Below are 72089 nucleotides of genomic sequence, written 5' to 3' on the forward strand. Positions count from 1 at the left end.
TGGTTTAAAACCCTTATGGTCGATTTTTAGCTCCTGGACGATGCACAGTGTCACGACCGCGGCCAAAAATGGTCAAAACCAAGTACCACGGAGGACAATTTTTTTGATGAGGATTGATAGAAAATACTCCAATTAGAATAAATATAAAATTTTACATCGATATGTCGAGTAGTTTTGTCTCTACATTATTTATAAACTGATTTTTTACCATATTTTCGAAAAATGGGTGTGTTTTTCGGATGCTCAAATATTTGAATATTCAAATTAACGGTTATTATAAAAATATTTTTTACTGCGAAATGACATCCTTCCAACGTGCATAAATGAAATTGTTTCATCGATACTTAACAATAAATCTATCAGTACAACCAATTGACGAAAAAATTATGGATTTCTCTTTCCCCAAACCTAATACTTGATAGGGTCGGAAATGATTATTTCGATGAGTTACAAACGGAAAAACAAAATTAATATACCCTCCATATTATGGTGGAGGGTATAAAAAGTAAAAACGTAGCATGCTAAATTCCTTTAATCCCTCGGGACCTTTATATGTTATTGCATTGTGTACTAGGCCCATGATTTGACAATTCCATCACATAAAGGCCTGACTTAATTTTCGGCATGTCTACATTCTATCCCATATAAAAGTCGCTTTTCCAAATCAGTGACCTATATAGAAAATATTTTGAAGCGCCCAGCACCTTAGGTGGCCGCCCAGCGCCTTAGGTGCAGAGAATTTTCTCACCCTTTACAATCTCGAAATGCCGCATTTTGGTCAAGTCCTTTAAAATACCGAATATAAGAAGAAGCCTTTATGTGAGGGCTATATAAAATATGGACCCATATTGAACATATTTTGCAAATATGAATGTTGTAACCGAAATGTCAAATTACATATACTTTGGTTGCCTCCAAAATGGGCCAGAACTTTATATGGGGGCTAGTTAAAACACGAAATTATATTGATAATCTTCTAACAGCTTTATGATAGCCTTCAAACCCCCGGTATTAATAAAAAATTAAACTTCGGATTTTTCCGTAATTGGAGAGCTATTACAAAACGAGGACCCATGCACCAAATTGTCAATACTTAGAAAATATTATTATAAGGTTAGTTTTTTACAATAGTTAAAACTTCTTAGGGCCACACAAACTTATATTAACCTTACATATTGGGTAGGGTACATTTTTTATCCAAAACATCTCATCATTTGAAATCGGTACACAAATCGAGTTTATTATCTGACAATTCGGTTCAAAAATGTAGAGATCTGGATCAGGATCCGCAAATAAATGTTATTAGCGGGATTGGCATAATGATATCCAGCTTTTTTCTTAATAATTTACAATTTATGCTAAATTTTTTAGTGTGTATTCGTATGTGTATAAATTTCTGAGGAAGGAAAAGAACGATGAAAATAAATATCGATTCTTTGTATTTGAGGGTCCTATCTACAATCATATGAGCGGTATTGTTCTAGAATATGTGGACGTCAAAAAATCTAGTCTTTGGGTATTTAATTTACGGTTCAAGAAAATAACGAATCGAATCAGGAGGACGAAATGTTCTACAGAAATAATCCTCATACTACAAAAAAAAAAGTGCAATAATCACTAGCTAAAGAGTCACTAGAAAAAACATCACTTCATAAATCAAAAATTTGACCTAAGGCGAAATTGTCCTTCTGGGTTTTTATACTCACCAAGCGCTTTCATCCCATTATAAATTAAATTATATCATTTAAGATTATTCTACAATTTAATTTTTTTCGTACGTATAAAATATTTTATCCTGAAGAACAACATAATTTGATATAGCACAAAGATATGTACTATCTTAGCATTTATGTCTTAATTACTTAGAACTATATTTGGGACGCCAGTTTTCTTAATTCTTAATAACAATTTCCTATGCATGGTTTATTGGTTTATTAAAAATTGCAAAAAACTCCTAAATAATATTTCATATACTTTCCCACATAGTTTAGAAATTCTACAAGTACTTGATTGCATGAATACTTCGTTGCTTCCCATGAAGAGCACTTGACTGTTAGACCCTGACTTTCATATTAAATGTTCGTTAAATTTCCTGTGAAGTATGGCACCCCGTTTTGACACTTTCACATAAATAATTCCAATATTTTTTTATTACTTACCACCGTGCGACCAATCGATACTCACGACGTGAACGAACAAGTCAAGGCGATAGATATCCTTTGGCTTTGGTCTTTCTACGAAAACAAAGTCATAAAACATAAAATCATAATTTTATGCAACATAAAATATAATTTTGTTTTTCATCGTCTTCTTCGTCTCCGACTTGCCATTGGCAAAAACACGAATAAACTCACACCTCGGGGACCCTTGACTTAACGATCGAATACTATTGAACAGGGGCTCTTATCTGAAGGACAATCTTTGAAGTGAGAAATAAATGTTAGGAAACAACAAGGAACCCTAGTATGATGTCATATGCACGGTGACCTTTGTGTGGTCATAACAGGGTATTTGTTGTTGTTGGTGGTGGTGTTGTGTATGTGAGGCGATCTAAAGGTGTCATAATATTTATGACATTTTTGAAAAAATATCACATTATTCATAATCTCAAACATACATTTACACTAACAACAACCACAGCACAATAAAATGACAAACAGCAACAACATCATCCACACCCGCACCTACACGCACACCCCATGCAAAAAGATAACTTGCCATCCAGCGATGCACAATGAAAATATGGACCACCCTTTAGGTAGCCGATAAATAACTAAACTAAATACAAACGAAATACCGCCAAATGGAAATAGCAAAAACCAACCAAAAACCTCTTAGCGTGTGGCTGCCTTTGACAATCATAAAATTATCACAAATAACAACAACATTACATCGCTCATAAAGATAACCAAAAACTAAGTTGGAATGCATTGTAAAATGTGTTTGTATGTAGGACTGTTGTAGTGTGTTCAAAACCTGGTTGTAATAACATTTTGAGATAACATTGAATTTGTTAAATCTTGTACAATTCTATAGACGGGTGTTGCGTCCTGATAAAGCTTAACAAGAATTTAATAATCTTTTGTCAAGATGAAGATTATCAACGACAAATTTCATTTTTATTTCACAATAATTGATTGTGAAAGTGTCGCTACATGAAATGAAAAGTGTTCTAATATTCGGGATTTACTCTTCGGATATATCTACGTAGAAATTATCAGCAAATAATAGTAAATTTGCCGCCACTACGTTTTTCATCCTTTGGGAAAACGATATAAAAATTAGGGGAATTGAACAAGGACCTTTAGGGTGGGGTGGGAAACTTATATGTGAGTGTATTCATATATATATATATATATATATATATATACTGATAATTGTCTGTAAAGAATATTGTAACTCATCAATATACCGGAATACGCTGAAAATTTCATAATAGCGAAAATGGGACGGATATAAAATCCAGTTTTATTGCTCAAAATTCCGGAGAAAAAAAAATAAAATAATTGTATTATTGTCGAGTACTAGAGATAAAATGATATATATTTTCGTCCGATTTTATCTAAGTGGTGCACCAAACACCCACTTTATATTCGATCGAGACAAAATATAGCTCCCACATATAGATTGGTCTGATTTAATGTAAATGGTTCACAAAACTCCCAATTTTTTTTCGACTAAGACAGTATTTTGCACAGCGCACTAAAATATGCCCATATTGATGTTTGCGGAGTTTTGTGGAAATCGGTTCAGATTTAGATATGGCTCCCATATATAGTTGCGTCCGATTTCAGGTAAATGATGCACCAAACTTACAAGGATTGTCTGATTGAGACAGAATTTTGATCATCGTACTAAATTAGGTACATTTTAATTAGTTTTGCTAAAATCGGTTCAGATTTAGATGTAGCTCCCATATATAGTTTCGTCTGAATTTAGGTAAATGTTGTCCGTCTATGACAGAATTTTGCACAACGCACTAAAATATGCGCATATTGATATATGCGAAGTTTTGTGGAAATGGGTTTAGTTTTAAATATAGCTCCCATATATAGTTTCGTCCGATTATAGGTAAATGGTACATCAAACTCCCAATATTTATCCGACTGAGACAACAACGTTTTCCCGCCCGACTTTTGAACTTTCCTTACTGGTTTTATGTTATCTTTGAGTAGTCATGTAATAAGTCCACACTGAGGAATATTTTTGTATTATATACTATCCAAATGTATCGAGATCTTATGAGTCTTTATCAACTTGTTTTCTTGAAATGTAACTTAAAACTTACAAGAGGAGATTTTTGGACCTCCAAATATTCCAAAAATGTCGCTCATATCATATTAGATAGGGTCACCTCAGATTAGGAATCGATATTCTTCTGTTTTCATCGTCCTTTTCCACTTCTACCCGATCTTTCATTGGAAAATTGTATATGTTCGTACACTAATAGATTTCGAAAAAAAATATAGGGTAGGAAAAACTGTAGGATTCGACTGAAATATTTACAAAAGATAAGTTTTATTTTTTGCCACCGGATACGTAGTCAAACGCAAAAGTCGAATTTTAGATTTTTGACTTTGACTAAAAAGTCGACTTTTCGATCTTTAGGTTTTGTCAAAGTTATTCAAAATCGATTTTTGACTATTACCGACTAATGCAAAATCGACTAAAAATAATTTTTTTAAATGAATTTTTGTCAAGAGGTAAAATAAAGTTCTGGAATGTGTAAATTTTGAGCACTTTGGGTTTTGTGATAATAGACCAAGTATTTATGAAGAAAATCGAGAGTCGATCTTGAACAGTCGGTTTTTGACTTTTCGATCTACTTATATATAGGATACCCTTGTCTCTTGATCTGAATAATGTTTAGCTTTCAAGTGGTAGTCGTCATCCTGAACCATAACCGAAACTTCGTGTAAAATTTTAAATCGATCAGCGCAAAATATATGCCATCCACGAATAACTCCCACCTCTGAGTACATACAATAATACAATTGTTATCAGTTTTAAAGTCAACCACTCCACTGGTATATACTATCAACTTTTGGGGTCTGTGTTCTTAAGGAGTAAATATATTCACCATAAAAAAACATTTTGGCATTTTTCACACAAAAGTGTGGGTCCATTTGACCCGATAAATATTATCCCGTCTTCTTCAAAACAGTCATGCTTATTCTATGGCCAGACCCCTCTATCTGTATACAATTTCGTGATGTTCGGGCATATTTGTGGCCTTTAGAGCGACCGGAAAAAAACAGACAAAAATAAAGTTTTTGCTCCATTTCATCCTCTAAATATTTACCGAACATTACCAAACAAAATAGATCAGCACCAATACATACAAAATTTCGTGACAACTGGTCCATAACTGTGGCCTGTATAAGGTGGGTCTAGGATCAATATTTCACGGTGTTAAAACATTTGGGGCTACACAAAGCTATAATACCCTCAAAACATAGTTGTGTATTAAATGTGTCATTCTGTTTGCAACACCACGAAATATTCATCGGTCCGATTTACACATGTCTATCTGTTGAAATCACTACTCATAAGATATTTGGTATTAAAAATGGAATTAATCGGTCCAGTTTTTGGTATAGCCCACATATTACGGTTGTAATTTGGTATTTTGGTTTGGTGTAGATAGCCCACCTTCAATAATATCCAAATATCGGTATTTAAGTATTACGAAGTGCCTTTAATTTGGCATTACGGAAGCATGATGAGTAAACAACTTCTTCACAAAATATTTTTAATAAAAATATATATTTCTACATAACCCCATGCAAAGCGCTCGTGACATTTACATGAGCTTTGTCCAATCCTTGACCAATTTGCATCCTGAGTGTCTGTAGTTTGGGATTTAATTTTGTCCTGGCAGCAATTCACACTGCCCCCATATAAAGTCCGATTTTAGTTATTTGAAATGTTGAACACAAGTTTTTTCTTGGTTTGTGGAAATAAAAATAAGTTTCCATGTTAGGACCTTAAAGCGAAGGGCATATCAATTTCACGCATTGGCTGCTGTGCCTCGAGCCGATGGTACATTTTGATTCGTCTTCTCATGTCCGTTTTTCGAATTTATTCTAAGACATCGGAAAAACAAATAGTGGTGTACCACTCCAAATTGTCCTACGTTACTCAAGCGGAACAGTCGCCACACGACTAGATTTTTCGGAACAAACGGCCACCGAAAAAATTTTTCGACCCACACTTTCTATTACTAATTTGTTTCGGAATCGTACGATCTATCCATCATTCGTCACTCGTGACGATCTTACAAAATTCGTTTGACCCCCATAACGTATATATATTTTTATCATAATTAAAATCGATGTCTGTCCGTCCGTCTGTTGAAATCAGCTAGAGGTTGCAATACTTAACTCCGAAGATTTTAGTCTCGTTTTTCATGCGAATTTTATATATATTTTAAATCCACTTTTAGGTAGAACCACCATATAACGGTACCCCAATTTTCAATATTTTGAGGACTGCAGACAACCGTCAAGTGTCATTTTCGGTAGGCTCAAAATTCTAGCCAAATGTCAACCCCAATGGTTGTAGTTTGGGGTTTGTGTTTTTGCTGGCAGCAATATACAATGGTATAATTAATTATAATTAACCCTATTGATGTTAGGTGTTTTAAGTCTTTCAAAATATATCTGCTCTAATAGAGACGAGGCTTTTGTGAACCATTGCCAAATAATGTAGGTTTTATTGAGAAAATTTTAATTACGGTCAATGTATATTACATGGCGGACCAAATTCATCATTGGACAAAATTCATCATTGGGTAGACGTGCTATAGATTAATGTTGAATGAATAAATTAGTGATTCGAGATAATTCCGTTTTATGGTGTAGTGTATAAGCATTCGATGTCGAAATTTACAATTGAAGTAAAATAAAACCGGGACCTTTATATGAGAGTTATGTCAAAACACGAACCTATTTCGAAAATGCTGCTAAATCATAAAAATTCCGAAAGTGGAGCGGGGCCTATACAACCAAATTTTCGGCAAAAATATATTTTACCCTCTAATATCCCGGATTACCAAAATAGAGCAATGGAAAATGTGGGTGAACCCTTCAAAATACTTAGAGCGGGGCCTATAAACCAAATTTTTTGGCAAAAATGTATTTTACCCTCTAATATCCCGGATTACCAAAATAGAGCAATGGAACCCTCCAAAATACTGAGAAACGTAAACGTATACTGATATTGATCATTTATTGTTGGAAGATTTGACAACCCATGTAAAGCTGACAAATGATTTAGGTTATGCCTTAGAGAACTCTACAATTTTATGGCACAAATAAAAAACAATTAAACTGATTTTAACCCTGACAATTACAATGATATTCCAAAGAAAATGTTCGTCGAATTTCTCATCGTTCGCATTTTTAATTTGATTTCCCTTTATTCTTTCATATTATTTGGCCTCAAATTTTCTGCTAACAACAAAATAATTCATTTTTAATTTAATCTTTACCAAACTAAGTTCATAAATTCCATATGCAACGAATTGGAAAATCCATATTTATTTTCATTGTATGTATGTTAATATCTTTGCGGTGAAAGTAAAAAACTCCATAATTTTTAAAGCATTTGAAGTTAAAAAACAAAAACACCTAAACAACAATTTTCCAGCTACTCCAAACTAAGCCACCGACCATAAAAAATTAAATAAACAATTCGCTGCATATTGCTGCCATTGTCAGTAGTGGTGCTGGTGGTTGCGGCTGAATGCTGCACCTTGTTGCAATATAAAATTTGTTACTATGTACAACTCCCCGCTTTGTATTTCTGAGTAGGAGTCTGTCTGCCAGCCTGCCTGCCTGTGACCGTGTGCATATTTTCTTCAACTTGGTCTTAGAGAGGTTAATGTCAAAAAAACAAAACCCAAAAAAAAGAAATGATCGTGATCTTAGGTCTCACTCAGTGACAACTTAAGTGGGCTTTTTCTTTTTTGTTTTAATGTAAAATGTTATTTATATTTCTTGTGCCTACTTTTCGCGAAATTTCGCAAAGAGAAAAGTTTCACCAACTACATACAGACTAAATACATTGATGAATGAAAACCAAAAAGGTAAAAAACAATAAACATTTCACCTCACACTCACAACCAAACCTCTAAATTTTTCCAATACATAACTGTAAAACAAGTTTGGGATCGGTTTAATGAAGGTGGTATGAAAATTTAAAGGATATTTTTCTTTTTTTTATAATATTAAATTAAATAGATATTAAATATAAACACAGCAAATAAAAATTATCGAAAATCATTTTTGTTTTTCAAAAATGTTTTGTTTTCAAAAATTTGTAAATGTATAGTAGCGGAAGTTGCATCATAAATACATATTAACATGAAATATTAAACCTATTAAAAATCACGAAAATAAATCATTTTAACTAATAATTTATTTATTTTCTAGGGTCTATTAAAACCGATTGGTTTTTCTCATGCCGGTTAATTGTCTAATTAATACTTGCCGACGTACGCGCACTGAACGAGCCTGTAAGGACGTTTTACATAATTATACTGCTTCTAACACCTCCTCTTACGGTAAGTAGAACAATTGTTTCCATATTATTCAATCAGTATATATTATAGTCTTAATGTATCTTTATGCTAATATTTTGTGAACGGATTTAAAATCGTGAAAATATGCATTAGTGAATGTTGAAAATTAATGTAAAAATTCGACATAAAAAATGCCGGAATATAGCAAAGTATGGCTAGAATATCCTCAATCGTCATTTGGGGATATCTCAGACTTGGAGGAGGTATTCATCCTCTTAAAACCCGATATGCCAAATTACAGCGAGATCGGATGAAATAAAACTAATGCGATCACAATTTATAAAATCGGTCGGAAATACGGCTTGGACATTCAATATATCTGACATAAAGTTTGTTTTTATGGGTTCTAAATATCAAAAATATATATTATTCTTATATTTTCTGCATAACCAAAATGTCTAAACTAGACCATAAAAATACAAAAAATGCGGACCAAAATCCATATTGTATAAGATTTGGTGCCATCATGTACTTTTCGTACTCATATTCCAAAACTATATCAGTCCAACACGCCGACAGAAAACTTAGTTGCAACTTTCAAAACCGTAACAGATTTAGTACTTTTCGTAACTAAAGGTACGAATTTTATAAACTATCTCCATGTCTCAATCATACACTCCAAAAGTCATTTTAATACCAAATTTTAGAATTCCAGCCCTGCCCGTTCACACAAAACAAAATGTACCAAGAAAAATTAAAGTAAAATTTTTAAAACTATCTCCTCCACCTCAGGCCTATCTGTTCACACAAATCCAAATTGTACCATTGTAATTTCAATTTTAATTTTTAGGATTCCTGCCATATCCGTTCACATTGAACCAAAGGTTATCATAGTTAGTACAATTTAGTACCAACAATTAAAAATTTCCAAAATTACCTTAATCCAAATTTCAGGATTCCAATTCTATCCCAAATACAACTTGTTCCAAATGTAGTACTATTTAGCACCTTTCATACCCTACAAGTACAAATTTTCAAAGCTACCTCAACCTTGCTAAACTTTCAGGATCTCAGCCCTCTCCGTTCACACAAATCCAAATTGTACTTATAGTTCAAATTTCCAAAACCCCTTTTGTACATCTTTCTACCTATTCCCATTTGCCTAATGCAAAGGCTACCACATTATGTATATTTTAATACTATTCGTATGCTTCTAGTTCTAAAACTAGCCTAACCAAAAACCCAACCTTATCTCTCGCCTACACACCAACAACAAACCACACTCAAAATTTCAAGCTTCAGCCTTTTCGATGATTTGTCAGTCTCTCTCTTATCACTAAGCTCTTTTTATGACGGGTTTCGTCATAATATACCCTACACAACTACGACTGCGGAGTTAAAACCAGATCGGTTCAATCCGATGATAAAAGTTGACCAATCATCACGTAAATCACAATGCTTATTATTTGGCCAGATACCCTTCCCACGACAGTTTTGGTGTAAGTTTTCGGTGTAAGTCCAGGTCCACTTGACCCGTTAATAATTAACCAATCATTAGATTATAAATTATGATAATGAGAATTTTGGGTGTGATTTTTTTTTTTTTTTTTTTTTTTTTTTTTGGGCGAAATCTCTTTTGCGAGTATTCTAAGATCCCAGAAGCGCTAATACACCACATTTTAAGTTTTTTTTTGGTGGCCCCATTCTTCTTTCTTTGAGAAAAAGCTTTATAACTATTTTTACTCTTCGCCACACTGTTGTACAGCGTATTATGTATTTGTGCATATATTTGTAACAGGCAAAAGGAATCAAGATAGACTTTGTTTCAATTTATGCATGTCCGTACATCCACCCATATTTTGCACCAAACTCCCAAAGTCTGTCCGATTGAGACAACGTTTTGCACAGCCTACTTTCGCCCTATTTTTTTGTAAATGGTGCACTAAAGATTTGTCCTTATTAGACGAACTTTTGCATAGCGTGTCAAATTGAGTTTAGAATCATGTGTGTTAAGTTTCGTTGACATCGGTTCAGATTTAAATATAGGTCCTATATATATTTTCACCCGATTTTATATAAATGGAGCACCAAACTCCCATAGATTGTCTGATTGACACAAAAGTTTGTATCAATCAGACAATTGACGTATGCGAAGTTTTGTTGGAATCGGTTCAGATTTGGATATAGCTCCCAAATATGATATAAATCACGATATTTAGCAAAACAAATCAACTGATCTTTCCTTATCGTTTTTTTTTTTCGTCAAATCTTAGGAATATTTTTTAATATAAAGGGTAACAAATTTCTAAGTATAAGAAAACCACCATCACTGATAAATTTCGTATAAGTTTAAAGTATGAAGAACTATTGGACTCTTCTATATATATGTCATAAATATATCCCATTACAACAAACAAGGTACTAACATTTTTTGAGCCGTATTTTCAAATAATAAAACTGATGCTGTATCGATTTTAATCAGTATTCGGTATTTTGGACACATTTTCAACCAAATTGTCTGAAACTTTATGTTTTCGATTCCAATGGAGTAGGAATCGTTTGATCATAAATAACGGCATCCCCCATTATTCGATATATTGGGGGATTTTCACGTTGATATATATTTATTATGCCATTTTTTGAAACCGATTTTGGGGGTAAACTATGGTTATGGTTATTAATACAATTCGACAAATGACATTATGCAGTCCTTCAATGGATATTTTGTAAATTTTGTTCTTCAGTCAATTTATTTTTGATTGGGACTTAGCAATCAACTAAACTTAAATGTATGTATGTACTCTTTGTAAATAATAATTGTCCATCCCCCCTGAATATCCATAAGAAATACTTAATTTTTCTCTCAGTGTACATAAAAAAATATGTTATATGATTTGTTTTGACATTTATATTAAATATAAACGTCTTAAAATATGCGTGGGAAACTATAAAATAATATTTAGGCACTTAAAAATACTATTTTAATAAAATTAGTCACCCATTTAAAGGGAAAAACATCATAATTTATCTTTTTTCCCAAGTATTTTCTTGACAAAATATTTTTGTTTGTAATTTATGATGTGTCATATTTGAAATGTATTTACACAAAATACTCTCCGCAATAATGCAGTGAAAAAGGGAAATGTGATGAACGTGACCCGAATAATGAGACAATTTGTTATGCCATTCAAGTCTGGCCATTGTTGTTGTTGTAAAAATAAAGAAAGGATCATTGCGGCTATGATCGGTAAACTGGCTGCCTAGCTGACTGACTGACTAGCTAAGTGGTCGGATAGTTGTTACTATAACTATTTTTTCCATTTGATAGTGAAGTTCATGATACAAGGACAAAGCGAAGCAACAACAACAGCAGCAACTATAGAGGAGTGCCATTAATATTACTTTTGTTTGTTGTTGTTGTGGTTTTTCAATTACCTTGCATTTGTGGCTTTGTTATATGGCCTAATAATAATGAAAGGTGAAAGTGAAAACAATCTGCCCTGTTCACTAAAAGATAGCGGTACGTGTGTATTGTTGACCAACTGTTGCTATTGTTGTTGTAGTTGTTGTTTTTCCAGTGGGCCAATTGGCGCCTAGTCTTAACTTCCTTTTGTCTTCTCAAATTTTGTTATTTACGAGTTTATGCAGAAATTTTGTTTTCAAATATTTGGTTTGGTTATACCGTTGTTCGTCGTTGTCCTTGTGTGTCGTTGTCCACACACAAAGATCAGAGGGCTGGTCAGTTTTGGCATTTTTATTATGTGCTAAGATACAACTTAATTTTTGAAACTTTCCCATGTCTCTGTGTGGGCATCTTTTGGTGTTCGTTGTTTTTTTTTCTTTCGTTTTCTTTTCATTGGCATTTAATATCTTTGGTTCATTGTGTGAATGAATGAATTGAAATATTATCCCTGATGATCTTGAGACCTACACTCAATGGGGTGTTAATATTGGCATTTTATGAATTTGAAGTGAGCATATTTCATATTTTTTTGGAATTTTTTTTTGATGTCTTAATTAAGTGGGTGGTCTTTGGTCACCAGGGGCAGATGGATTTTTAATATTTGGTATAAAGAATTTGGAAATTTGGTAGGTTCTGCGCAATGGATATAAAAATGCCGGTAGTACTTAAAAAAAGTGTATTTTAAAAATAATGACCTTTGAGCACGAATTTCCAAATACACAAGGTCTTTATTCTTTTAATTTTGAAATTTTTGACAATTTTGAACCGACAGTTTCACATTCGAACATTTTCTAGTTTTAGTAACTAATATTCTTATATATTAATATTATATTGTACCAAAAAGGACCTAATTGGTTTTGCCTTCGCTTTTTTGACAAATATGTACGCATTGCAAAATTTTAATTCGTCACGAAATTTAACTTGTTGGTTCGGTTCTGACCAGTGACGATAAATATGGTTTTTACTATCTACGGTTATTAAACACTTATACATAGTTCTAAGTTTCGTTCGATATTGACAATTCTGGAGAGAAGAAAAGACACTTATGCATAGTTCTGAGAAGATTGAGCCGACCGGAAAATGGACTAATGCTAAGTTTCGATATTGACAATTTTGGAGAGAAGAAAAGGCACAGACTTCATGGCATATTTTCAAGGTTCCCTGATTATCCGAAATGTATATTACCTTCAATTAATTTTCCAATTTTGCCGTCCAATCCTATAGACGTTTATCCGTATCGCCCCTCTATCAATTGCCCTCATGTCAACTAGCCTCTTGAGTGTCGGCTTTCTTCTCATCGACTCCCTCACTTGCAGGGTATTTCTCTCTTGGTACTGTTTGTTGTTTCCTTCTCTTCAAACTTTGGCCCCCTATGACAGAATTCACACTTTGTCACCAGCTATGTCTTGTTCTGCGTACCATAAACTCCGAGAAAGTGTTCTGTCGTAAACTCGTTGCCCCAACCTCTGTCAGCCGCTGCCTTTTATAATTATGGACTGCTTTTACCTCACCAGCTTATGTTTGATTGTCTCGCTTGTGGTGGCATACTTGTTACTAGTCAACTCAGGGCTTTTATGTTCTTTAGTGGTTCAAAGTCTAGAATTAGAAAGTCCCCTTTGAATTCCCAGCTATACACATCGATGGGTTCCCCTCGCTGTAGGTGCTCCAAGATCTTATTATTGACCACATCCCTCACTTCATTATGGGTATCATTTTCATACGATAGCGACTCCTTTCATATTGTTGCTACATTCAGTCTTTCGTAAAGTTCCGTAATTTGGTTTGAGATTTCCTGTCCTTACGTAAAATGCTAATGCAGAGCTCGATTTCTTAATGTCATGTCCAGCTTCGCGCCCTCAGTCGATGTATTCTCGTGGGACTCTGCATTCTCTTTATATCAGCAGACGGGAACATAATTTTTTATTTTGTGGATTTGGCGTTCGTCTGCTCTTTCGGAGACCTAATTATCTTCTCCGCTGTCGAGGAAGTGGAGCGAAGGCCATGCTTATACTTCTCAGCATCAGTTTCCTTTTCGTGCATGTTCCTCTCGATCATTCTAGCCAGTTTTAGCCTTTGTGCCCCAGGTAACTACTTCTATTTTGTTGTGAGATCCTTACTCCATTCTCTTTCTATTTTATTCAGACTCGACTCGAAATTAATGTTTGAATCCCCACCTGTCTCGGAAGGTTGGGTCGAGTTCTCCCTTCCCTTGTGATCCCTTTTTCCAGATCTGAAGGTGATGTTTTTTCCAAACTTAGTTCAGTTCGAAGATGGAGAATATCAGTCCACACCTTCTGGTACCTCCCCACCCAAAATGATCAAAATTGTACTAAAAATTAATTTTATGCGAACGAACTATCCGATTTGAACCAAACTTTGCACAACAAATTATCTCTACCAAGCCTAGATCAAGACCGAAGATGGGACCCATTGGTCCAATTCTTTTGCTACCTCCCCCATAAAGGGTCAACATTTTAAGTATTTATAAATCCAATATCAAGCAAATTGAATGTCAGATTTAAACCAAACTTTGCACAACCTATCATCAAGCCTAGATCAATTCCGAAGGTGGGACCCATCGGTCCTCTCCTTCTGGTACCTACCCCGCAAAGGGTTAATATTTAATAAACATGTAAATTTAATTTGAAACAAATTGAATAGTCGCTTTGATCAGCATTAAATCCGAAGACTCTTGGCTAAAATCATATACCTTGTTATGCAGACTAAAGACTTCGATCATGCTTTCCGCCATGAAGTCGTTTCCCCAACCACTGACTTGTTATGGTTTTTATGGGGCTTTTTTTGGTGATTCAAATTCTAGAATAATATTTTCTCTTTTGAATTCGCAGCTATCCAGATCACTGATTTTATTGTAATTGACAAGATCCATCGCTTCCTTTTCCGGACGCACTATTATCGGCGATCACTACATAACCGAGCTTATCTCTATTGTGCCTCCTGCCAACCTTTGCATAAGGTGGCGGTTCCATGCCAATTAATCTGCCTTCTTCATCTTTTGTAAAGTTCCGTTATTACTTTTGGTATTTCTGATCCTTACGAAAGATTTCGATGCAGCACCAGCTACGACGGCAACCAACGGCAGAGGCCGTCCGAAATGCCACGTCACATCTCTATTGACTTCGGGTTGGCCACGCCTTCTCTGTATGTCAGCAGTGGGGAATATAAGGGCGACGGAGCTACCTCGTGACAGTCTTCTTTGTCTCCGGGTTGGCTATACCTTCTCCGTATATCAGCAGCTGGGAATTTGTTCTTCTGAAGATCTTATCCTCTTCACCGCTCTCAAGGAAGTGGAGGGAAGGTCAGGTTTATCCCTCTGTGCATCAGTTTGCTGTTCGTGTTTGTTACTCTTATTTACTTTAGCCTTTCTTGTATTCCTGGAGCTCCTTGTTCACTTCCTTTTTCCTTTTATTAGCCGCTTCTTTTGACTCGAAAATTAATTTTGAGTCTCCACCTGTCTCGGAATTTTGGATCGAGATTGCTCTTCTCATGCAGTCCTTAAACTAATATCAATGTTTGCTCGTCGACTGCGTGCTTGTAGCGATAATCTCGACTACAGATGCTAATACACCCATAACTGCAGGAGATTTTTGCTCAGGATCACAGAATTATGACGGGCGTGAATCGATCAGCGATAAATTTTCTCCGTAACATTATCCTTTTTAGTACTTCCCAATAGTGATAAACTCCCTCGGGACATTATCAGATGAATTCAAATTTTAAATAGATTTTAAAAACAATACACTTTGTTTTTCTCAACTTTTCGTTTTAGGGAGGATTCGATATGTGCGCTTAACGGGTCAAATACCCCCCACACTAAGATCCCCCTTTATTTGGCGGTATGTTGAGGTTCATTGTCCGTATTTTTCAACTTTAGTGTATGTAATTTATTGTATAATTTTCTCAAACCCATTTTCTGTAAAGTCATGATCGATTATAGGTATTTTGGAATGTGCACATTATGATGGAGGGTATATGGGAGAAATGTTTTGGTATGCATCGTTATGTGGTAGAAATGCCGAAACACCCACACATATATCGATTTTGTTTTAAATAAGAAGAGCAAAGGGTAATAACCCTCATAACCGACCGTATACCCTTCGATAATACTGCAATACCACTCGCCTGCAGCTAATGAATATTTCTAATTTTGTTTTTAATACTGTCATACGTTCCAATAATTTATTCATTGGCATTTCTGTTCGAAATATTTCTTCTGAAGTTTACTTGCTGTATTTTCAAACCGGCTGACAAAATTAATATATCTCCCTCCAACTAATAAAGGACAAAGAAATCAATTCCTTTACTACAGAACACACTTTTATCTTTTTCATATTTCCCTTTCCCACAATACATCCTTACACCCACAAGTGTCATATTGTCCCTGGCTGTTGACACAATGTCTTCTGCATCCTAAAGATATTTGTGTTCTCAAAACGCAGAAACCCCCAAAAATGGGAACATATGGCTTAAATTAGTATCAAAATTTAATTACTAATATCTCGTTTAGCCTACCAAAAAAACATCTCAATGGGTTCAATTTGCATTGACTTCGTTTTTTTCCTGGCCACCACCAACCATGCATCATCAGCAACAGCATCCTTTTTATTATTTTTTCTTAATATGTTAATGATGAGAAAATTGCCAAAAAATATTTGTTAACAACGACGCTGATGTTGTTGTTATTTGTCATCGTCGTCGTGATCATCACGACGTATCAAGTAACCCACATCCAATATGTATATACGTATGTATGTGTTTTGCCCTGCACATGCAGCTATTATCATTGTTATTGGTATTTAGTATTGAGTATGTCCGTATGTGGCCATCAACGACACATCATCTCATATACCACCTATAAAATGACCGAACGACGACCAGACATCAAGGCAGGTGTTGTAGGTGAATACAACAACACCAAAAAATATACACGAAATTAACAACAACAACATCAAAAACACACATTTGAATAGATTGAAATATTGAACGGACCCAAGAAAAATGTTCACACGCTTCTCGAAAATCCTACAATTCAACACTTGTGTATCTCAGATTTATTTTAAAAAATCAAAGCAACTAAACGTCGAAGCAATCTGCTGTTTAAAAGCAGAACAACAATGTTGCACATTTTCGGTAGGATTATTCGAGAACAAGTTAAAATGAAATCTTGTCGAGGACTACGAAGTTAGTTGGACCAACTTGCGCTAATTGAAATTAGTTTTAAATAATTCACTTGAAATGTAATATGATAAGTTTTATGGTTCAGATGTCAACGTACTTTCAAAACAATAGATTCATGTTGGCCATTATTGTTTACATTAATAAAAAAACTAAAGTCCTGAAATTGTGCGCATAAAATAATATTGTGTACAAAATATAATATTTTTGATATGTTTGTCGCCCAAACTGTCTTTAATTTTATATTTTGGAATATTCTTCGGATATATTCTGTGCCAGTTTTGATATGAATGATTGGTATTGAATATGGGATACATCGGGCTACATTATAGCCCCATTCCGTATTTTTGGAGGATTATCGAAGTCTTTACACCTTCAACCATAAGGTACATTACATTTGTCAATCCCTTTGCAACACACCGGGCCCCCCGGGCCGCCCCCCTGCTTACGTCCATGTATCGTCATCATAAATGCAAACGGACGTAACTGCAGAAAAATTCGGAATTAACTTTTTGTTTGATTAAATGTAGACATCTAACGTCAAAAACAGCGATCTTATTAAAGAAATTCAAACGGACATAACTAAAATAATATGTTTTTATTAATTCAAACAGACGTAGCTACACTCCGGTAAAAAATTAAAGCTCGCAATATTTAAGATAGAAATTCTGAACTTATAATAATGTTACTTCTGGGATGTTTGATATTGAAAATGAGATATATCGACCAATTTTTTATGGCAGCCCCATATTTCGGAACTCCAAATATAAAGTTTTTCTTAATTTTTTCAACTAATCAGCTATAGTTAGGTATTTTTGTATCCCACTGGGTGGAAAAGTACTACGTGCAAAGTTCTATCGCTATCGGAGAAATATTTAATGTATATAGTGCAACATTTACATAAAATCGGTCGAAACTGTATATGGGAGGTATATCGAAATCTAAATCTGAACCGATTTTCACGAAACTTAACACACATCACCCTAGACTCAATTCAGTACGCTATGCAAACTTTCGTGCAAATCGAAAGAAATAAAGGGGCTTTAATGCACCATTTACACAAAATCGGACGAAAATCTGTGTGGGAGCTATGTCTAAATCTGAACTGATTTCAATAAAACTTAATACACTTCACTCCTGACTCAATTTGGTACGCTGTTCAAATTTTAGTCTCAATCGGATAATTATTAATCACTTTGTTGTAGTACAATTGTGTTGTAGTTACGTCCTTTTGTTTCAGAAAATAGCAAGTAAAAATGACGTAACTGACATAAAACTTTAAAAAAATTAAATATTTTTCAAAAAATGAAGCACATTCGGCTCTATAGTGCGGTTAAACTTTAAAAAAATTTCCAGCCAAGCTCCATTTTTATAGATTTTATAACATTGTTTAATTCTGTAAAATTAGTAAAAGTGTAGTTACGTCCGTTTGCATTTATGAACGTTTTTGTATCGGTATTCACTAATATTCGGTATTATTGGCACGTTGTTTTTGTGTGTTTTCTCCTGACAGCAGTTTACCATTTTTCAACCAATTAGGCATTCCGCATTTTTTTAACTGCCCCAATATAAAGTCGTATTGACTTCAATATGGGATTTTGAGTTCTTGGAGGGGGAAAATGTCTCTCGTGAACCCCTTATAAATATTCCGCCACATTTCCCCAATTGGAATGGCTTTAATTGATGTAGAAAAAATATGTATATCCATGTTTCGACATACATATATCCCAAAAATTCCTCAAAATCATTTCTCTATTTTTAGAATTTTTCGCTATTTTTAGGATTTTTACCGCTTTTTCCAAACAAGCTTTTTTTTGCAAAACTATATATAGATGTATTGCTTGACATAGCCCCATATAATATTCTCCTAGCGTTTTAAGCATAGGCAGATATAGTATTGTTGGCGGGTTACTTGCAATAAAAAAATATGGCGGGGAGATAATTTAGGGTAAATATTTCAGGTAGTGCTTCATATAGCTTACTTATATTTTATAGTTTTATTTATAACTTTTAATTTATTAAACATTTATTAGTGTTCCTAGCTATGGTAAAAGTGGAAAAGAAGGAAAAGGAGATCAAAAATTGTGACCAAAAACTATCGTTCCAGAAAAAAAGGAAGAAAAAGATGCGTAAGGACTCGAGATTTTAAGAGGACATGTTGTACATAAATATTACTCAATTGACTGACGAAATGTCAACTCAACAAGTAAAAATACCCTGTGCATACCCTCAGCCTATGATTTGCGGAGGTCTATGGAATAGAACACAATTTTTGTTATTTGCTTCATATACAATATATGTTTTTCAAAGAGTTGGCCTTCTAGGAGGAGTGGACCAATAAGTTTCATCTTTCAACATTATACAGTCATGGTTACAATATTACGTTCTGCAAAGTTTAGTTCAAATCGCATAGTATTATAAAATTAATGTTCTGCAAAATTTTGACAATTTTGTGTAGGAGTTACCAGAAGGAGTGGTCCGGTGGGTTCCATCTCTCAACTTGAATTAAGTTTGAAAGAAATATTAAAATGTGCATATATGGCATCAGACCGGACATTTCACACCATTGTTAACACCATTGTCAAAATTTAAAATTTTTGACCCATTGTACACACACCAGAAGAATTGGAATAATGGGCCTATATCTTTGGATTCGATAACACACATAAAAATATTGCGATAAATTTGGATGAATTATGGATATTCCATTCGTTTCATATAAGATTCATAAAGTTTCAGAATTTTGACCCTTTGTGGGGAAAGTACTAGAAGGAGTGGACAAATAAGTCCCATCTCCCGACAATATACGGGTTTACTATTTTGTGGGTAAGGTATCAGAAGGAATGGACCGATTTCCCCCATATTACTTTTTAGTATATACATAGAATTACTTTTTGAGTCGATTTATGCATGTCCCTCCATCCATGTATTATTTTAAACAAGTTACATGTCACCTTTATGATCGCAACGGGATGAAATTTGGAAAATTCCATCCAATGGGCATGAAACTTTATTTGGTACATAGACGAGTCCTATTGATATTGGTCAAAATCGGTTCGGATTTATTTTTCTTTGTTTATTTACACCTAATTTTGCATTACGCATTGAATAGATTCTAAAATGATGTATCCTGTTCGTGCCCAGTCGTTTTTTTTTAAATTTCTTAAAAAATGTTCAAAAACACTTCAGTCAACAAATATTATGACACACACAAACATGTTTCAATAGTTATCGATAAATGTCGACAGCGACATAGGGAATACCAATTTGCAAAAAACGACTTTCTACGTCGTCGTTTTGTGTCGACGACGACATACGGTAATAAAATTAATTTTCAGCAAAATGTTGGTTATTTTGTGCTAGAAGTAGTGGACCTATATTCCCTATCTTCGAACTAAAACTAAGTTTGGAAGAAATATTAAGATGTGCAAAGTTTGGATGAAATCGATTATTCCCTTCGATAATTATCGTGTGCACCAGCGGGACGGACGAACATTTGTAAATCGACTCCAAATAGTCTGAAACGCATATGGTTCAAAGAAACATGGGATCTAATACAAATATTTCGAAAAGGCACATTTTTGCCGTATCAATGTGTATATTATTATAGCCACTAACGGTTCGTACCCCATGTTAAAATATTAAAACTTCAGTTTTAAATCTCCATAACTCCCAACAAATTGGCCCATGTTTCAACGACACTTATTTGATAGATAATTTTGTTCTATTTAACCCTTTGTGGCCCAATGTTGCCCAGAGACAACAAAATGTTTTAGCGCTTATATTAAATATACTGCTAGTAGATATATATTCTTTGGATTTCATATGTCAAGACCTGATTATGGACGACACATATCTAAAAAATTCAAATTTTTGGTAAAGTTATGAGCTTTTTAATAAAGAGAAGAGCGCAAAAATGTGTACAGTACTAATTTGTGTATACAGTCCAAATTATTTAAATCGCATCGTATTCGAAATATACGAATTCTGCCGTCAGAATTATTATTGTTTCTTGTAAAACAGAATATAGAGAATAATTTAAAATGATTTTTTCGTCGATTTTGCATTTGGTTTTCTTGATATTGGGCTTTTAATTTTCAGAAAGAATGTACTGTATCTCCCGAATGCAAGGATGTAGCGATGCCAAATTTTGTCCATATCTTATCTAGGATAGTTGCATTAAATCTGTGAACAGAAAATTGATATATGATTACGGGAAAAAATTCGGGGCTCAAAGGGTTAAAAATGTGTAAAATTTCTTATTTTGATTTTTTTTTAGTTTTAATAAAAAATAAAAAGAATTTAGATACATAAAAATAAATGTTTATATTTTTGACCATAAAAGGATCGTACCACATTATTAAACTTAATTTAGCAGTGAATGACATTACATTTTCCATTAATTAATGAATTTTTCTAATATTTATCGAATTTATAAATATATTGCACTTAAGCCATCGATTTATTGGAAGTGCCTTTAAAAAAATAATTCAGAACACTTAGGTTTTTTAAGTCTACATTTAAAACCACAAAATGGATAACCCTGTATGATTTTTCTGTATTATTAAGACCGGTCTTATAGTTTAGTAATTTTGAATACAATAATTCTATGCTTTACGTCACGAAACCATTTATATTAGCTAAAAATATTCATTTTTTAATTAAATTTATTGTCGTTCAATTATAATTTTGAGTTCTAACAATTAAAAAAAATAAATTTACGTTACGTGCTCTTTAAATAAACAACATGAATGTTTAATATTGTTTAAAATATTATTTATTTCAAATTATTTCTTAACAATTAACTAAGTGATAATTTATTTTATCGCTACCTTATCGTACATAATAGCTATAGTTTTTATCTCAAGCCCAATTGCCTACACACAGGTTATTATATAGTCAAACAAAAAAGCACATCAACTAAAATATGAGGCTATAAATAAATATAACCACACCATACAACCAGACAATCCACATGTGTTCTATTAAAAGAATTTTTATTTTCTCAGTGGTTATTTTTTATTCTATTATTAGTGTATGTGTGTGTATCTACAGTTTTGTGTCATTTGGAAAATGTGGGTAGCGTGGCCGAGCGGTCTAAGGCGCTGGTTTAAGGCACCAGTCTCTTCGGAGGCGTGGGTTCGAATCCCACCGCTGCCAAGATGATTTTTTTTATTAATTTTTTTCATTTTTTTTTTTGGTTAGGCCTGTTTTTATTCCCATAGCAACTTGTATTCATATATCACTGCTGTTTTTTTTTCCTTTCCTTGGCTACCTTTACGTGTCAATTGCACTGATCATTATCAAAGTTTATTTCGCAAATAAACATGATTTCTACACTGCAACGGCTATATAATTTGCCCGGACACTTTGCTTATCAATTAATGACCCATGATTAGCCTCCAAATTTGCCAATATCTCATTCGTGTGAGTTTGGCATCCATCTGTGCATTGTTTTTGTTGTTGTCGTCGTCGTTGATTTCTTCATAAAATTGTTTTCATCTCTGGATTTGATGGTGGCAGTGGTTGTTGGAATGCATCTCGGCTGGCCTTTGTTTTTTTCTCATTGGTTGTTCATCTATCGTCGTAATATTGTGGGGATTTGTAGCTTTCGGACAGTGGTTAGGAATTTTATTGGCAAAAAGGCCCAAAATGAAGATCCATTTAATGGAAAATGGTGAACTGGACAAAAGCTCTCAACGATTTATATATAATGGGAAGGGATACCCATTAACACGAAGTTATTTTCCGATTCGGGTCATATGGTAATATTTCTATCAAATGTCAATAATAATCAATAATGGATTTTATCATTAACTCCTTTGTTTAACTTTTGTCCGATTTTTGGAAAATATTATGTGTGTATATAGTCTGAAGTGCGTCAGAGATCACCAATTATATTTAAATATTTCATATTTCTTTGTTTTCTATTAATTTAACCCGAGACTGGAGCATCACTTCTCACAAAACTAACATCTTCTATCTGCCACTCCACCACTGTATTCCAGAAGTTGTTTTTAGCCATTGAACCCCAACTATTGAATTAATGCCGTTGCCGATCTTCAGTTGGGGCAGGCTTCGGTCGCTGAACAGACGACCAACAAACCATCCAACCAACAACAGCAGTCAACAAAAATATAATGAGAAAAAAACCTGGTTACGAAAGCCTAAAGAAAAAACTTCCGCATTCATTTAAGATCATTTCTGTCGTGTCTGTATTGCTGCAGCTACTTTACTATTTGCTACTACAGCAACATTTTGTTGTTATTGCTTCTACAAACGTTTGAATATTGTTAGTTGTAGCAAGTAGCAGTCGATGTTACTTACCAACAGCTTACCAATTTGGCAGTAGCACTATTGGTTGCTTCGTTTTTTTTTTCATTTAGATAAAACTTCCCATAACTGCCTCAAATATGAATGAGATATGTTTTTATATATAAATAGTGTGTTTGTTTTACCATTATATTTTATAAATTTCAGGGATAATGTCGTCATTAGGATATACTTACACTTATATGTGGTTAGAAAAATTAATATATCTGGTTGTTCAGTATACATAATGATATTGATATTGAAATAATTCGCGTATTAATTATTTTTCGCATTAGAATGTGATACAAAATATGTACTTTTTCCCTACCTCACCATTTTTTCAATACCAAATATATTCTCGGAATTTATTGTCTGATAAGTTGTATGTGATACCCTGACAAGACCATCTATCAATTCAACAAATGGAGATGAATGGCTGAAATTAAGGGGACCCCCCCCCCATTCTCGGGGTCAAAATTTTTTTTGATTTAATTCGAATCTACACTAATTCAAGAATGCCCCTACAAAATTTCAAGTGAAAATCTCAAGAACTCTTGAAGATATAGCCGATTTATTGTGTCAGCATCAAGTGACGGCTAAAGGGCTTCTCAAACTTTAAACGCGTTTTTCTCTTTTGTGAATGGCGGGCACGATAACTCAAAAACTAATAACCCAATCGATTCCAAATTTTGACACGTTTCTCTGTGAGTGTATCGCTATCGTATGAACTAGGATAAAGCCAATCGGTGAAGATCTTCCTTATTTTTTACCTTGGTTTTTGGTCAAAAATCGGCGATTTTTCAAAAATATTTTTTCAAAGGTCCGCTTTTTCAAAAATATTTTTTCAAAGGTCCGCCATTTTGTTAATTTTAGAGCGAAGTCAATAATCCTAGTTCATACGAGAGCCAGACATGTACTCTTTCTAATACCGTTGGAATTTTCGGATTCCGATGTTCCAGTGAGGAATTATCATGCCCGCCATCAAAAATAAGGACTTTTCTTTAATCACCAAAAACAACAACAAGACAACAACAAAAATTTTTTGTAAATTATTTTTCTTCCTCTTTAAATCTTCAAATATATATGTGCAAAGTTACAAACCTTAACAAGCATTGGTATTCATTTACCAGCCCATTTAAAATCTTAAAAATAAAAAATTGAGAATGGGGGGGGTTCCCTTAAGCTTTCTTGAAATAGCTTCCGTAGACTATCAAATGAGTGACAACAAGATACTTGTAATTTTGACTTCTTGGTGTAGACATAGGAAAGGGACGACTCTAGAATAATAACTGTTTGTCTGTGCAAACCTAGTATTGAAAACAGAATATTTTGTGTAAATTTTACTCTCCGCCATAAGGTGGTGGGTATATTTGCCATTCCGTTCGCAAGAAGAAGATTCGTCGGAGATCCCACAAAGTATAGATTATTGATCAGTATAAAATTCTATGTCGAATTAGCCATGTCCGCACATCTGTCTGCATATTGAAATAATGTTAGAGGTCGCTATATTAAAAATAGAGTATTTCAATTTCGCACTGACATTTTCTATTACTTCTAGGATGTTTGGTATTTCAAATGGGATATATCGATCCATATTAAGGTTCCACCCACTATCTGGAATTTTGAGGATTTAAGCCGCATTTCTATATGAAAATGCAGTAATGTGGTATTTCAGGGTTTTGGAGGCTGACATACATCTACACAGACAATTATCAATACAAGTCCATAGTTTGGAATAGGCCCCATATGCAAGCCTTCTCAAATTTTTTGGTTTTTAAGGGGTTTGCGACATTTTCCAACCGATATTATTCTAATATAAAAGTCAACCAGTTTTCAGTATCTTAAGGATTTTAGTCTAATTTCAGCTGTCGGCTACGATCATCTACGAGTTGACGGATAAGTTCCATCATTCAACATTATACAGGCTTAGAGAAGTTGTCGAATATATCATATCTTCGAATTCGGATATAGGTGTGCTATATGAAATATTACGATGTTCAATGGATTAAATCGGATGACCATTCGCTTCATATGAAATTTGCAAGGTTTTAAAATGTTGACCCTTTTGGGAATGGAAGGTACCAGAAGGAGTGCAATGTTCAAAGTTTGGATGAAATTGGATGTTGCAAATGAAATTAAAAAATCAAAATATTAATTTTCCGCACAATCGGATCTTCCGTTCGCGTCCCATTAAATTAAATCATTTTCAAATGTTGACTTTTTGGGGGAGGTACTAAAAGGAGTGAATCGAAAAACCCCATATTCAAACTTTATACAGCCATTGAAATTTATCCGATTGGATTTATCCTAGTTCATACGATAGCTATACACTCACTGAGTAACGTCCCAAAATTTGAATCGATTGGGTTATTAGTTTTTGAGTTATCGTGCCCGCCATATTGATTCGAGAAAAATGCGTTTAAAGTTTGAGAGTCACTCTTGCCGTCACTTGATGCTGACACAATAAATCGACTATATCTTGAAGATTTCTTGAGATTTTCACTTGAAATTTTGTAGGGACATTCTCGAATCAGTGTAGATTCGAAAAACTAAATAAAAATTTTTGAACCCGAGAATCGGGGGTCCCCTTAAATTAAATGTATAAGTTTATAGAATATTGTAAAGATAATTTGTTATGCAAAGTTTGGTTCAAATCGGACATTCCATTATCCTGATATTGCATTATATTTATAAATACTGAACATTTTAACCATTTGTGGGGGAGGTGAAAGAAAACCCTAGGACAAATTCGCGTGATGATAACACAACTCCCGAAGAAAAAGCTTAATTATTTGTTAGTGACTACTGCAGGTTTTTTTAGAGATGACATGGGTCCGTCTATATATTATATTTTATATACAAAGTTTTCTTGTTCACTCATTGACTTTTACTAAAATTTGATGGAGAATATTTTTGTCTTTGGTACCGTGGCTCTAAAATATGATCGGTTTTAACACTAAAATTAGTTTTAATACTTTTAAGGCTGATTTCTAGTTTTGGTATATTCTGTGACTTATAGTAGCATTTTATACCGAACATTTTTGTAGAATTTTTTAACCAGATATAAAACCATTTCATATGTGGAAAAGGGACCGAAAATACCTCTTCAGTCGAGTCAATTTAGAGTTACTATATAAGACAAAAATATTCCTCACATTAATATCAGTAAAACTGCCAATGATTGTCATACACCTAGAGTGCAAGGATTTCGAGAAATCATTTAAATCCCTTTAAATGGGGGTATATTGACCGCCACCTTTTTAGGTTAACTCCCGAACAATCCATTGGAATTTCCCGGTATTAATTGTTTGTGTTGCTCAGCGTTATAAAGAATTGCGGAATTTGCAAAATTACCATAAATATAACTTTATATCGAACACATTAATAACATTTATTGGCGAAACATATATACGGAACCCTAAATTTTTGAACCGGATTTTCAGATAATTAACCAAGTTTATAACAACCGTTTCTACTTATGTAGGGTAAGTGCACCAATAGTCGGCATTTTAAGGATTTGTTTGTTTAATTAAATTTTATTAAGTAAATTGATAATTATGTAAAATAGTGCTGTTTTGCTAATAGTCGTCACTTTTTTCTTAAGAAATATGAATTATCGCTTGTGTTGAAAACCCTCATTGACAAAATGCAAAACTTTTGCTGAATAAATGGTTGCAATATTATTGAAGATTATTCAAGGTTATTTGAAGTTATATACAACAGATGCCGACTATTGGTATATGCAGGTATTAGGAGCGTTTACCCGTTTGAAATTTAAAATCATGGAATACATCCCTGCCTAAGGTTTAAATAACTGTACCTACAGCTCTGCCTAGAGAAACAAATCGAAATATTATGGGCAAGCGGACATACATTTCGGGATCTATTTCGATCTTAGCGAAATCGCTCATTTACTGCACGATCGGCATAAATAAAAAATCGTGATTTTGGAGTTAATAATGCAGAATTGGTCGCTATATACGACTTCATATTGTATAAAAAATTCTAATGAATATATCTTTAAATAGAAAACTTAAAACGCATTTTCTGTAAAATATATTTTTTCATTTATGACGGTCTTGCAGCAAATGAGCGATATAAGTGATCAGTACACATAAAAACTTTAGGGCCAGAACAAAAATTTAAAATCCTAACATAATTACTGCATAACTTATAACAACATATTTTTTTCAAATGTTCGCTCGATCCATCAATACATAAAATGTCGTTCCATTTCATGCAATTGAACAACAATATCGCATAAACCGTTATTAGGTCAAACATAAAGGAATGTCCACTATTTACATGTAAACCCAGTTAGAAAGAAATCGTTTGCAGAGTATAATGCTTCCATCACAATGTTTGTACGTGAATGAGTCCATGGCAGATGTACTTTTTTTTGCGCCAAACGTTCATTCTTTCCTTTTGTTGGCTGTCAAAGTCACTGCATAATTATATGGCCGGCCGTATTCAAGACGTCGTCTGTCCAACAACAAGTCAATACAACAATTTATAGAAGAAGAATATATACTATAATTGTGCCACCAGTAGCAACAACAACAACTACAACAAATTTACATTTAGAAATGCAGTAAACCCGCATTGAAATATATCGGTGTATGCAAAAAAAGAACAACATTGCTGCTGTACCCATTCTTCATTCATTCATGCAGTCGTGCGTTCGTTCGTCGGTTCGTTCGTACCACCCTAGTTGTGGGAGCTATACTCTTCCCGCATACTTAGTATTTACTTAACCACAGGAGAAAATGAAAAAACCTATACCTAACAACCAGAACAAGACTGACAATGTGTAAACTTGCGTCGGGAACCCATACTTAAACCAAACAATTCGATTTGACTTAACTTTACTGACCAGTAAGTGCATAATTTATAGCACCATGTAGACCCATCTATGAGCATTTCTCTTAGCCTGCATTGTTGTTGTTGCTGTTCTTGCTCTAGTGGAAAGTTAAGAAGGAAAAAGGTAAAAAACAAAGATCATAAAAAATAGAAACAGTTTTGCCAATAGCTAGCTGCCAGAACCCATTGCATTTGTGGCTAGCTCGGTCACCTGAACCGTTAGTTTTTAGTTTAACTGCACACACAAAAAAGTCGGTCAAGAGTGTCTCATTCCTGTTGCCATTGCATCATCATCATATGCCGTTCTTTGATACGGGGTATATTTTCAGTTAAATGCCGGTTATTACTAAATGTTCAAGTTGTTGTTCTTCTTCGTCTTGCTGACAAGACTACTGCAGTTGTTTGGACGAATATCACAATTATCTATCTGAATCATTGAGAGTATATGAACTTTTTTGAGGTCAATATCAGTTACATTTGTCTGCCAGGAGCTTTTTTATCCTCTAAGAAGACGAAATTCAAAAGTAGAGACACCTATTTTGGAAAATTCCTTTATTATCCCCAAAATGTAGGAACTTTATGTGGACCTATGTATATTGAAATTTGTAGCCAATTCATTCATTCTTTATATGGAGGCTATGTCAAAATATGGTACAATAATGATATCTTCAGCACAGATGTTGTTTACTCACCAGCAGTGTTGCCAATTTAGCACTTTTAGTGCTAAATTTAGCACATTTTAAACTCGTTTAGCATCGAAAAATGTAATCTATAATTTTTAAAATCATTCATTTTTTAAAGTAATTCATTTGGTTTCATTAAAAAAAAAATCATTTTTTCGATTTCACAATGACGCATTGAAATTTAACTATGTTTCCCGGTGTTAGTTTCATTTCCCATGTTATAAACCAGTAAGGAAAGTAGTAGGGCCGACATTATGATACCCTTCACCACTTTGGGAAACCACTATCGAAACCGATTACATCAAAACTTGCCACTGGTTATGTTATACTAATTTCAGTATGTTTTGTGCATATCGGCCACATTTTGAGTTCTTGGTGCATCATGTACTTAAAATCGGGAGAACATATATATAGGAAGGAGCTCTATCCAAATCTGAACCGATTTCAAAACTTTCCACACGCTAGGTTATATAAACTTCAGTACGTTTGGCAAAATGTTGTGTAAATCGGCCTACCTACCTTGGGTCTTTGGTGAACCAATTAATTAAAATCGGACGAAACTATATATGGGAGCTATATCTAAAAATGAACCGATTCTTACAATACTTAGCACACGGTACGTTATACTAAGTTTAGTACGTTGTGCAAAATGTTGTAGCAAACGGCGTATCTTTGGGCCTTTGGTGCACCTTTTACTTAAAATCTGACGAAACTATATATAGCAGCTATATCTAACTCTAACTCGATTTCAACTAAAACTTGCCACACGTTATGTTATAGTAACTTCAGTACGTAGTGCAAAATTTTGTGCCGATTGGACCCACCTTGCAGAAGCATTTATATTCAATTTCTAGGTTATACTAACTTCAGTACGTTGTGCAAAATTTGTGTCAATTTTGTGTAAAATCGGACGAAAATGTATATGTAGACGCTATATCAAAATCTAAACCGATTTCAATGAGACTTGCCAGAGATTAACTTATATTAACTACAATTCATTGCACAAAATCGGACAAACCTTGGGTCTTTAATGCACAATTTACATAAAATCGGAAGAACAAATATATAGGAGCTATATCTAAATCTGAACCGATTTTCACGAAACTTAACACACATCATTCGTGCAAATCGAAAGATATATATCGACTTTGTTGCACCATTTACATTATATCGGAGGAAAATATATATGAGAGCTATATCTAAATCTGAACCGATTTTCAGAAAACGTAACACACATCATTCTAGACCTAATTCATTACGCTGTGCTAAATGTCGTGCAAATCGAAAGATATATAGGGACTTTGGTGCACCATTTACTTTAAATCGTACGAAAATATATATGGGAGCTATATCTAAATCTGAACCGATTTTCATGAAACTTAACACACATCATTCTAGACCTTATTCTTAACGTTGTGCCAAATTTCGTGCAAATCAAGAGATTTATAGGGACTTTGGTGCACCATATAGCTTAAAACGGACAAAAATATATATGGGAGCTATATCTAAATCTGAACCGATTTTTCCCAATTTCAATAGGGTTCGTCCTTGGGCCAAATAAATGACCTGTACTTTGTTTACAATTTAACATGGACAGACAGACGGACGGACGGGATAAATCGATTTAGAAAGTGATATTCTCAAAAGGAACCCTGTGTCTATCTCGTTTCCTTTTGCCTGTAACAAACATATGCACAAAGACATAATACCCTGTACCACAGTGTGGTAAAGGGTATAAAAATCTATTCTCTGATACTCCGGGAAAAATAATATTTAAAATTATACCCCTTGAAGAATTAGTACTAAAAAATCGAGACTTCCTGATATACCCCTTGAAAAATAGTAGTTTTATTTTATTACATTTTCTTATACACCCTGAAAATAGTATTGAACAAATTATAACTAACTAATACTCTTCGAAAAATGTTATTTAACAAATCTACGCTCTCAAAAAAAAAATAGTTAAAAAATCTATCTCTTGATTATTATCTCTGAAAAATATTTAAAAAAATTACGCTCTGATATGTTTCGAAAGTATTAATTAAAATTATTATTATTATTATTTATAATAAATTTTAAAAAGTACGCTCTTATTAATAATATCCTTGAAATTTTATTCATCTATTAATTTTAACATTAATTTTATCATTAAAAATATTTTAATAATCTGTTATAATTTTTTTACTTTCATTACAGATTGATGCTACGATTTGACTCCAACTTCGAATTAGGACAAATAGAAAATTACATACTAATAAATAAAATGTTTGATTTTAATTTGTATATTTTTATATTAAAAACGAAAATATAAAATAAAATAATAACAAGTAAAAAATGTATTTTATTTATAGCGGGGGCATCGTTTAAATCAAACAAAAATATTGTCTACGTTGTTTACATTTTACAAAAAAATAATCGATATTTCAAATAACTTTTAACTTTCACATAACCCTATTTTTTTCTTATATAACATAAGTTTTTATATATTTTCTCAATATGGAATAAAACTTAAGAATTCCCTCGAACCATTCGTGAAAAAATTATGAAAATCGGTTAAGTAGTCGCTGAGTTATTTGCATTTGAATTGAATGCTGTTCCCAAATATACCTACCGGTCGGTGCTGGTCGCCTATTACCTGAAAACGAAAAACCTCACAAAAATTGATGTTTTAAAAAGGGACATTTTCATTCATGATGGTTGGGCAAAGAAAAAAATATTTCCATTTTTATAAAACCGATTTTTGTGTGTATTTTCATTTTGAGGGAATAGGCGCCCAGAACAGAACAGTAAGTATATGTCGGTTGAATGACATGATTGAAAATCGCACTGCCAAGGCTGAAAAATGCCGGTCGTTATAGTATAATAAATTCTAAAGCATACTTTCAGGCGCTTCTTTTATTCTCTATCCCCAAACTATATGCTACATTTTTTAAATAAAACACATTTTGTGGTTATAGTGATGTTTGTTTTATTTATTTTAAAACAGTAATACTTAAAAAATACAAAAAAAAGGATAGCAAAAAAAAAAGAAAACAATACAATTTACCAAAATTGTAGTAAAAAACACATTATTTCATTCAAATCCCATAAAAGATCAAGTTTAAGATAAATGGGCCTTTGCCAATGCAATAATAGGAGCAGCTGTTGGCATCTTTGGATGTTCACCAGCACTGCCGGCAATATCCAAATGGGTATATTTCAATGGTTTCTCAGCATCCAAACCATGCTTATCCAATCCAGTCGTCTGCATAAGGAAGGCAGCTGGTACTTGATGACCACGTGGCGTACGAGTCGATGGTATATTGTTGCACTGCAATATATCTTCACCAATAACTTTGCCGTTATTAAAATCGAAATCATCTTGACGTATAACTGAAACTTCAAATGGTTCACCGAATGAGGTGCCAATATCTTGCAATTTACGTGCATGATCGGCGGCACGGGCAACACTGTTATCCATAATGATGGAATAACCCTCACCAGCCGAAACAAAAGCATGGCCGGTCAATGTAGCAATTGTGAAGAGATGTGGATCAGGCAAATTTTCCGAAACAGCAATTTCCTTCATACGACACAAGGCATCAGCCATACACATACGTCCTTCGGCATCAGTGTTACCGACGCGTACGCGTACACCAGCTCTGGATGTGATAACCTCATCGGAAACATAGCATTCTTCACCGACAGAATTGCGGACCATACACAGGGCAGCAATGACATGGACATCAGCTGGTTTTTGTTCCTTGACAATCTGAAAAAACACACAAAAAATTGATGATTTCTATAGTAATTTGTTGGATTAAAATTTATCTACTAACCTGCATGAAACCAGCAACAGCTGCTGCACCACACTTATCACGTGACATACCAGCCATAATGCCACCAGCTTTGATGTCAGCACCGCCAGTATCATAAGTAACACCCTTACCGACCAACATCAAGGTCTTCTTGGCAGGTTGTGGTGGCAAATATTCAAGGAAGATAATACGTCCCTGATGACGTTTCACCGAGTTGGCAGCACGATTAACGGCAGCAAATAGCGGATATTCCTTGGTAATTGTATCGACATCACTAATAACCGTTACCTTGAGACCATCGAATAATTTTGTTACATATTCTTCAACACGTGGTGGAGCCATACGTTCGGGATCGCCAACACCTAATGGAAAGTAAAAAATTGGATAATTAAATGTTTAATAGTAGAAATAGAAATGAAGGTAAATTAAAATATTCAATAAAATTTATATTAGTTTGTATATCGAGTTCCTGGTATATAGATTGCACTCTTGAGGAAATCTATCCTACAATAAATTTAAAGTTTTTCTTATGTTAGCATTTGTTAAGACGACGACTCTCTGTAGTCCTTGAATGATTTAAAAAATGTCGATCTCTGATACTCTTAAAAATGTGATTTTAAAACTCGAAGTTCTCTGGTACTCCTTGAAAAATAAGATTTAAAAAATGTAGGCTCTCTGGTACTCCTTAAAAATGTGATTTAAAACTCGAAGCTCTCTGGTACTCCTTGAAAAATATGATTTAAAAAAAGTAGGCTCTCTGGTACTCCTTAAAAATGTAATTTAAAACTCGAAGCTCTCTGGTACTCTTTGAAAAATGTGATTTAAAAAATGAAATGAAAAATGTGATTTAAAATATCTAAGACCGCTAATACTCTTTGAAAAATATTAGTTAAGTCTAGCTCTCTGGTACTCTTTGAAAAATATTTGCTAAATCTACAACTCCTACACTCCCTGATACTCATTGAAAATATTATTTTAAAAATCTACCCTCTATAATACTCATAGAAAAATAGGAATAAAAGTCTAAGGAGTATAATCCTTAAAATATATGATTTGAAAAATCTACGCTCTCCTCCTTGAAAAATAGTAATTAAAAAATCTACGCTATCTGATACTCCTTGAAAAATACGATTTAAAAAATAAAAGCTCTCTCATACGCCGATAATTTTAGCTGTCAGGCCCATAATATGGGGGTCTTCACAAAATGTATACAAATGTGTTTGGAAAATGCGACTATGGAAATGCCTAAAATGGCGAGAGTCCTTTGTATGAGGGGTATGTAAAAACATCAAGAAATAACAGTCACTTTAGTTGGAAAAATGCGCCTGCCATGCGCTGGTCCCATATATGGGGGACCTATGGACCTACATCGAATATTTTCTGCAAGGATATTTTTTCAATTTACAGCCACTTTGATTAAAAAATGTGAGTGAAACCTTCAAAACGCCGTAAATGAGGCAGTTATATGAGTCTATGTCAAAATATTAACTTATATTGTAAAGTGTTAGCGAAGGAGGTTTTATACCCTAAAGAGTCAGGAATGAGGAATAGTAGTCACTTCGTTTGAAAAATAAGGCAAAATAGTTGAAATCTAGGAGCAAAATTTCAAAACTAAATATCAACAGACAGCAAAAATGGTTAAACTGACATACATTTTTTGCTCTAATCAAGAATATAAAAATATTTTATATATGACGAATATTTCGAGGTGTTTGCAAATGGTATGCCAAATTTAATTATTTACCAGAATGACAAAAATAATATAATGGAGAGTATAATAAGTGAACGTTAAAATTCTTACTGGATCTGGAAGAGGGGGCATTTAAGAATGGTTCAATATAAGAAATTTCGTAACTTTAAATTGGTCTTGGTTCTCGCTGTTCCTGTCGATATTCTTCTAAACACAATAATCAATCCACAATGTGTAAAATATTTTATAACCTAAATTATATAGCATACTTTTAGGATCTAGTTTTGAGAAGAGTTGCTTTTAACCTGTTCTCAGTTTGTAAATATTACACCCTATAACATAATACTTACCAATATCACGAGCTACATATCGGCCAGATTCCAAAACCAAGGCTTCCTTAACAATTTCTTCTGCTTTGGGGCTTGAAATCAAAACAGATAAATTTTCAATGCGTTTACTTTTGTCTGGTACATCTTCACGTAATTGAATGGGCTGGAAGAATAAAAAAGGATGTTATAAAAAAATGCATTTAACAACAATCAATCTACAACTTACCACATAAAGTTCTTCCAAAGCACCCAAAACGGTACATAATTCAACATTTCTAAACTTTTTACTTTCGGGTATCAGCAGCAAGGGAGATTTGAAACCAGCCTTTATGGCTCTCTGCAGTGATTTTGCAGCAGCCTGTTGATAGGTACGCACATCATGATAATCGCTCAATTCTGGTACAGGTGAATAGACCACTGGTAAATTTAATTTTTGCGATTTAAAGCATGAAACCACACTGTCGAATGCCTTATCGAATGAACGGAATTCATTGAATTGTTCAACCAATTCCGTGGGAATTTGACGGTCAATGATGCAGAGAACATCACAGCCAGATTTTTGTATCATCTTAGCCACTTGGACTGTGCATGGTATTAATCTGTGAAAGGATGAAGTGGAGGAAATTAGTTTATTAAAAATAATGTATATATATAGCAATTTAAGAATATTGGCGGGATTAATGTTACTTGGTTATCTTCCATTTCACTTATCACATGTTCTAGTTCTAAGTATTTTACACTTTTCTTTTTTTGCCTATTAAACAACATAAACAACAAAAGCCGGCGTTTTAGACTTTAGATAAGCTATCAGCAGTTGACAATTTATAATATTATACACGATTGTCATAGATTAGAGTTATCAGATCTTAAAATAAAAATATACCTATATGTATATTGTATATAATAAACAGAAAAAATAACCAAAAACCAACAGATTTCACTGCAGAACCATATAAAAGCGAATTGCAATACTAAAAATAAAATGCAATGCAATTGTGGCGTTATCTTGTTTTGATTTTTATATCCAATGCAATAAATATTGTAGTTCGGAGTATTTCATTTTTCAATTAAACGAAAACATATTTCCAACAAATGAAAGTTGAACGACCAACAACTGATAGCAGTAAAGAATTATTTTAGTACAAACAAACATTATTGATAACAACTAAAATACGCCTCAATATCAATTGGAAATTTTGAACAAATGAGCGGATTCATGAATTGTTTGAATTAGTTAAAACTATTATTTATGAACTATTACAAATAAAATAGAAATAATAAAAAAAAATTTAACTACATTAATTTACAATGTTGTATCAAAGCAAAACAAAGCTGTAAATATGTTTTATATTGTATGTAATGTCATAAATTTCTGTTGGTTATCTTATTTATTGTTTAAGAAAATTAAATATGTCGATACAATCGCTAACACCCGATGGGAAGGCATGATAATGAAAGAGTAGTACTTCATAATCTGTTATAAATTCCGTTGACGTATTTGGAGAGATACTAAAGATATTTTTTATTACAATATTTTTTTTAATCATAATAGATTTTACAATTTTTTATACCCTACACAACTATATTGGATTGAGTTCGGCTTCTGAAATATATTTCCCAAAATCGTTTATTGTTTTTTTATTAAAAGTACAAATATGAATTATCGGGGCTCCAGGAAACGATATACAGCCAGAATAACTAGTTAAATATTGATAGCTGTATTTAAACTAAGCGAGATCTCTAAAAATAAGTTCTAAAAGATTCGTACAGACATGGTTGAAAAATTGTATCCACTTTTCATGAATCCATTGTTGACGACTGAAGCTAAAATCTTTAAATTTGTGGTGATGGTCACTCTTTGTCCAAAGTTGTCAGATAAGGCTGGAAATGCACGAAAAGTACTAAATGTGGTACCATATGTACTAAATGATACTATATTTGATACATTTTTTAGGTTTATCAATAGAGCTGGAACACTGACATTTGGAGTTAGGATCATTGTTGAGGTGTAGGATTGGGATATGTAGGAAGTTTTGTGGATTTTGGTGAACCGATGGAGTTGGGATCTTGAAATTTAAAGTTAGGATCACTGTTGGGGTACAGGCTTTGGCTATGTAGGAATTTTTGGAAATTTATACAAAATGGTACTAAATTTGGTACAATTATATTTAAGTGAAACGATCGGAATACTGAAATTGGGAAATATAATTTCTATTGGATTTGTGTGAAGCAAATTTGGTAAAATTAAGATTTGGGTGAACCTATATAGGTCGAATCATGAAATTTGGAATTAGTTTTGGAAATAAGTATTACAAGAGTGCGAAAGGTAATAAGTGGTACCAAAATGAGTATAGAGATAAATTTGGTATTCGATTTGTTTATTCGTTGCAACGAAAACGCCATCTGGCCAATAAATATCGCAACATATCAACAAAATATAAACCAGTACTTCGTATTATAAAATGCATCCTAAACAAACTTCAAACCAAATTCAATTGTATCTTAAAGCTATATAGATCATATATTACTAAAATATATGGATGGAATTGAATTATTATCAATAAGGGAAATTACCCATTACTAATGAAGGCAAAAAAATATTATATAAATAGATGGTACTTGTTGGAAAAAAAATTATTGTTTTAAATAAAGGGAAATTACCTAATACCAATGAAAAACAAATACATATAAATCTCTCTCCATTTTTAATTATGGGAAATTACCTACTTATAATAACAAAGAATTGCATATAAAACTATGTAAAATAACCCACAGTTTATATAATAAATAAAGATGAACTGCGTAAATACGCATTTACATATATATTTTTATTTATTATTATAAACATGCAAATGATTGATTAAATTGCTTCTTTTTATATTGCCATTAATTTATTTTATTACCATATTCAGTTATTACGTTGATGGGTTCGATGTTGTTGTTGCCATTCATTTACAAAATGTAAACAAAACTAACCTTGACTTTAAATAAGGAAATATGAGTACTGTCCAATACAGTCTGGGGCTATACAAAAGAACTTGGGCAAAGAAGAAATAAAATACAAAAAGAAAGCAAATTGTTTGTAACAAGATACGCCGCCGCCAAGTAGAAATACTATAAAATGTATTTATGAATTAAATTGTTCGCAGCTATAGTATAAACATGACTTGCAACTGCGCTTTGATCAATTAATTCGGCACGCTTTTGTAGTTTATTTAATTATACGACAAACAAATTTATTTGTGGGGAATTAATTACAATTAATTTAAAAGAGATTTTTTATTTATATTATAAATTATACGATTGCACTAATATGCCTAAAAATACTCTAAGTAATAAAATTAAAGAACCTATATATCTGAGATGTAGATAAAGTAGTAAGATCTTTTAAGCTAACTGCTTGTAATGGAAGGGAAATTTATATTCATAGAAAAGTAGGTGACATTCTTCTTGAATGCAGATGACAGAGCAAATTTATATGGTATTTTATAATTTAATTTCACATTTAATTACGAATCATTAAATGTGTAATGCACATTTGCATTTGGTTAACTGACCAAAAAGGTATTGATAGCAAAAATTTAAATAGGCACACAATTATTATTTATTTGTTGCTTAAATAAATTTGCTTAAGAACTAAATTTGCCTCAGCTATAATTTAATTTACAAATGCGCTTAGACCAATTAATTCGACACGTTTTTGATCTTTATATATTATATCAAAACCAAATTGAATTCATATGCCATTAAAGCGAATTAATTTAATAATGTGAATTAATTTTAATAATTTTCAAAAAATATTAAACAATTATCATACGTATGACAAAAATAAGAAATTATTTTATGGCTGTTAATTGTTCATAATTAATTTCTCTGTAAATGAAAAAATACATAATATGTATATAAAGCAGATAAAACAATGTAGGATATGCTAGCTAATTGCTAGTGAGGAAAGGTGGATCTCAATCGTTTTAAAAGTAGAACGAATTTAAGTGGTAAAAATAATATATAAAAAGTCAAAATGCCCGAATTATCCTACACCAAAAGAAAACAACGATACGTATGTTATGCCAAACTTTTATATACCTATTAAAAAAACCTAAAATGCCGATAGCATATAAATTGTGTGCAGGGAGGACCTTCAAATTCATCTAGGACCTTCAAAATACCGAAAATGGGACGAGAAGTTTATACATGAACAACAAATTTTTAAAATTTCCGCAAAACGGTAATTCTGAAGAATTACAAAAAAGATTATTAAAATAAATATAATAAGGCGGAGTATCGCACATTTCCTGGATATGTGTTTTTCATCCTCCAAAAACACGAAATGCCTCGGTTGGACAAGGTGGTTAAATAATTAAAACGGTGAGTATGATCAAAAGAGTGTCTCAACAGCCAGCCATGGGTTAAATTACCTAATGTAACCCAGGAAAAGTCAAATATATAATAGCTATATGAAGAAAAAATTGTTTTCAATATATATATATATATAAGTTATACTTAAAAGGAGAATCTGTCGCGTAGCCATTGCAGCAAGTCTTAAATCCCCGGTCGAACGACTGCCTCCTATAAAATCTATAGTATTTAACTGAAAATTCGACCGTATTTCCATTTAAATATAAATATATAATAGTTGGCAGTCGTTTGACCGGGGATTAAAGACGTGCTGCAATGGCTTCGCGAGAGAATCTCCTTTTAAATATAACAATTTTTGTGAGTGGCGGCCCATCCAAGGATTTAGGTATAAGATGCCAATACGGGATATGCCACAGAATTTTTAATCAAATATTATGAACTTCATCGATAAAAATAATTACATTTTTAAATCAACACTTCAACCCTTTTAAATTCATGTCCATATTGCATTAGTGAATTTTAAAAAGTATGGGGAAAGCATACGTTTTCTCACTGAACTTTGGAGGTTCATATATCATAAATGAATTTCAGCATGAAATATATAGCGTTGTAATCAGGATCCAAGAACTACTTATAGTAAAAAGTATGGGAAAAGTATAAGTTTTCCAGCTGAACTTTGGAGGTTCACATCTAAGGCAATATGAATTTCAGCAAGAAATATATAGCGTTGTTATCAGGGTCCAAGAACTACGTATAGTAAAAATTTCATAACAGGTATTCGACCTCGGCATTTATTTTAATTTATACTAATTTAAATTAATTCAAACCAATTTAAAGTATTCAGATTTTTACATGTCTAATTAAAATTAAAAATAAAGCATAGATACCTCCTCCCCTAAGTTCAACACCATTAGTCCTATTATTTGTATTTAAACTGAAAAAAGAGGCAAGAAGCAATAAATAGCTTCTGGGGAGAATATCTCAACAAAAAACTAAGGGAACTGATGAGTATCAGTGGCGAGATCCGAAACTATAGTCTTCCCTGCCTTACCCCTCGGCGGACAATGCCATACTTTCACCACTAATAAATAGTTGTTGTTTTTTTATAAAAACAACAAACTGGGATTCAGCCTGACTATTTTGCAAAAAAACAAAATAAAAATTCCTATCATTAAATACGGAAAGTAAAACGACGTTACTTAACGTAAGTTAATTTTTGTGTGGTATTATTAATTGTAACGTGCCCTGTTCCAATTTAAATTAATAGTTAAACATTTTCAAGGAAAATATTTGTTTATTTAGTGGTTAACTTAATATACCACTTTTTTGTCTAAAAAACGCCAAAAATACACTGTTGAGGCCATAAGTCCCCGTCCCATCTTAATAAACATTATAAATTCACAAATCTTTCAAGAATATATATTACAATAATTAACATTCCAATATTTTGTTTTGACCAACAAGTATTCGTATTTATTTTTAACAATTCCAGCTACGTTTGCACTGATGTTATTCTAAGTCTCGTGTTTCTATAAAAAAAGCAAATATCTCTGCTCTAACAACAAACAAAACGACGAAATTGGGGTTAGCAAGAGAACACAATTTGTTTTTACTTGTTTGTAAATTATATAAACTTTTTTGGTAAGAGAGAAATATTTGTATATATACTTACTTGTCCAGTCCCATTTTTGAGAGGGTTTTGAAGAAGAATTTTCACTTGATCTTTACAATGCAACCGTAACCGTATGAGCACAGACCACAATGTGTTCCGAACAAGCCAATAACTCGAAAGTAACTGAATGAATCTAATGGCAACAGCAACTGGAAGTGAAATTGCAGTGATGTGAATTTTTTTCTTTCGCCTGCTTATATGTATGAATGTCGTCGGCTAGCTGGCCTGCTGACTGACTGACAGCAAAACGTACGAACGAAAGAAGAACAACAACTAATCTCGATACGCGTTATAGTAGTAGCTGCTGCTTATCACCTACTTTGCCAAGTGTTCCAAAACAATGGCCAATACGCTGCCTTTATACTAGGATAGTTGTAAGTTACTGATAACACTTGTAATGCAATGCTAATGACAGTCAGGCCAGTGAGTAATTTCTTTGTTGAAGCACAGAAGAAAAAATAAACAATAAGAATAAATTACAAATAGACGAATGATTGTTTGCTGTTGGTATCTTTTGTTTGGCAAACACGTTATAAATAAATGCTACAACAAACACACACATATGTTCATACGTTCGTGTTATGTGTGTATGCGAAAATTGCCGGTTACCGATAAAAACAAAAATCAGCTGATTTAACAGAGAATGACAAACACTAATGAACTGTTATAGTTCATCTTAAATGATGACGTATAACGTAAACGTTAATATAACAAAGAATTTATGCAAATCAGCAATATATTTTATTAATATTTAAAAAATAAATACTCAATATTTTATTTGTCTGTTTTTCATTACGAATATTCCGAATTACTTAGAATTTTTATTTCACTCTAATAAAACAATGTACTCCGATATTAGCCCTACATCGAAACTGTTATACTAATTTTGTTATAAATGTATAGTACGATACACCCACAATGTTAACATTTTGAAATGCTGTAAAAAAATAATGATGGATGAGGATTTCTTAATTTTTTATGATAAAAATAACAAATAATTATACAAACAGTAAAAAAATAACTTAATATGATACCTTACAGTCATTAACGTTTCCATATTACATCTATATTTTAAACGAATTCGAATGTTATTTATTGTTATTTCCGTGGTTATTGGCGATGATTTTTCTCATGGTGGCATGTTTTATAAAATCAATATAAGTATAATGGTATCAATTAAAATCCAAATACAGGGAAGTACGGTTATAGCGAACTAGTAGGGGCCAAGCAAATTTGTTCGTTATAGAAAAATGTCGTTATATTCAAGGTAAGGCAAAATATGGACATAGCATAGAACATATATATATATTCAGTTATTGGCCCCATACAAAAGAAACTAAACTTTACACGGAGAATGAAAAATATGATCAAGAAACAAGCTTGACTCTTTTCATGATAATCAAATCAATATTTTGGGAGTCAAATGGACTCGCATCCGCCACAGTTTGAAATTTGTTCGGCCGATATTATTCAAATGTTTATTTAAAATGAAAACACCTTTCGTATCTTAAAAACAAATGAACGGAGCAGATTAGTCGTACCGCGCCGATTACTTTCTGTGGATCTATATCGCTATTTGGGCCCTCTTGACAGACTACAGGCTAACAGCTCCTCTTCTTACTATGGCATCTTAGATTTAAAAAAAAAAAAATCAGCAGAAATGATTTGGTAGTTCTTGATTAAAGAGAAAAATCCAATATAACAAAGGTAAATGCTTAAAAAATTCTTTCAAGGGAAGCATATGGACGTGGATTTTTAATTTTTTTCGAGCATCAAAAATTAGCCACACATAGAGACCATATAGCCGAGATTTTTTAAAATTACTTATTTCATGGCCATGATTGTTAAAAAACATAAATTATTCAGAAAATAAATATAGGCGTGAATTTTTATATTTTTTTTATAAATCGCAGAAAAGTCTCAATTAAAAAAAATCAGGGATTTCATTAAGGCTTGGATTAAGGAACTACATAAAGAGGTGGATTCTTTAAAAACCGCCTATATTTGGTGGATTCTTTAAAAAAGTTTTTTTCGGGAACCACACACAGGCGTGAATTCATTAAAAAATCGGCGTTGACTTTTTACACATCGGCGTTGACTTTTTATATTATTTTTAAGGAACCACAAATATGTGTGGATTTTTTACATTTTTTTAAGGATCACAAATAGGTGTGGACTTTCTAAACTTATTTTTTTTCGGTGAAAATTCTTAGACTTTCTAAAATATTTATTTGTACATTCGGTTCGGTTGTTTAAGGTATCATCCGGCTATTCTGCTTCACTTACTGGTTATTTTATATTTCACTTCGCCAATTTTTTTTCTCAAAATTTGAGTAGTATTAGTTTATCAACTGAATTATTTGTAATTTGGCATGTTCGTTGGGAAGCAAATCGCCGTATAAGTATGGGTTCAGGTTTCCGAGTAGACTATACATACTGATGCCCCAAATATAGGTATCTTGGGCACGTTTTTTAACCGAATTGGCAATAACTTTTGGGTTTTCATCATGGTGTAGCAAATCTCCCTATCAAAAAGTATCAATCTTGATTTAGTTTTCACTTCGACAAAACACCCATTTTTTGTATTGGTTGTGTCTACAAATGTTAGGTTCTTTTCGGGTATTAAATTTTTGTGATAGGCCCAATATTATGTTACACCCTATTTTTATATAATAAAATAGTTAACCTAAGCTATTTGTTTTGGGAGCCCTTACTCTATATATTTTAAATGTTAATGATAACCATTCTATATCTCCTCAGATTAATTGACTTTAGAAGAAAACATCAAAAAATATCAATTATATTTGCAGATGTTTTCAAAATATATACATAATTAAATTACTTTAACCTATCATATTACTAATGACAACAAAATCAAAAGAAGGGAATTTACCTATAAGAATAAGAAGACATTAAAAAAATAGAAACCTATAGGTTATGTTTAACTAGCTGAGGCAGTTGCCTAAAACATTGCAAAAATGAGTTCATGAGGCATTTAAAAGTATTATATTATAAATTAAGGGACATTTCCTATTACTAATGACAACAAATGCAAATAAATCGCCTTATCCTATAGATAAAGGGAATTTACCTACATAGAATAAGAAAAAATTGCAAACAAATATAAAAATTAGGGAATTTACCTACTTAGAATAAGAAAAAAATGCAAACAAATATAAAAATTAGGGAATTTACCTACTTAGAATAAGAAAAAATTGCAAACAAATATAAAAATTATAACATGTATATTTCATATTTAACCAGTTGATGTGGTAAAAGTCTGATGTCAGACTGGTATTACAATTATACAAGACAGGGTATGTTTTGTCAACAAAGAAAAAATACACCTCTATGTTATCGCCTATACTGCCACAATAAATGAAAATGAACAAATGCCGATCTGTTCATTAGACATAAAAGATACCTACTTTGTATACATGAGTTTTGTACCATGAATTTTATTGTTGATTTATTTATTTCAAAAAAATGCAATTCGAAGCCAAAGCTTCAAATATTAAAATTTTGATTCATGTTGTGAAATGAACCCATTTGCAATTTTAAGGATGTAGCTGAATTCATTTGACATTAAACATTTATTTCTCTGCAATTTTGTTGACTATTTTGTGGGGGAGGACCCAGAAGGGGTGGACCGATATTCCCTATTATCGAATTTGATATAAGTTTTGAAGAAACATTAAGTCAATCGTGAATACAAATGCTTCATTCAGTTGTCACCAATAAAATACAAATTTTAAAATATATATTATTTTCAAATTTAGTCATTTCACTTTATTTTATTAAATCTTAAAAAATTAAAAAAATACATTTATACATATTCAAAGTATGTATATCTCACAAGTTGTTATTATCTTCCGAAGGTAATTTATTCTCCATTAATATATTTCTGTATATCGAGTATTAGTTGTGGCAAATGTTTTGCATCGAACAATACAACTTTCCGATAAGGTGTCAAATTAGCATCACCTTCTAACCAATCACCCGACATGCCCATATCACATTCATCAGCCACCGAGTATTCAAATGAATTTACTGCATTTGTGGCAATCAGTTCCTCCTCTGCATTAGTATAGGTATCTTCTTTTGGTTTACCCTTCTTCGCTTCTTTACGATAGAATTTAATGATCATTAGGAAATAGACAAAATTAAATGGCATTCCCTTTTGTTTGGCTGCGTTAATTTCCTTATATAGACTTTCCAATAGTGGTACTGATATTTGAGCTGGGATATTTATAAAACGTTCATTGATCAAATACCCTATGGGTCTAGCTTCATTGCCAAGTACATCACGGAAATGTGTAAGCACAGAATCGGGGGCATGTTTTTCAGCCTTTTGTACAATAAAGGAGCGGAATTGATCAATGCAGGGAGCATTTTTCTTGGCGGTAATATTAAGAACTGTTGTAATACCGAAAATGGTACCGTCTTCACACATATCATCAGCATCGCTTTCCATGCCATCGTCACATTGACAAATTACACTGCCAACAAAGTTTTGGGCTAAAAAGAACAAAAACCCAAGAATGTTATTATAGATTTCAAAATCCGTGTAATTTGTCCATACTCACCAATAATCATATCAGCCATTTGCATGGTATTAATATGAGCCTTAAGAAAAACTCTTTGCAATAATTGAGAAATGCCATGACAATCGGGATCAACAGGGGCCCGCCCTTCAAAATCGATTTGAACTTCCTACAGAACAATTTGAATAGTCAGTTCCTGACTTCTAGTTAATATGAATATAAATAAACAAACCTCATTTCCTGTATAGGCATCAGGATGGGGACCATTATCTTCATCATCATCACTAGATGTTTCTGAATCCGAATCACTGGGATCTTCTTCCATGGCATTCAGATTTTTACGTTTGCTGGATGACATTTTGTGGTTTTTAATTTAATAATGCACTAAAATACTTTTTAAGGGAACTCTTCCTCCCGTTTTTGTTTTTCAAACACGTTTTACAAATCAGCTGTTTGTTTATATTTTGTTTTTGATGTTGTTCGCCAGGCACGTGTAACGTGCGGTATGGTTATTGGTTACTTAAATGCAATTCGGATAATAGAAAAAATATATATACAGTGAGGGACTAAAGTGTAAATACACTACGCCCATTTAAATTATACATCATCCTACAGTAAAATTGAACATCTGAAAATAATTTCTAATTCCGCTCATATAAATACCGCTATATTTCAAAATGTCTAAGATCAAAGATCCGACACATTTTCGGCATGTTGAAAATCCTCCCTCACCAAAGTGTCCTTAAAAAATCTCCTGGCGCCCAAATTACATTGTAGGTCAATTTTTTCACACAACCCCATGTATGTTTCTCGACCGATTTAGAGTATCTTAAAATTCTATCCTTAATATATACACGAAGTTAGGTTATCGATTTAAAGCAGTTGAAGCCCTAATTACAAATTTGAGTCCCATATCTCAGGAAGTATGGACTTGTTCGATAAGAAAATTAAATTTTTATAATCAGAACTTCAAGCGCATTAAGATAATACCCATATTCCCTTAGTAAAATTTATATGCTCATAGCCGCAAGAACATTGTATCGTTTTAATCAGGGCCTCAAGGACTACCTATTGTAAAAATGTCAAAAAGATCCGCGACCGGGACCTAAACTAAACTTGTTCCTTTATTAGACATATATTTTCGTATGTAGTCACACATCTTTAAAATTATGTGGTTCACTGTATAACAATTGTAAGAAGTCTTGTCGAAAGTTACGTTTACGTTACGTCTTGCACTAATCAAATCACCGCACAACAGCTGAGCATGCTAACATTTCTGTTTATTTTACACGTTTTAGACAAATGGCTAGAAAGAAGCAGCAATTCTAAAAACATTGAAACATTTCCGAACTTTTATAGACTAGCTGCCGGTTCTAAGGCATAATAACCCTTTTGTGGACCTGAATAAAAAATGCACACAGATTTATCGCCACATCTTCATACACCACACTGCAACGAACTGATTGAGGCGTTGAAAAAGTGTCACGAAGAAGTAAGTGTTCTGAACATCTCCCCAGAGGAATTTCAATTCCTTCTTGTGTTTATATAACATTTTAGTATTTATTTATTATTTTAATTTTACTTTTTCTAGCATAAAGTCGGAAAATTTGTGGGATATTGCAATTCATTCGATAGTGCTGTTGTCAAGTGTTTGAAACAGGAACGTATAGCTCGTTCAGCTGCCAACAGAGCTAAGGCACGTGAAAGACAAGCCGAACTAAAACGTAAACTAATCGAAGAGGAACAAAACATCTAATACATCATGCATACCGATCCATTGGCCGCATATTACTTTCAACATGAACCCCAGACAATTTGTGGCCAAGAAGTTAGCGCCATAACCGATGAATATGTCGACAATTATCCCTCTGTTGTAGATCGTTTCTTTACCCGGTATTATTACATTAAGAAAAGTGGTAGCGATAAATCAGCATATCAAGTATTGTTCCATTCAAATCGTATTTGTTTGATATCATTGGCACCAGAACATCCGGCATATAGTCAAGGTATTGCTAGCCTTAATTTTGATATTGGACAAACGGATAGGGCCAAAAATACGGTGAAAGGTAAAGGAAAGAAGGGTGGTATGGTACTACAACATGATTCCACGTTGGCCCTGTTGACAACTAAATCCGGTGAAGTTTATAAAATTCCAAGTTGTGTACGCAGCAAACTTGTTGAAGTCAATACAGAAGTTTCGGATAATCCTGAAAGCTTGCTAACAGCTGAAGAGGGTGCAAATTATATAGCCATTGTACTGCCAAAACCTGAACATTGTGAAGATATTAAGGCTAGTCTTATGACTCAGGAACAATATGATGAATATAAACAGCAATTGAATGAGACACCAGCACCAGAGGTGAAAGAGTAATATTTTAACGTACATATAATAATTATATTTATAGAGTATTGTTATAAGTTGTCTTTCTTTTTTTAAATAAATACTGTAATTAGTTGTAAACATAAATACGATTTGCTATGGCATAGAATATTATTTTAGTATTAAAATATAAATAATTCAAAAATAATAGGCTACACATTTGGTGGTATTTTTGATATTGAGCGATGTTGTGTTGTATGGAACTGGAAATTTTCTGATAATTGTTGTAAAGATTTATTCTTCTACTCTGGGTTTGGACAAAAGACTACAATCACGGACCTCTAGTAGAGTGGAATATATAAAAGGAATACAGAAGACTTCACCATCCTGAATTTAAATACAATGGATTATCTTATCAACTGACTCCAAAATATTAAATTTGACATTCTCTTGGCAACACCTCGAAAAACTATCTATAGAAGGCATCGAAATAATGAAAAATGATATAAGCGCAATTTTTAATATATTTTGAATAAATATCAGAGCTATAAGCGCATTTTTTTAAAGGTTAATGTGACTATCAGGGCTACAGTATGGATTTTTTAATAATGTATTATCTAGTTTATATGCGTGGATTAAAAAAATAAAGGACTATAAGGTTTATAAGCGTGGACTTTAAAAATATCTGTCGAAGGACTATTAGTTTTATATGTCTAAAAAATATTTTGAAGGACTATCAGAGCTATAAGCGTGGATTTTTAAAGAATATTTTTGAAGGACTATCAGAGCTGTAAGCGTGGATTTTAAAGAATATTTTTGAAGGACTATCAGAGCTGTAAGCGTGGATTTTAAAGAATATTTTTGAAGGACTATCAGAGCTATAAGCGTGGATTTATAAAGAATATTTTTGAAGGACTATCAGAGCTATAAGCGTGGATTTTTAAAGAATATTTTTTGAAGGACTATCAGAGCTATAAGCGTGGATTTTTAAAGAATATTTTTTGAAGGACTATCAGAACTATAAGGGTGGATTTTTAAAGAATACTTTTTGAAGGACTATCAGAACTATAAGCGTGGATTTTTAAAGAATATTTTTATGGGCTATCAGAGGTTTAAGCGTGGATTTTTAAAGAATATTTTTTATGGGGTATAAGAGCTATAAGCGTTAATTTTTAAAGAATATTTTTTATGGGGTATAAGAGCTATAAGCGTTAATTTTTAAAGAATATTCTCTAACGCCTATGAGAGCTTCTAAGCGTTAATTTTTAAAGAATATTTTTTATAGGGTATAAGAGCTATAAGCGTTAATTTTTAAAGAATATTTTTTATGGGGTATAAGAGCTATAAACGTTAATTTTTAAAGAATATTTTTTATGGGGTATAAGAGCTATAAGCGTTAATTTTTAAAGAATATTTTTTATGGGGTATAAGAGCTATAAGCGTTAATTTTTAAAGAATATTTTTTATGGGGTATAAGAGCTATAAGCGTTAATTTTTAAAGAATATTTTTTATAGGGTATAAGAGCTATAAGCGTTAATTTTTAAAGAATATTTTTTATGGGGTATAAGAGCTATAAGCGTTAATTTTTAAAGAATATGTTTTATGGGGTATAAGAGCTATAAGCGTTAATTTTTAAAGAATATTTTTTATGGGGTGTAAGAGCTATAAACGTTAATTTTTAAAGAATATTTTTGAAGGATAGTTTTTTAAGGACTTTCAGAGCTGGTAATGTGGATTTTTCTTTAAATATTTTTAATAATGTTATACGATGTTTATAGTGGTTTATGCGAGGATATTTTAAAATAGTTAGGGTTATAACAGCGTATTTTTTTTAATATTTTAGAACGACAATTGTGTCTTGAACAACTGTTGGTTCTATAAGCGTAGATAGTTTTAACATATTTCTTGAGAGACTATTCGGGTTATGGACATGGATATTTAAAAAAAAAGTAATATAATACAATATTTCCATTCTGAACATCCCCACCTTTATACGGAAGTTACAAAATCCTAAAGAACGTTTGTGAATATGTAACAAAAAAATATACCGCTTCCTTATAAAAACACACACACACATAATAAAAACCAAAATTTATTTGTAACAATCATCGCTGATCGACGACAACCAAATGCCAGAAATTCAAGATCAATGTTATTATTCACAATTGCCAATATTATTCATTAAATAAAAAAATACATATATTGTCTAACAAATTACGCATACACCAACAACAATAACAGTATAAAGAAAAACGTGAACGTGTCATGCCAGTATCAATTGGATGGGGATGGTGCCAAGTCATCTACCTACTCTACGTTTGTCACTACTTTACAATGGAAGAAAGATTTACTCGTAATCTCATTATTGAAACTGCACACGTTTGAAGGTATCGCCCATAAACTTGTTATTAATGACACTTTTTTTCGTTGGTGCTTTTATGCTTTTGTTTCGTTATCGTTTTTTGAAAGGAGAAAATCATTTGTTATGTTTTTAGCAAATTGGCCAAAATATATTTTGTTTTCAATATATTTTGGATTTTTAAATGTATCAATATTGATTGAAATTCCTTATCAGATGTTCTAATTCGGAACTTTCTAATGGACTGGCTATGGTGGAGGATTTATGCCAAATTCAATTGGATCTTATTTACATAATCGTGATCTTGTTACTCTCAATTATTTGAAAACGATTTATGATCTTTCTAATGAAAATGAAATATTCAAATTTTGTCACACGAACAATAATTCATTGGCTAAAAGTGTGGTTTTTAATGGAATTTAGAAAAAAAGTAAATGTGTTTTTTGTTTTGGAGATTACTTTACTTTCACCTTCTATGTGTTTTTTTTTACAGGAACGAAATATGTTATACATTCAAAGTTGGTAAAACAATACTACATTTTTTTCAAATATCAGAATTATAAGAAGGAATATTTGAATTATTTCTGAAAGAAGTGTGGATTTTTAATTGTTTTTTGAAGGACTATCAAAAATATAAGCGGGAATTTGAATATTATTAATAAAGAAAACAGGAATTTTTTAAACCATTTTCGACTATCTCGCCTATGTGGCGTTTTTAAAATAGTTTTTATCTATAAGTGTGGATTTGTTAATAATATTTTTTAAGGACAATCAGAGCTATAAGCGTGGATTTTTAAATAATAATTTTTGAAGGACTTTCGGAGCGATAAGCGTGGATTTTTAAATAATAATTTTTGAAGGACTTTCGGAGCTATAAGCGTGGATTTTTAAATAATATTTTTCAAGGACTATCCTCCTAGTAGGCGTGGATTTTCAAATAATAGTTTTGGAAGGACAATCCATCGGCGTGAATTTTTAAATAATATTTTTGAAAGACTATCAGAGATATAAGTGTGGATTTTTAAAGTATATTTTTGAAGGACTATCAAAGCTATATATATATATTTTGAAATATTTTTTGAAGGACTGTCAGAGCTATAAACGTGAATTGTGAAATATTTTTTGAAGGACTGTGCTGAGCTGAGCTATAAACGTGAATTTTGAAATATTATTTTGGGTAGACATCAGAGCTATAAGTGTGGATTTTTAAATAATATTTTTTGAAGCCCTGTCAGACTTATGAGCGAGGATTTGTAAATAATATTTTTTAAAGTCCTGTCAGGCTTATGAGCGAGGATTTTTATATAATATTTTCTGAAGGACTATCAGACTTATGAGTGTGGATTTTTATCAGAACTATAAGCGTGGATTTTCAGATAATATTTTTTGAAGAACTATCAGAGCTATAAGCGTGGATTTTAAGAGATTATTTTTTTAGGGCTATAAGAGGTCTAATCGTGGATTTTTAAAGAATATGTTTTGAAGATTCTTTTTTTTTAACGGAGCGGGATTTTTAAAGATTAATTTTTGAAGAACTATCAGAGCTCTAATCGTGGATTTTTAGGTCTATCAGAGCAATAAGTGTGGATTATTAAAATATATTTCTTGAGATTTGTATCGAAGCTATAAGCGTGGATTTTAAAGATTGTTTTTTGAAGGGCTATCAGAGCTATTAGCATAGATTTTTAATATGTTCGAGATTCTAGATCAATTTTCCAAATATGTAATTTGTATTTCGTTTTCTCCTGGCAGCAATTGACCATAGCAAAAAACGATTTCCGATTCCAAACGATTAAGCGTATTTTGTATGTCAACTCATGGTGAACTTTGGTGACTTTTTCTTTAATAAAAATAGGATTTAATAAATATAAATTTTATAACACCTTTAATTCCTTTTTAATGCGTTTTTTAAATGTCTTTTTAATGTATACCTCATCAACAAGGATTGTCCATTAGGTCATTGGTTGATAAATAATAAATAAATAAATTTAACTCGACCTACCTTAGTATTCGTTTTCGTTTATATTCATGCAGATATAACAGGAAGATGCATTTAAATTCGATCGAGTTGTAATGTCATTGTCCGATTTTTTTAATATGAAATCCATATTTTATCTAAATGTATACGGCAACAGGTTTGTTGAAGGTTTTACAGTTTCTCCGTTGATTGATGCGAATGTTAACCAAAAATTATAAGAATACAATGAACTCAAATTTAAAGCTTGCAGCAAAAAATGTTAAATGTGTCCAAAACGAAAGATTTATTCTAGATTTAATAATTAGTTTTTAATTACGCAAAATTACAATCTCTTTCATTATAATAAAAATTGTTCATGTAAGAAATGCTTTTAAAAAGAATACAATAGTTTGCAATGTATCATCGCAATTTCTAGGAAAATATTCACCATAATAAATCCTTAAGATGTACACAATTTTAATGGGAAAGAAATTGTCACCAATCTACTTACTCATTCCTTTTACAAAGGTTTGATTATAAAAACCAGTTTTATTTATACGTCATTGTCAATAAATAATATTTGAAGACACAAAGCGACTTCTTGGCTTCCGATTTGATTAAAATTTCACATCAATTTTCCTTTGTTCCCCACAAACAGATTCTTATGAATGATTAATAAACATTTTTTATTCTCCGTTTTGAGAAAATGTAAATAAATGCAATTTCCAATAAATTTACACAAGTCTACATTCGTAAAATTATCACAAGTTACAATAATAGCAAAGAACAGATAATAAATAAAAATCGTGAAAAAAATGAACGAGATTTTAAAAATAAGATAACCGGAATATTTTTAAGGATGACAACTTTTAAGTTTTTTTGCTTAATTACATGCGCTTCACTTTAACCTTTTAGATTGTTCAATGTCATTAAGGACTCATTCACCCAAGACAAAGAACTGAAGGGAGAATGATATCGGAGATTTGGTTTAAAATTTAAACTGATCGTATAATAGCATACCATTAAGGCTGTTGGGTGTTGTGTAAATATTGGTACAATAGTTGAATAGCTTATTTTTTAACAAAAAATATATGGAGAGTGAAGAAGAATAAAAGCGTGAAGTTATTGAAAACATTATCTGAAGGACTGCCATGTATTTAATTGTTTTTTTGTAAGAGTAGTTTACGCTTACAGAACAGGTAGTACTAGCGTATATTTTTGAAAAAAGAATTTTAAAGGTATTCGAATATTTTTATATCACTATAATGGTTAGTGAATTAGCATAAGTATTAGGCGAGGATTTTTAAAGAATATTTTTTGTAGAACTATCCGAGCTCTAAGCATGGATTATTAAGGAATATTATTTGTCGAACTATCACAGCTATAAGCGTGGATTATTACCGAATATTTTTTTGAAGGTATATCGGAATTATAAGATTTGATATTTAAAGAATGCCTTTGGAAGGACTATTAGAACTATAAGATTGAATAATTGGATTTTTAAGATTATTATTATACGAATATTTTTTATAGAACCATAAAAGTTATACGTAATACAGTCGACACCGCTTTACTAAAACGGAAAAAAATCTGTATGTTTGTTTCAGTTATCCGATGTTTTCACTTAAGCGGAGTTCGATTAACTGAAAATAATTTCAGTTATCCGAACTTATAAGTTTTAGGAATTTCAATAATTCATATTTTATATCGAATTCGTAGGTTTCGAATTTTATGAAAATAGACGATAGAAATTGGAACTGGTTGGCATGTTCACTAGGATTTTTATTATGAACTGTATTTTTTATGCGTATTATTAAAATGCGCGGCTTGTAACGAATCTTACTTATTATGTGGTCTATAATATAATATTTTTGATTGATAGATAGATAGATTTTAAAAACGGAATATATCGGTCCTTGTCATTAAAAAGGTTTCCTACTAGCCGATTTTAGTATTTTTAATAGCTGACATGCCTCTAATGTGGGATTGTGAATAATAGATTCACATTATTACTTTGTTCCTATTTAAATTTTGGTTATCATCTTCAAGGATTTAAATAATATCTTGGAGTAGTTAAAAGTGGACGACCTCCTCAAAAATTTTTTAATTATATGGAACCTCGTTTTGACATTTCCCCTATATAAAATATAGAAATGCGGAACCGAGTTTTTTTTTTTTAAATTTTCCAAATGGTTTTAAAAAATTGACCAAACAAACTTAACGTTCATCGACGTCAAATCATTAATTGCAGAAAAATATCTGTTAGGGCGGGCTTTGAATATGTTTATTCCTCAATGCAAAATATTCTGTCATTATCTTTCACTCTCATGATTTTCAGTAATACGGAGTGATTTAAAAGGTAATTATTTGACTTCAAAGGCTATTTCAGTTATCCGATATTTTCAGTTATGCGAAGTTTCACTTACACGGAGTAAATTGTGGGCGATTAACCTAAAATGTAATGGTGCAGGAAATCAATTTCACTTATCCGATATTTTTCAGTTAAGCGACTTATAGTAAAGCGGAGTCGACTGTAATATTTTTAGAGGACTATAATAGTTATAATTGTACATTTTTAAAGAATATTCTTTATAGGATTATATTAGTTATAAGCGTTGAATTTTTAAGGATATTTATTGTAGGACTATAGGATTTATAAGCGTGGATTTCTAATAAATATTTTTGTAGGTTATAAGCATGAGTAGCAAAACTGAATGCTATCGGTCTTTCACCGTTTGCAGTCAAGGTACCGGTGACCTTTTTGAGCGGATGGTGGAAAGTTGCCTTTTTTGAGCGGTTAGTGAAAAGTTCCTACAGATCAAAAAGCCCTATATAACAATTTCAATGGCGAGCAGTGGAAATTCGAGAATTAATCATCCCATAGAAGCGATGGATGATTAATCAGCACAAGCAACCATCAAACGTGCCAAGGTCAATGAAGTCTTCGACAAAAATATGGGGCAGAGACTCGATTACCAATAATGAAAATAATGCCAGGGAATAATATTATAAAATAATTTTTCGGGAAAACTTCCAAAATTTTGTGAGGAAGGCATCAACATCATTGGGCCTAGCAATATCGAAACCGACTCCAAATCTATATTAATAAAAGAGTTAAGAGTGAAGTTAAAATCTTGAAATTTGGGGTGAGGGTCACTCTTGGTCCAAATGCTGGGTTTTTGGAAATTCGTACTTTAACGTCACGAAAAGTACTAAATGAGGTGAATCAGTAGAGCTACAACTCTTATATTTTAAATGAGGGTCACTGATGGAGTGTAGAATAGTTGTAGCAAAAGGTTTTTTGGACTATAACTATCCGAAAACTACTAAAATGTACAAAATTTGGAAGAATTTTTGAAGAACGGATGGAAGTGGAAAATTTGAAATTAATATTACCGTCTGAGTATAGGATTAGTAGTTTGTGATATATGTACTTATGAGTATGAAAAGTACTAAATAGTACTATATTTGGTGCAATTTTGATTTGAGGAACTGATAGAGCTCGAACAGTGAAATTTGGAAATAACATTACTACTCATGTGTACCAAATTTGGTACAAGTTGAATTTTGGGTGAACCAATAGAGCTGGAATTAGGTAATACGATTGCCATTGGATTGCAAGATGTGGGTAGTAATGAAAATTTGTAAATGTTTACTAAACGTTACTAAATTTGATAACATTTGAATTTAGGTGAATCAATAGAACAGGAATCCTGAAGTTTGGTATCAGGATTGGGGTATGTGGGAAATTCAGTACTAAATTGAATTTGGATATGGATAAGTACTGAATTAATTTGGATTTTGATATATTTTTCTATGATTTAATGTCAATAATTCACCAAAGAGGTCTAGAAATATATGTGAGTCATGTTTGGTATGAACAGATTAACATAGAACGTCCATATAAATCGACTTATATGACCATTTTGCACCTCTGCCGCTATAATATAAAATTTGGTACAGGCAACCAAACTGAGTGCAGAATCAAGTTTTAATCGGTTAAAATTTATTATGACAAAACAAAAAAAATTTACTTGTCCGAAATTCCAAATCTGCACTAAACATCAAATTTCCGTAACCAAATGGGAAGTACATAGACAAACCAAAAACATTATTTTTAATATTTTCATTGAACAAGAAGTATCAAAATTTTAATCAAAATTCTTGCTACAATTTATTACTTCCCCTACTTGTGTGCACAATAAAACATCTAAATATTTCGCAAATATTTATCCATGTCATTTGCAATTAATTGACAACAATAATAACATAACAAATATTGAAATTATTCTCGGGAATCACCTGTAGGGTGTTGTATACAATATACAATCACTTGATATTAAAAATATGAAAAAAATACTTTTATTTTACCTGTTTATATTTGTATGTATCTGTGTGTGTATATTTTTTTGTAGTTATGTTTATAAATTGTTTTGTATCATCTTCATTTCAATTCAAGTTCATTCATTCCGAGAGTCGGTGTATTGTTATTAAGAAGAATAAGAAAACAGAAAAAACAACAACAACTAAAACAAGCTGCAAAACGAACAGTCACTCACTATCAATAATAATATTAAGACGAAGAAAAAAGTCACAGAAAACCCGTCACTTACTTACACAATGAGATGCTGTGGTCGATGATAATGAAAAGTAGATGTCAAAAAAAATCTTTTTTTTTGTAGTTAAAACCTAAAAATAATGAAAAAATCGAATTAGTCGATAAAGAGCAATAAACGGGAACGTACGAACGCATGCGAACAGCATCTTAAACAAAAAACAAGTGAATAAAAAAAAACAAAATAAATAAATTTAAATACAATTCGGTTTTGTGTATAAAACGTGCAAAAAATAAAAACAAAAAAACATTATCATAAATCTCATAATTATTTTTTAACACTGTGTGTGCAGCTGCTGTCGTTGTCAAATCGAATGTGAAAAAATGCACAAGAATCCAATAGTAACGGTAATTTGATGCATGGTGAAAACAACATCCACATATAGTTGCTGTTTAACTCTTAACCGAAAAAAAACAAAAGATTTAAGACACAAACTTGGCTAAAAATATTTCACCGTGATGGAAAAACACAATAAACGATAAAATAAATCGACCAAGAAAAAACCCAAAAGCGTGTATGAATCAACCAACATCTTTGAATGAATTCCCTTCAATCGGCTTAATTAAAAAAAAACTTTTTAACCAATTTTTAAGACCATCAAAAATATAACACTTAATGTGTTGTTGTTGTCTCCGCGGAACCTAATGTGCCCTCTGCACATTTATTTTTTATGTTAATTAATGCAATTATTAATAATGGTGTTAATGTTGTTATTGTTGTTTTCATTTTAGTTTATATGTTTGTTAGCCATACACTCGGTTAATGTTTATGGGAAATCTTTATTCGGATCCAAGTAAGTTGTATATGCGTATATATATGCATAAATGTAAACTAATCACCATAATACGTAGCCGTTATGATAAGTTTGGAAATTAATTGGCATTTATAGTGCAAAATTTAATGACTTTGTTTTGATCAAATTGAAAAAGAAATGTTAGAGTTATTTTTTAATTTCAAATAACAGCTGGACCTGACTTTATGCTACCTTTTCACTTTGCACTAAAGATTCACATTACAATCCATATTGAATTTAAATAAATGTTATTATTTCAGAAAATACACCTGAGATAAACGCAGACGAAGTGTCATTTTCACACTTTATTACAGGAGAGAACCAAATTTTCCTGTTCGGAATTGATATACCACACTAACCATATTAAATTCAAATAAAACTAATTATTTTAAAGACAAGAACTAATAGAAAAGAAAAGTATACGTTATTTTAAATATTTGAATGAACAAATTTTTATAGGCTGATTATATCATACAATAATTCTGTATGGAAAAATATTCTGAAACTAAAAAAATACCATACCATCCGAACGATTCTGTCCGAACGAAAATTGTGGGAATTTTTTAAGTGAGCCTTTAGTCTCCATTTAAATGTTGACAATTAACAATGCGATGGTAAATAAATCGAATATACAATATACAGCAAGTCACAGTCAAAATATCCACTTCGTTTATTATACCCTTCGCCACACTGTGGTACAGGGTATTATGTCTTTGTGCATATGTTTGTAACAGGCAAAAGGAAACGAGATAGTCACATGGTTCCTTTTAAGAATATGCATAGAATAACTTTCTAAGTCGATGTATGCATGTCCGTCCGTCTGTCTTTCCATGTTAAATTGTAAACAATGTACAGGTCGCACAAAGTAGAGGTCGATTTTAAGTAAATGGTGCACCAATGAAAGCAACTGACAAATGAAAACAATAGTATAGGTTGCATAATGGCATGTGTATGGATTCAATTTCATGTTAATGGTCCTTCAAAAATGTGACGTCTGTTATGATTCATCTTTTGAATATACCCAAAGTGGTGAAGGGTATCATATAGTCGGTCCCGTCCGACTTTACTACTTTCCTTACTGGTTTCATTATAAAAATGGCATAAGGCCATGTTAATTAGGGAATAAAATGTTACTCTATTTTATATATGAGCATCGTAACTTAAAATTAATGAAATAAAATAGTCAATATTTATATAAATCCAATATAAAAAATAAGTATTGTTAAACAAAAGCACCGTATTTATTTACAACTTTATAACGGTTAAAAATAAAAAAAATAAAAACCGAGAATCGAATTTGCAACAAGCCGAAAACCAGTGAGAAAAATTATTCAATATAAGAGACAAAAAGTGGTTGCTTCGACAAGTGGCCGATAATTCAGAGCTAAGTGCACCTAAACTTGCTGAAATATCTGGAAAATAAATGTAACACAGGAACATGCGTGAGCATGGTCTTCATGGTAGAATTGCACTGAAAAAAAAACATTCATAAACCCCAAAAACCAGAAAATACGATTGGAGTTCGGTCAGGAACATGATAAAAAATGATTTAGTATTTTGGAAATCTGTCATTTTTGCTGATGAAAGCTAACTTAACATGTTTGGGTCGGATGGATCAAGAAAGGTATGGCGCAAGGCGAATAAAGCCATGGAATCTAAGCTCACTGTAATGGTATGGGGCGGCGTAGGAAATCTCTTTTTTTTAAGGAATTATAGATAACATTTATTTCTTAAACATTCTAAAAAATAATGTAGTTCTAAAAAAATGGTTTTGGGATTTTATCAAGATAATGACCCCAAACATAAGTCCTGGGTCGTTCGAGAATGTATGCTTTATTATTGTCCAAAAGTGATTCAAACAACTCATCAGTACCCGGATTTGAATGAATGGACTACTTTGGACAAAAATATTAGAAGCCATAACACCTCAAAAATAACAAGACTGAAAAATGCTTTACAACTAAAATGGGGAAACAATTCAGAAATCTTACACGGAAAACTTGTTAAAATCTATGCCGGAAAGCTTGAAAGCTGCTAATGATAATAAGGGATACTAAGTATTAAACATCCAACAAAAATCCGTTTACTAAACAATTATCTTGGATCACTTTATTTATCAATAATTATTTTTTATTGAATTAACGTTAACTTTTGACTATGCCTCACTGTATAAGTTTGTCATTAATTTCGGTGGGGGCGTGATTTCCACCCATTGCACAGCGGCAGATGATTTACATGCAGTAGTACCACCCCTTCTGTGAGGGGTACTAGAAAAAAAATTGGCATGTTTAATGAATGTTTGGTAAAATATTACGATGTGCAATCAAAATCGGATCAAATTGGTTACTCCATTCACTTCAAATGAAATTTACAAGATTTAAAAATGTTGACCCTTGAGACACATTTTTTATTGAGCATGGTCTTCATGGTAGAATTGCACTGAAAAAAAAACATTCATAAACCCCAAAAACCAGAAAATACGATTGGAGTTCGATCAGGAACATGATAAAAAATGATTTAGTATTTTGGAAATCTGTCATTTTTGCTGATGAAAGCTAACTTAACATGTTTGGGTCGGATGGATCAAGAAAGGTATGGCGCAAGGCGAATAAAGCCATGGAATCTAAGCTCACTGTAATGGTATGGGGCGGCGTAGGAAATCTCTTTTTTTTAAGGAATTATAGATAACATTTATTTCTTAAACATTCTAAAAAATAATGTAGTTCTAAAAAAATGGTTTTGGGATTTTATCAAGATAATGACCCCAAACATAAGTCCTGGGTCGTTCGAGAATGTATGCTTTATTATTGTCCAAAAGTGATTCAAACAACTCATCAGTCCCCGGACTTGAATGAATGGACTATTTTGGACAAAAATATTAGAAACCATAATACCTCAAAAATAAAAAGTCTTAAAAATGCTTTATAAGTAAAATGGGGAAACAATTCAGAAATCTTGCACGGAAAACTTGGTAAAATCTGTGCCGGAAAGGTTGAAAGCTGCTAATGATAATAAGGGATACTAAGTATTAAACATCCAACAAAAATCCGTTTACTAAACAATTATCTTGGATCACTTAGTATAGTATATTTACCATAAGGTTGAGTGTAAATGCAGTTATATCGTGACAAAACGTTCAATTATAATGGATAATTCATAACAAGTAGAAATATCGTTAGGTTCGACTGGGCCAAACATGCTATACCCTCCACCAAGAGGTTGATATTTAAATACCTGTAATGGTTCGGAACTTTTTTATATGGTGAGGTAGGCCATGGTAAATTTTTAGTAGGAAGATTTGAAGATTTAACACCTAATGATATGACAATATTGATAACTCTTGGCAGGAATATGTGTTAACAAATGAAAATCCAAAATACAAAACTACAGTTAATTGGGTTAAAAAATTGCCCATACTTCTTAAAATACCGAAATTTGAGAGGGACATTTTTTAAACCTGGAGCAAGGAGAATTTTTGGTAATGAGATGTCAGACCCAATAAGAATTCAAAATTCCAAATTACAGCTAATTCGGATGAAAAACTTGTCCATACTCCCAAATTGAAAACTATAATGACTCAGAAATTTTAACGAAAGAGAGAGATTTTTTAAACCTTGAGCAAGGAGAATTTATATGTATATCTTCGAAATTTCATGAAAGTAGGTGAACAGGGATACGAACTACGATAAGATGAATATGTGGAAAACTTATATGAAATGTAATCTTCAATGTAATGTCAAGAACAGCAAGTCACATGTCAATTGAACCCCCAAATCATAGCAAACTGAAGTTAACAGTTTGCTAACGAATATTTTAACTAACGATTAGAGAGATTATTTACACAGATTATCAGATCCAAATATCTTCTTTATTCGTTTTTAACAATGTAATCTATCTTATTATGAGAAACGTATTACAAATATTAAATTATAATTTAAACATGTAGCATGGATTCCTCCTTTGTTTATCGATAACATCCATTACGTTTCACTGCTTATGATTATACCATCCTGAGCATATGGTAGATTTAACCTTTCACTCCTCGGAGATCCCTTTTGCTTTCTGGTGCATACTATGGCTCTCTCCACTACGCTTTTTTCGTTCTATTCCCTTCAAAGAATTTAAATTTTCTTTATATATGTACAGACGTATATAATTGGGAAAAAAGCTACAAATTAATATGACTGGCTGCCTAATGAAGATCTACATATGAATACAAACATACATATATAGCCATCAAAATAACACACAAATAGATATTTGACACATTTACTTTTAGAACCATTCAAATAGCTAAACAAATAAACAATAGCCGAAGAAATGGTAGGTAGCTGATTTATATTAATAAATTGTTAAAACACTAGACAATGTCAAATGTGTCCGCTTTTAGTGGGAAGTCCAAAAAATTAACACAATATTGACGGAATGACTAAAAAAGTAGAACAACAAAATATTACTTTGACAGTTGATGATGATGAGTTTTTCTGATGGTTCTATTTTTATGCACAGGGTTACACGACACTAATCAACAATATGTTTAGAATATATAAAATTGTTTGTCGATGTTGAAACATTAGAATTATGTAATAGTCTTGTATTATGGAATGTGGAAAGGTGTCAAAATGTCGAAAGGTCGAAAATGGAAAAGGTGTCAAAATGTCGTAAAAAACTTACCAAGAAAATAATTTGAAGAAATTGGACTAGGAATTTTCATCCATCTGTTTGGCCAACGACTCAAAATGTAATCTGAAAATTTAAAAAGATATTTTCTTATGTTAATTTCAGAATCGAATATACGAGTATTATATTATTATAAAAAGCGTTAGCATTAAAAAATTAATAGGAGATATAAATAATTTATATATTATTAAATTAAATATACGTATATCATATTATATATTTTTAAATATATTTAAATTCCAAATGATTTCCAATATTATTAAATATTTCCATACTAAAATTGAAATATTTATAAAATTTCAATCCACAGTTCGGATCCAGAATATGGTTTAAAATCCGAAGGAGCCACAAGTTATTCCAATTATTGGCCATATCATGATGTAGGGTCAAGCTATAACCGTTATGGGCGACATAAACCGTATAGTCATTTTGGTGAAGATTCCGATTACGATGATGATGATGACGACGATAATACATTCTATGGACATCATCATGATTATGATGGTCACTTTCATAGTGGTTATCCACCAAAGCGTATACCACATCCAGTGTATGGGGAAATTCCATCAAAACCATTTGCCGATAATAGAGGCAACCCTCAGTTTGGAGGCTATGGTGGATCACCAGGCATAAATACAGGATATAGAAGACCTCAGCCACAGGGAGGATATGGTGGTCGTCCATCATATCCAGGGCGTAAGTTAAGATTAAATATATCATTTGAAATAATTATTACAAATTATTTTTTTTTTTTTTTGAAATTTAGATATTCCCCCTCGATTTCCTCCTCCGCCGGTTACCGATCAAAGTTTTATAAACCCCTGGCAAGGCCAACCGCCAACAAATACTTGGATTCCATTTACTCCCGCCACTGGTAATCGAGATGTTATCTCTCAGATTCCAAATATTCCCAAAACAACACCCATGCCAATATATGTGCCAAGTATTACTGCATCCTCAACAGAACCGCCAACTAAGGCACCCACAAGAGCCCCACAAACATCAACCACAACGACGACAACGACCATTGGTCCTCTCGATATAGATTTACGTTCTGGTTTTAAGTAAATTATTTTTAAGTTATAAAATAAAATAAATATCCAACAGATTTGTGGAGTGTTTCCTTTGGTTCAGTTTCTTGAAAAAATACTACATATTTAATAATCACCTAATTTAGTTAAATGGGTAGTTATGTTTTGTTGCAGATAATGTGGAAATATTCCTTATCAGCAAAGTCAATGTAACTGAAATTGTAAGCATACTTGAGGGGAACCCCGGGGACCCCCCACCCCTCATTCACGGTTTAAAAAAATTGATTTTAAACTTTTATTTTGATTTAATTCGAATCTACACTAACTCAAGAATGTCTCTATGAAATTTCAAGTGGAAATCTCAACAACTCTTGAAGATATAAGCCGATTTATGGTGCTAGCATCAAGTGATCAAGTGAAGAGGTATTCTCCAAACAGCGTTTTTGCGAATGGCGGACACGATAACTCAAAATCTCATAATCCGTTCGATTCCAAATTTTGGGACGTTTCTCTGTGAGTGTATAGCTAACGTATTAACGTATTAAAAAGGATAAATCCAATCGGTCAAGGGCTTCCTTATTTTATAACTTGGTTTGTGGTAAAAATTAAGCGTTTAAAAAAAAAATATTGATTTTTGAGTGAAGTCAATACGAGAGCCAGAAATGCACCCTTTCTAACACCGTTGGAATTTTCGGATTCCGATGGTCCAGTGAGGAGTTATCATGCCCACCATCAAAAATAAGAACATTTCTTCAATCCCATAAAAAAAACAAAAAAATGTAAATTATTTTTCTTTTCCTTTAAATCTTCAAATATATATCGGCAAAGCTACAAACCTTAACAAGCTTTGGTATTGATTTACCATCCCATTGAAAATCCCTTTCCTTAAACGTGATAAAAACACCATGAAGCCATTTCTGTTGACCATAATGTACCGTTAGAAATAAAAGAAGAAGAAGTTTACAGTTATAAAATTAATTTTCGAAGTGACCCAGAAAACCCAAAGGTATTTTCGTGGTCCATGGACTCCAACTAAACAGAATTGATACATCAGAACCCCTGAATAATTTTTGTTGTTGTTTTGTAGCACAGTGTTATTAACAAAACACATATTTAATAAAAAACAGTAAGGAAAGTAGTAAAGTCGGACTTGGCCGACTATATGATACCCTTCACCACTGTTCGCTCTGTCGAAGGACATTGACATGAAATTTAACGGACGTAAATATGTGATCTTTATCTATATGTGAAGTGACTAACATAAATCCGTACATATATTCTGAAATCTTTGTTTAATTTAATTTCATGCGGGCAGATATAGAATCTATGTCTGCATCTGCACCAATTTCAACAAAACGCAATAACGTAATTGTAATCTCAATTTGGTACGCCACATTGTGCCACATTTCGTGTCAATCGGACAAACATAGGTGTTTGGTGCACCATTTGCCTAAAATCGTACGAAAATATATATGGTAGCTATATCTAAATCTAAACAGATTTCAACGAAGCTTGCCAGAGGCACATTGTACAAAATTGTGTGCCAATCGGACAAACTTTGGGTCTTTAGTGCGCTTTAGTGTCAAGTTTCGTAATAATCGGTTCAAATTTAGATGTAGCCCTATATATATTTCGTCCCATTTAATGTGAATGATGCAACAAAGTCCGAATCATCACACATCATTCTAGACTCAATTCAGTACGATATGCCAAATTTCGTGCAAATCGAAAGATATATAGGTACTTTGGTGTACCATTTACCTTAAATCGGACGAAAATATATATGGGAGCTACATCGAAATCTGAACCGATTTTCCCAATTTCAATAGGGTTAATCATTGGGCCAAATAAATGAGCTGTCCCAAATTTCATCCAATTCGAATCATAAATGCGATTTATGTTTACAATTTAACATGGCCAGACAGATGAACGGACATACATAAATCGGCCAAATTTTAGGCCGAATGCCACAAAATTTTGCACAACGTACTGAAGTTAGTGTAGTCTAATGTCTGCCAAGTTTTGTTGAAATCGGTTCAGATTTGGATATAGCTCCCATATATAGTTTTGCCCGATTTTAAATAATAGATGCACCAAACTCCTCCTCATGAATAATGTAATTGCGTTTTGTAGAAGTACAGACATAGCCCATATATATTTCCGACCGATTTCGTGTTAATTGGAGTCCAAATATTCAAGTGGTGCTGATTGATATTTGCTTTAAGGGAACCCCCCCATTCTCGATTTTAATTTTTCAAGATTTTCAATGGGCTGGTAAATCAATACCAATGCTTGTTAAGGTTAGTAACTTTGCACATATATATATATATATATATATATATTGAAGATTTAAAAGAGAAGAAAAATAATTTACAAAAACATTTTCTAATTGTTTTGTTGTTGTGTTTTAAAGAGAAGTCCGTATTTTTGATGGCGGACATGATAACTTCTCACTGGAACATCGGAATCCGAAAATTCCAACAGTGTTAGAAAAAGTACATGTCTGACTCTCGTATGAACTAGGATTATTGACTTCGCTCTAAAATAAGGAAGATCTTCACCGATTGGCTTTATCCTAGTTCATACGATAGCTATACACTCACAGAGAATCGTGCCCGCCATTCGCAAAAGAGAATAACGCGTTTAAAGTTTGAGAAGCCCTTTAACCATCACTTGATGCTGACACAATAAATCGGCTATATCTTCAAGAGTTCTTGAGATTTTCACTTGCAATTTTGTGGGGACATTCTTGAATTAGTGTAGATTCGAATTAAATAAAAAAATTGACCCGAGAATGGGGGGGCCTTAAATAGATTTACATAATTATTTCCCATTGTAACAAACGAATGACATGCTTATGGAATTAGATAAAGATCGCATATTTTAGTTTATCCAATGTCATGTTAATGGACCTTCATGTTAATGGTCCAATGTCCTATTAATGGTCCTTCTGCTAGGATGCATCTGTCCAACTATTCTACTTTCCTTACTGTTGTTTTTGTTAGATTTTAATAGGCTCGAATGGACATGCATATCTATATATACGTATATACATATATGAAGGGATTCTATACATATCCTCCAAAGTTACTATGGGTTTATCACGTTTCCTTTCGCATGTTACAAACATATGCCCTGTACCACACTGTGGTGAATGGTATACAAATTATAAACGTCGTTAAGTTCGGACGGATCTAACGGCCGAAATACTGAATTAAAGCCAATTCGGTTGAGAAGTGCCCCAGAAATAATCCTGAAAATAGGACCAACATTGATATTTTTATTAGGGAGACTTCTAACAATGATATATGAAATTAAACAACTTATTTGTTAAAAATATGTTCCAAAATACCGAAATTTTAATAAATATTGATTCGTTACAAATTACAGCCAATTAGGTTATGCGTTCAACATATTTTTAATATAAAATATTTAACAAATTTACAAAACTTTATATATTATGATTTTAACGGAAGGGCATGACAGCTATAAACGTTAAAATTTAAGTCAAAATTCCCCGTGTAGATTACAAAAAGTAGTAGTAAAGTAGTAGTAGTTCGTTATTTGGCTAAAAGTCCAAATATGCGGAGGTGCCAATATACACTAAACGTGGACCGATTTCAATAGCAAATATCCTAAGAGTTGTAGCTACGGCGAGTTTGCGCAAACTTTCATAATATCTATCATAAATATTTCAATTTCTATGGTGACTTCAAAAACCGACAGGCGGGCATTTTTAAATCTCACAATGATTATACATGTAAAACGATAAATATTTCCAAGTACTTGATACACACTCCACCTTATGTAGGAAGGTATGAACAACATTATTTACGGGGATAATAAATGTAATAGCAAGCTTACTTTACTCTATTCCTCATTACATTCCATCACACATCTAAAGGAAATGGGAAACAATTTAATTATTTGAAATCTGCTTTACGCACTATATTGTATGTTCTATAACTAATAACTAAACGATTAACTTGAACGTGTTTTCCTGAACATGCGAATATTAGCTAGTACTTACAATAGAATGAATAATGATAATCCCAACTTATATTCTTAAGTAGTCATTTCCAATAAAACATCACATTACATTGTAACAAAACAAATTCCCCCGAAAGGAGATGATATTGAATATCGTTTACGATATTTCGATATGTCCCAAACGTACACACGCCCGCACGCATACGCACTTCTACTGACCGTTGTACGTTCGTTTGTTTATTTGTTTTCTTTCTGGCATTGACTAGTCGCCAGAGAAGTTCCATAACGTTCGTATATAAGCCGGCGTTTTATAACACTTTCAAGTTATTTCAAATCAGACATTCGTGCAAAGAAGATCGTTATTTTTTGTGTAGTTTCGTTATCTGTTTTTAAGTCATAATGGGTAAGCGGAAAGAAATTTTTCATGTGAAGTGAATGAAAGAAAGTTGAGAACCCAAGAAAGAATGAATGGTGGAGTACGAAGGAAACCTTACAGAGAATATATTATTCCATAAATGTGGCCGCAGAGAAATTGTTTGTGTTGTTGTACAAAAAATAATGATAATAATAATGAAAAAATAATTGAATCATGTGAATAAAGCCAAACAATTTTTTTATGAAACTATAAAAATGTTACCGCTAACGAATCTCACACTCACAGAGAGACATTGGTGTTAATGAACTTGAGCCGATTCATGCAATGGCCGATTGAGTGATGATGCATCCACCTGCATATACCCACCCATCCAACTAACCGACCATCCAGTCATCCACCCATCCATCCATGGGAGTTTAAAAACAACAAAGAAAAACTGTTGCAATCATAACTCTTTCGCTTGACAATCACCAAACAGAGGAATCACTGACAATGGCATTCCATTGTCGTGTTCCAGAAACAGAACAACTTCAAGAAGTGTTTAATAAATAACTGAAGAGAAAAAAGAAAGAAGAAGAATATTTTCTGATTGTTGTTAACCGCAACAACAGAGTAATGAAGAAAAAAACAGAAAAAAATATTCAATAACGTTTTTAAAATTTTAAATAAACTTTTGGATCGCCAAAAAATGGATTTTTGTTTTTTTGTGGTGTTATCGTGCCGAGCGTGTGTCCAATTATGTATTCTATTGGCGTATTTTGAAATAATTATTTGTTGTTGTATTTCGATAATGTTGTTTTTGTGTACATTTCGATTGTAAAGTGGTACTGGTGGGGGTGGTTGCGTTGATGGCAGGTCGGTCCCAATCAATTGCTTGATTCCTTTCCGCTTTTGGCAACGTCAAAGACATTTTGTTGATAGCGATGGATGTCCAAGGAATAAACACGTAATCAAATGACAAAAAAACTATATAAATATTGTGCAGTTAATTGAACCTGTTGTGTTAAAATATTTGTAATGCCTAATTAATGTTTCGGTTTTGTTGATAAAAAAGAAAAAAAAAAATATTTATGTTGACTTGATGCCAATTTGTGTACATTTCGAGTTCATTAACAGATATAAATTTCAATATTAATCTACCAAGCGAAATCTATGAACAATCTAAAAAAATTCAAATTTTAAAATCAGTCATTGAGATTATGGGGTGTTTGTGGAGAAAATTATATAAAATTGTTTTTTTGTCGCCACTTAGACTGTGAAGTCAAGTAATGAAATCGGTCGAAAAGTAAATGTTGGAGCAATGTATAAATCTAAACCTATTTAAAACAAAATTTCTAAAGTTCGTGTCAATTGGACAGGCATATTTTGTGCACCATAACGAACATGTATATCTAACTATACTTTATGTACAAAAATAACTAAATCGTACTATAATTTGTACAATTTTGATTTGAGTAAAACGATAGAGCTGGAACATTGAAGTTCGGAAATAAGGTTACTTTTTGAGTGTAGGATTGGGGTATGGATGTAGTTTTGGAAATTCATACTTATGGATACTAAATTGGTGGATATGTTGGAAGTTTTGGAAATTCGTACTGTTATGTACTAAATTTGGTACCATATTTGGGTGAACCGATAGAGCTGGAATACTGAATTTTAGAAATAGGGTTACTGTTGGAGTTTGGGTGAACCAATAGAGGTAGGATCCTGAAATTTAGAGTTAGGATCATTGTTGGGGGTAGGATTGGGGTTATGTAGGAAGGTACCAAATTTGAATTTGAGTGAACCGATAGAGCTGGTTTTGATAATTCGTACATATGAATACTAAATGTTACTAAATTTGCTACAATTTGAATTTTGGGAGAATCGATAGAGCTACAATTTTCAGTTAGAATTCCAGAAATTTGGTGTTAGGATTCCTGATGGGGAATAGGATTGGGATATGTAGGTAATTTTGGAAATTTGTATGAAAAGTACTAAATTTGATACAAAGTTCATTTTAGTGAACCGATAGAGCTGGAACACTAAATATTTGGAATTAAGTTTTTGCCAAATAGTCAGGCTGAATCCCAGTTTGTTGTTTTTATAAAAAAACAACTATTTATTAGTGGGGAATGTATGGCATTGTTTGCCGAGGGGTAAGGCAGGGAAGACTATAGTTTCGGATCACGCCACTGATCCTCATCAGTTCCCTTAGTTTTTTGTTGGAATATCCCAATATCTGGGGAGAATATCCCAACAAAAAACTAAGGGAACTGATGAGGATCAGTGGCGAGATCCGAAACTATAGTCTTCCCTGCCTTACCCCTCGGCAAACAATGCCATACATTCCCCACTAATAAATAGTTGTTTTTTATAAAAACAACAAACTGGGATTCAGCCTGACTATTTTGCAAAAACAAAATACAAATATGGTATCCCAAATAAACCGCCAACACTACTGAAGTTGTAGACGCAGGCACGGTTAAACTGTTTGGTTTGTTGCTGTACACTAGCAACACCAACAAAGTCGTTGTGTGCATTTGTCGCGATGTGACAACACACAACAGTGGGAAAGGTGTGGTGTTGTTTGTAAATGCCTTGTTAACCTCGAAGTGAGGCTCCAGCGAAATTCTCATGAAGTTTATGTCGTTGGTCAGCTAAGTACTTCGCTTTGTTACAAGAGACATTTGGGTATGAAAGGTTTTTTGTATAGAAGCAATAGCTTCTGGGGAGAATATCCCAACAAAAAACTAAGGGAACTGATGAGGATCAGTGGCGTGATCCGAAACTATAGTCTTCCCTGCCTTACCCCTCGGCAAACAATGCCATACATTCCCCACTAATAAATAGTTGTTTTTTATAAAAACAACAAACTGGGATTCAGCCTGACTATTTTGCAAAAACAAAATACAAATGGTATCCCAAATAAACCGCCAACACTACTGATATTTGGAATTAATATTACTGTTGGAGTGTGGAATTGAAGTATGCAAATAATTTTGGAAATTCGCACTTATGTGCACTAAATAGTAGTAAATTTGATTTTAGGGTTAACCGATAAGTCTGGAATCCTGAAATCCTGATGTAGGTAGTAATGGAAATTTGCACTTATCTGTACGAAATGATACTGAAATTGATACAATTTGGATTTAGCTGATCTAATAGAGCTGAAAAGTACTAAAAATACTTTTTAAGTACATTTAGTACTGTTCAAGTGTAGGATTGGGGAATGGGTGCACTTTGAAAATTTGTTCTTATGGGTACAAATTAGAGCTAAAAACTGATATTTGGAATTAAGATTGGGGTATGTGGGAAGATTTGGAACTTCGTATTTATGATCGTTAAGGTACATAGTTATGGAAATTTATATTAATGCGTACTAACTGGTACTAAATTTGGTTTGTGTGAACCTATATTTGAATTTTTTTTTGGCAATAACTATATTATTACGTAGAACGTAACTATATGCATAAGTCCCAAATGTCAACATTAAAATATTAGGTTATACAGTGTTTAGTTCAAATTTTCAGTAAAAGTTTGACCATTTTGTGGGAGAGGTAATAGACCGATATCCTCCATCTTCGAACTTGATCTAAGTTTGGGAAAAATATTTTCGATATGCAAAGTTTTAATAAAATCGGTTACTCCTTTCGAGATTTATCGTGCGCACCAGCCGGTCAGAGGCACAGACGGACGGATGGACATCGATTCCAAATTGTCTGAAACGGATATGGCCCAAAAAACATGACGTCTTAAACCAATATTTCGATGAGGCACATTTTTGCCGCAGCAAAGTGTATATAACCTCATTAGCCATAAGACTGAGGGTATAAAAATGATCAATATTGGGACAAGCTTAGTTTGTTATTCGGTTATTGATAGTACTCGTAGTTAACTATTTTGTTTTCAATGGGTGTTAAATGTTCCTACTAAAATTTGTGAATATTGCTTTGCTTTTTGGCAGCAATTTACCTCCTTATAAATGTCCCAATCGATTTTAGATGGATTAAATGTCCATCATTACTTGTTATAGACAAATTCTTTCATTTTTGCATTCTAATAAAATTTTCACAATAATCTATGTTTTTTCGGTTCTAAAAAGTAGAAGAATATAGAAACTGATCTTTAAAAAAACACACACACATATTAAAAATGCGATTCTTTCGTATGGGCTCTTTAACAACATGTATGGCCTCTGACATATATGATTTTCTTTGCATATGTCTCCAATTACGAAATATTTATGATGTCATATTTTTTGGTCGAAATCCATAAAATAAAAGCATTTTTTGAAATAAAATATTTATATTTAATTTCGAAATTTATTATATTTTTATGTTCACGCCCTTGTCAACTAACATAAATACGTACATATGTACTTGCATTTGTATTTATACAAAAAATCGTATATATACATATAGTAATTAAAATGGTGTGACAAAATGCAAGCAAATAATTTATACATACCCACATACTGACATATATATCCGTATATCCTATATTCGTGTTATAATTTGTCGTGAATTTGTAAAAGAATAATATATAGTATGTAGAT

The 72089-nt window shown here is 32.5% G+C and overlaps 4 protein-coding genes and 1 non-coding gene across 5 annotated transcripts in view; 3 read left to right on the forward strand and 2 right to left on the reverse strand.

Moving 5' to 3' along the window:
• Positions 1–22261: 22261 nt before the first annotated feature.
• On the forward strand, positions 22262–22343 carry Trnal-aag (transfer RNA leucine (anticodon AAG)). The gene has a single exon. It is a non-coding gene; the product is annotated as a tRNA-Leu (tRNA).
• Positions 22344–32138: 9795 nt separating this feature from the next.
• LOC133325841 (putative aminopeptidase W07G4.4) lies at positions 32139–40951 on the reverse strand. Its single transcript, XM_061534561.1, has 5 exons — positions 40886–40951; positions 35081–35453; positions 34876–35017; positions 32857–33197; positions 32139–32789 (listed from the first exon to the last, which is right to left on the reverse strand). The coding sequence occupies exons 1-5, from the start codon at positions 40897–40899 to the stop codon at positions 32139–32141; spliced, it is 1521 nt and encodes a 506-aa protein (XP_061390545.1). The 5' UTR covers positions 40900–40951.
• Positions 40952–44768: 3817 nt separating this feature from the next.
• LOC133325838 (protein BCCIP homolog) lies at positions 44769–45802 on the reverse strand. Its single transcript, XM_061534557.1, has 3 exons — positions 45662–45802; positions 45472–45598; positions 44769–45403 (listed from the first exon to the last, which is right to left on the reverse strand). The coding sequence occupies exons 1-3, from the start codon at positions 45785–45787 to the stop codon at positions 44769–44771; spliced, it is 888 nt and encodes a 295-aa protein (XP_061390541.1). The 5' UTR covers positions 45788–45802.
• Positions 45803–46840: 1038 nt separating this feature from the next.
• On the forward strand, positions 46841–47203 carry LOC133325837 (COX assembly mitochondrial protein 2 homolog). The gene is made up of 2 exons (XM_061534556.1): positions 46841–46921; positions 47021–47203. Exons 1-2 carry the CDS (start codon positions 46841–46843, stop codon positions 47183–47185), a joined length of 246 nt encoding a protein of 81 aa, XP_061390540.1. The 3' UTR covers positions 47186–47203.
• A 20366-nt stretch (positions 47204–67569) lies between these two features.
• The window catches only part of LOC133325840 (endochitinase), a 10664-nt gene continuing 6144 nt past the window's right edge, over positions 67570–72089 (forward strand). Inside the window, exon 1 of the mRNA XM_061534560.1 lies at positions 67570–67579. Coding sequence (XP_061390544.1) covers positions 67576–67579 — 4 coding nt within the window. The 5' untranslated portion in view covers positions 67570–67575. The remainder of the gene's footprint in view (positions 67580–72089) is intronic.

Source organism: Musca vetustissima, unplaced genomic scaffold (genome assembly GCF_032173495.1).
Source record: "Musca vetustissima isolate MV318-11 ecotype Yass unplaced genomic scaffold, APGP_CSIRO_Mvet_v1 utg5221, whole genome shotgun sequence".
Lineage (NCBI taxonomy): Eukaryota > Metazoa > Arthropoda > Insecta > Diptera > Muscidae > Musca > Musca vetustissima.

Bases quoted from the DNA above. Each gene is read 5' to 3' on its own strand.
- LOC133325837 (XM_061534556.1), top strand. From the start codon at position 46,841: ATGCACACAGATTTATCGCCACATCTTCATACACCACACTGCAACGAA. The intron at 46,922-47,020 runs GTAAGTGTTCTG...TACTTTTTCTAG, and splicing joins TGAAAAAGTGTCACGAAGAA to CATAAAGTCGGAAAATTTGT.
- LOC133325838 (XM_061534557.1), bottom strand. From the start codon at position 45,787: ATGTCATCCAGCAAACGTAAAAATCTGAATGCCATGGAAGAAGATCCC. The intron at 45,599-45,661 runs GTTTGTTTATTT...ATTGTTCTGTAG, and splicing joins ATGCCTATACAGGAAATGAG to GAAGTTCAAATCGATTTTGA. The intron at 45,404-45,471 runs GTGAGTATGGAC...TGTTCTTTTTAG, and splicing joins AATGGCTGATATGATTATTG to CCCAAAACTTTGTTGGCAGT.
- LOC133325841 (XM_061534561.1), bottom strand. The intron at 35,018-35,080 runs GTAAGTTGTAGA...TTATTCTTCCAG, and splicing joins CTTTGGAAGAACTTTATGTG to CCCATTCAATTACGTGAAGA. The intron at 33,198-34,875 runs GTAAGTATTATG...ACTTTCCATTAG, and splicing joins ATATGTAGCTCGTGATATTG to GTGTTGGCGATCCCGAACGT.